This window comes from Trichoderma gamsii (genome assembly GCF_001481775.2).
Source record: "Trichoderma gamsii strain T6085 chromosome Unknown Scaffold_54.2, whole genome shotgun sequence".
NCBI classification, from domain to species: domain Eukaryota; kingdom Fungi; phylum Ascomycota; class Sordariomycetes; order Hypocreales; family Hypocreaceae; genus Trichoderma; species Trichoderma gamsii.
Genome location: NW_020171391.1, coordinates 144,058 through 206,451, shown reverse-complemented (window position 1 = coordinate 206,451; position 62,394 = coordinate 144,058). Strand labels below are relative to the sequence as shown.

The 62,394-nt window shown below is 48.1% G+C and overlaps 20 protein-coding genes across 20 annotated transcripts; 9 read left to right on the top strand and 11 right to left on the bottom strand.

Moving 5' to 3' along the window:
• Positions 1-2,318: 2,318 nt before the first annotated feature.
• Positions 2,319-3,117, top strand: TGAM01_v210017 (hypothetical protein; the record flags this gene model as incomplete). Its single annotated transcript, XM_024550698.1, has 2 exons — positions 2,319-2,537; positions 2,593-3,117. The coding sequence occupies 2 exons, from the start codon at positions 2,319-2,321 to the stop codon at positions 3,115-3,117; spliced, it is 744 nt and encodes a 247-aa protein (XP_024404574.1).
• A 320-nt stretch (positions 3,118-3,437) lies between these two features.
• Positions 3,438-7,076, top strand: TGAM01_v210015 (leucine carboxyl methyltransferase 2; the record flags this gene model as incomplete). Its single annotated transcript, XM_018810128.2, has 7 exons — positions 3,438-3,494; positions 3,606-3,826; positions 3,886-4,253; positions 4,373-5,424; positions 5,506-6,162; positions 6,232-6,528; positions 6,615-7,076. The coding sequence occupies 7 exons, from the start codon at positions 3,438-3,440 to the stop codon at positions 7,074-7,076; spliced, it is 3,114 nt and encodes a 1,037-aa protein (XP_018656683.2).
• Positions 7,077-7,222: 146 nt separating this feature from the next.
• TGAM01_v210016 (hypothetical protein) lies at positions 7,223-8,888 on the bottom strand (the record flags this gene model as incomplete). Its single annotated transcript, XM_024550697.1, has 5 exons — positions 7,223-7,266; positions 7,312-7,467; positions 7,513-8,215; positions 8,284-8,718; positions 8,781-8,888. The coding sequence occupies 5 exons, from the start codon at positions 8,886-8,888 to the stop codon at positions 7,223-7,225; spliced, it is 1,446 nt and encodes a 481-aa protein (XP_024404573.1).
• A 612-nt stretch (positions 8,889-9,500) lies between these two features.
• Positions 9,501-12,421, top strand: TGAM01_v210014 (hypothetical protein; the record flags this gene model as incomplete). The annotated part of the gene is made up of 3 exons (XM_018810126.1): positions 9,501-9,577; positions 9,630-9,716; positions 9,952-12,421. The coding sequence occupies 3 exons, from the start codon at positions 9,501-9,503 to the stop codon at positions 12,419-12,421; spliced, it is 2,634 nt and encodes an 877-aa protein (XP_018656681.1).
• Positions 12,422-12,748: 327 nt separating this feature from the next.
• TGAM01_v210013 (2-oxoglutarate dehydrogenase, mitochondrial) lies at positions 12,749-15,915 on the bottom strand (the record flags this gene model as incomplete). The annotated part of the gene is made up of 2 exons (XM_018810125.1): positions 12,749-13,293; positions 13,353-15,915. The coding sequence occupies 2 exons, from the start codon at positions 15,913-15,915 to the stop codon at positions 12,749-12,751; spliced, it is 3,108 nt and encodes a 1,035-aa protein (XP_018656680.1).
• A 1,597-nt stretch (positions 15,916-17,512) lies between these two features.
• On the top strand, positions 17,513-19,100 carry TGAM01_v210011 (autophagy-like protein 18; the record flags this gene model as incomplete). The annotated part of the gene is made up of 4 exons (XM_024550696.1): positions 17,513-17,573; positions 17,667-17,821; positions 17,879-18,990; positions 19,052-19,100. 4 exons carry the CDS (start codon positions 17,513-17,515, stop codon positions 19,098-19,100), a joined length of 1,377 nt encoding a protein of 458 aa, XP_024404572.1.
• A 516-nt stretch (positions 19,101-19,616) lies between these two features.
• On the bottom strand, positions 19,617-21,809 carry TGAM01_v210012 (hypothetical protein; the record flags this gene model as incomplete). Its single annotated transcript, XM_018810123.1, has 2 exons — positions 19,617-19,924; positions 20,012-21,809. The coding sequence occupies 2 exons, from the start codon at positions 21,807-21,809 to the stop codon at positions 19,617-19,619; spliced, it is 2,106 nt and encodes a 701-aa protein (XP_018656678.1).
• A 1,209-nt stretch (positions 21,810-23,018) lies between these two features.
• TGAM01_v210010 (hypothetical protein) lies at positions 23,019-23,355 on the top strand (the record flags this gene model as incomplete). The annotated part of the gene is made up of 2 exons (XM_024550695.1): positions 23,019-23,260; positions 23,322-23,355. The coding sequence occupies 2 exons, from the start codon at positions 23,019-23,021 to the stop codon at positions 23,353-23,355; spliced, it is 276 nt and encodes a 91-aa protein (XP_024404571.1).
• A 370-nt stretch (positions 23,356-23,725) lies between these two features.
• Positions 23,726-26,024, bottom strand: TGAM01_v210009 (hypothetical protein; the record flags this gene model as incomplete). The annotated part of the gene is made up of 3 exons (XM_024550694.1): positions 23,726-24,746; positions 24,822-25,522; positions 25,602-26,024. The coding sequence occupies 3 exons, from the start codon at positions 26,022-26,024 to the stop codon at positions 23,726-23,728; spliced, it is 2,145 nt and encodes a 714-aa protein (XP_024404570.1).
• Positions 26,025-26,932: 908 nt separating this feature from the next.
• On the top strand, positions 26,933-28,765 carry TGAM01_v210008 (ATP-dependent Clp protease ATP-binding subunit ClpX; the record flags this gene model as incomplete). The annotated part of the gene is made up of 3 exons (XM_018810121.1): positions 26,933-27,386; positions 27,442-27,622; positions 27,682-28,765. The coding sequence occupies 3 exons, from the start codon at positions 26,933-26,935 to the stop codon at positions 28,763-28,765; spliced, it is 1,719 nt and encodes a 572-aa protein (XP_018656676.1).
• A 333-nt stretch (positions 28,766-29,098) lies between these two features.
• TGAM01_v210006 (cytochrome c oxidase polypeptide 5, mitochondrial) lies at positions 29,099-30,065 on the bottom strand (the record flags this gene model as incomplete). Its single annotated transcript, XM_018810120.1, has 3 exons — positions 29,099-29,185; positions 29,263-29,456; positions 29,846-30,065. The coding sequence occupies 3 exons, from the start codon at positions 30,063-30,065 to the stop codon at positions 29,099-29,101; spliced, it is 501 nt and encodes a 166-aa protein (XP_018656675.1).
• Positions 30,066-30,817: 752 nt separating this feature from the next.
• TGAM01_v210007 (hypothetical protein) lies at positions 30,818-32,233 on the top strand (the record flags this gene model as incomplete). The annotated part of the gene is made up of 1 exon (XM_018810119.1): positions 30,818-32,233. One exon carries the CDS (start codon positions 30,818-30,820, stop codon positions 32,231-32,233), a length of 1,416 nt encoding a protein of 471 aa, XP_018656674.1.
• A 307-nt stretch (positions 32,234-32,540) lies between these two features.
• On the bottom strand, positions 32,541-34,444 carry TGAM01_v210005 (ATP synthase subunit beta; the record flags this gene model as incomplete). The annotated part of the gene is made up of 6 exons (XM_018810118.1): positions 32,541-33,232; positions 33,298-33,895; positions 33,950-34,035; positions 34,124-34,145; positions 34,205-34,340; positions 34,434-34,444. 6 exons carry the CDS (start codon positions 34,442-34,444, stop codon positions 32,541-32,543), a joined length of 1,545 nt encoding a protein of 514 aa, XP_018656673.1.
• A 4,058-nt stretch (positions 34,445-38,502) lies between these two features.
• On the bottom strand, positions 38,503-39,893 carry TGAM01_v210004 (hypothetical protein; the record flags this gene model as incomplete). The annotated part of the gene is made up of 2 exons (XM_018810117.1): positions 38,503-38,693; positions 38,753-39,893. 2 exons carry the CDS (start codon positions 39,891-39,893, stop codon positions 38,503-38,505), a joined length of 1,332 nt encoding a protein of 443 aa, XP_018656672.1.
• Positions 39,894-41,754: 1,861 nt separating this feature from the next.
• TGAM01_v210003 (hypothetical protein) lies at positions 41,755-42,544 on the top strand (the record flags this gene model as incomplete). The annotated part of the gene is made up of 2 exons (XM_018810116.1): positions 41,755-41,836; positions 41,940-42,544. 2 exons carry the CDS (start codon positions 41,755-41,757, stop codon positions 42,542-42,544), a joined length of 687 nt encoding a protein of 228 aa, XP_018656671.1.
• Positions 42,545-43,026: 482 nt separating this feature from the next.
• On the bottom strand, positions 43,027-43,816 carry TGAM01_v210002 (vacuolar ATP synthase 16 kDa proteolipid subunit 2; the record flags this gene model as incomplete). The annotated part of the gene is made up of 6 exons (XM_018810115.1): positions 43,027-43,063; positions 43,121-43,291; positions 43,351-43,463; positions 43,521-43,603; positions 43,678-43,708; positions 43,772-43,816. 6 exons carry the CDS (start codon positions 43,814-43,816, stop codon positions 43,027-43,029), a joined length of 480 nt encoding a protein of 159 aa, XP_018656670.1.
• Positions 43,817-45,513: 1,697 nt separating this feature from the next.
• On the top strand, positions 45,514-49,433 carry TGAM01_v210001 (hypothetical protein; the record flags this gene model as incomplete). Its single annotated transcript, XM_018810114.1, has 3 exons — positions 45,514-48,310; positions 48,390-49,237; positions 49,308-49,433. The coding sequence occupies 3 exons, from the start codon at positions 45,514-45,516 to the stop codon at positions 49,431-49,433; spliced, it is 3,771 nt and encodes a 1,256-aa protein (XP_018656669.1).
• Positions 49,434-50,264: 831 nt separating this feature from the next.
• On the bottom strand, positions 50,265-51,932 carry TGAM01_v210000 (hypothetical protein; the record flags this gene model as incomplete). Its single annotated transcript, XM_018810113.1, has 2 exons — positions 50,265-51,560; positions 51,678-51,932. 2 exons carry the CDS (start codon positions 51,930-51,932, stop codon positions 50,265-50,267), a joined length of 1,551 nt encoding a protein of 516 aa, XP_018656668.1.
• A 1,174-nt stretch (positions 51,933-53,106) lies between these two features.
• On the bottom strand, positions 53,107-55,226 carry TGAM01_v209999 (hypothetical protein; the record flags this gene model as incomplete). Its single annotated transcript, XM_018810112.1, has 4 exons — positions 53,107-53,852; positions 53,936-54,371; positions 54,498-54,781; positions 55,205-55,226. 4 exons carry the CDS (start codon positions 55,224-55,226, stop codon positions 53,107-53,109), a joined length of 1,488 nt encoding a protein of 495 aa, XP_018656667.1.
• A 3,176-nt stretch (positions 55,227-58,402) lies between these two features.
• Positions 58,403-61,886, bottom strand: TGAM01_v209998 (hypothetical protein; the record flags this gene model as incomplete). The annotated part of the gene is made up of 2 exons (XM_018810111.2): positions 58,403-61,396; positions 61,461-61,886. The coding sequence occupies 2 exons, from the start codon at positions 61,884-61,886 to the stop codon at positions 58,403-58,405; spliced, it is 3,420 nt and encodes a 1,139-aa protein (XP_018656666.2).
• Between the last annotated feature and the right edge of the window lie 508 nt (positions 61,887-62,394).

The following is a 62,394-nucleotide window of genomic DNA, read 5'->3' as shown; positions in this document are numbered from 1 at the left end:
ATTATTTTTATTAAAAGTAATTTTTTACTTATTTAATAAAGTAATAATATAGTTTTTTTTAATTAAATAAGTATACGCAGGTTTATTTATTAAATTAATATTTACTATAATAAAAATAAACTTTACTTAAGTAACTTTTATAGTTTACTTTTCTTTATTTAAGTAAGTTTTATATATATTAATATTACTATAGTCCCTTTATTTATTAACTTATTTATTAATATTAATAAAGTTAGTAATATAGTTAAATTAATTAATTACTTAATTTATTAAATTAATAATTATAAATATTTTATATATTTTATTAAAGTATTAATTATTAAATTTATTAATTTAAGTACTTATTATTATCTTTAATAGTTAATAAAGTTTTTAAATATTTTATATTTACTTTAATTATTTACTTATTTTAATAAGTATTAAATTTATAAATTTACTTAATATTTAAAAATATTCTTAAGTATAGCTTTATTTTTAATAGTAAGGAGTTAAGTTAATAAATATTTTATTTATTAAAAGAATATTATTTAATTAAAGATATAAAGTAACTATTATAATAGTATAGGTAAATAAATAAATGAAGGAAATAGTTATATTAAATAAATAAAATAATTTAATTTTAGTAATAAGTAAATATTAATAAATTAAATAAGTAAAAATTTTAAATTAAAGGCGTATAATAAGGTATAATTACTATTATTTAGTAAGGTAATAAATAGTAAGAAAAGTATATCTCTTTTAAGTTCTAGGAGAATTAATTAAATTTATAAATACTTTCTTAGTAATATAGGAATATCCTATATACACAGTTTAACTATACTATAGTACTATACCACTTTATAAAAATTATTTATTATATAAAATATTATAAATATATTTATTAAATAACTTAAATGAAATTATTAATAATATAATAATATTAAATATAAATTATATTTTATTTATTAATTATATAATTATATAATATATTTAATAATAAATATTTTATACTATTTATTAATATTTCTTTTAAGTATAAAAAAATAAATTACTTATTATTATAACTTATTATTAAACCTTTTTTTTTAATATTTTATTATTATTATTATTATAATTACTTTTCTTTATTATATATTTACTTATTATAATATTTTCTTCTTTAATTTCTTTAAGTATATAAGCTTTTTATTACTTTTTTTCTTATTTAAAATTTTTCTAAGACTTTTAGCTTATTTTTTTTAACTTATAATTCTTTTATTACTTTCTTTTTAATTATTATAGTTATTATTATAGTTTTTTTTTATTTTCTTTAGTTATTATAATTTATATATAAAAGATTATAGTTATTTATAAAGTTATTCTAAGCTATTATAAAGCTACTTTATTATATTAAAAAAAATAGTTTTAAAGTTAAGGTTTATATATTATAATAGGGCTTTATTAATTAAATTATACTTAGTAATTAAATTTCTTTTATTTTCTAATAAATTATTAAAGGCTTTTATATTTATTAGCTTTTATATTAATAATATTATTATTACTTTAATATTATATTATTAAATTACTAATAAAAAACTTTATTTTTAATATAAAAACCTTATTTTAAAACTAATAAGTAATTTTAATAATTTAATATTATTAATATTATTAAACTTAATAAAGTTAAATATAATATTTTTTTTAAATATTTTTATTTATTTAATTAATTATTAAAGGCTAGGTATAATTCTTTTTTATATATTTTTTAAACTTATATAGCTATATTAAAAATAAACTTTAATTATTTATTAATATAAATATATATATATATATTCTTTAAAAATTCTTTTACTTTATAATAATAACTTAAGATTTTAGAATTATATTATTATAATTATATTATTAATTTAATTTATATTAAAAAAATTATTTTTTAAATAAAAAAATAGTACTATAGTATATATATATATAATAAAATTAATTTTATTAAATAACTTAAATATTTTATTAAAAAATATAACTTTAATAATTATATTATTTAAGATTTTAAGAATTAAATATTATTATATAATATAAAAAAAAGCTATAATATTAAATATAAATAATATATAACTTAAATTTTTAATAATTATTATATTTATTATTATATTTATTATTATATTTATTATTATATTTTTTATTATATTTATTATTATATTTATTATTATATTTATTATTATATTTATTATTATATTTATTATTATATTTATTATATATATTCCTTAATAAATATTAATATACCTTAATTAATTACTTTCCTTTTACTTAACTTTTATATCTAAGTATTACTTTACTACTCGCAGTAGCAATTACTTAACACAATGGATAATAAACACGCGCCCGATATGAACTATATGTTCTCTCCTCTTGCCTTATATTTCCGTGATCAAGAATATCCAGCTGAAAGGCAGGGTAAGAAAACTATGATCGGTAAGGATGGCTGGCTTGAAGTCACAGAGCGATCCAGCTACCGCAACAAACAAACGTCACCGAAGAAGATAGGTATTCTAGATGGCATTAGGAAGATTGCCAAAGATATAGTGAGTTAATATTGACTGTTATTGCATGACTAAGAGATGAGGCTGATTGGAGGAGACCGAGGTTCACCAAAGCCGACGATCGCAGCCGGCTGTTAAAGGATCAATAGAGCTACATGGAGCAGTTTCACTTGAGCCTCGAGAACAGAGTCTTTTATATTGTGAACTAGAATTCAGCCTCTCAGTGGCTTTAAACGCATATATTAGCAACCAGCTTGAGAAAGGCCATGTCTCCCCTGACAACCTGAAGAAAATCTCGGATGCGTGGCACCAACGAGGCTATCACAGAGTAATCGGTTTCGGATACGATCTAGAGACACAGCTAGAGCTCATCAGTCTTCATATCAATGAGTTTAGCTTCCATGGCCGCCGGCAAGGTAACGCTACTGAGATCAGCCTTTTGCTGGACGAGATGAAGATGAACGCACGCAATATGCGTGTCCGGACATATTGTCAACTAGACTCCACTATAGCCAAGCACCTAATAGACTCGCAGTCACTGTTCAACTTGATAAATGCAACAGCAAGCCAGCAAACCGCCCTCGCAGAAATCGCACAATTTTTCAAGCTTGTTATTAACTGATTAGCTATAAAGTAACCATGATGATTCTGGAGACAGATGCAGATTCAGAGTACCAAACATATGGATTAAATGAAGTACTACTATTGGTAAAAGCACCCGTGCCAAGTGGACTATGTTCGTTGGTCTTTTTTAGCCCATTTTCAAAGAAGGCGGAAAAAAAAAAGAAAAAAAAAAAAGTTGGTTATGTAAGATAACCTACATGGACCAACAAGTACCTGGGTATATACACCTCTGTGCTGCTAAAAGAAATACAAATTTAATCTCATGCTCTTTTATGGGGCACTCTTCTATTTCTTCTCCATCTTTGTGCTTTGAATACCATGGCGAAGTTAGAAGGACGTCTGGGGTCGTCGACCCTGGACGACATGGTTATGGGGGTATGTGTGTTTATTTATGCTAGGATTTGACTCAATATCATGCCCTGCAATAGCCCTACTTAGTTGCAATTTCCACGGTGTTTTCGTAGACCAGCACTAATGATAAAATAGACAAACAATAGCAGCATTGCCTCCAAACGCAGTGTTGAACGACTGTATTATGGAAATGAGCCCTCTTTCTTCCGCTACTTTGTCCCAAAGTTCCAAAGGAGAGCCCCTCTCATTAATAGAGGATACTGGCTTCGTCTTCGGGCGATTGATGTTATTGTGCAGAGATTTCTGGCTAAAGAGACGACCGGGAAAAAGGTCATTATCAACCTAGGTTGTGGGAGGTAAGGGACTGCGTATTCTATAAATCTTTACTGCAATAGCAAAGTCTTACAGACCAAAGTGATGTCTTGCCCTGGCAATGTCATGCTCGTTATAGAGACCTGGGCAATGATGCCCTCTTCATCGACATTGACTACCCTGATCTTATTCGGAAGAAACGGGCTATTATTTTACAAACTCCGGAACTGCGAGATCTTCTCGGAGATGATTTCACTGTAAGTGATGATAAAGACGGAGTGCTCCTGCGCAGTGATAAGTATTGCCAGCTTGGATGTGATCTTCGCCAACTCGACCGCCTACGCGATGTCTTGAAGACGGTTGTTGATCTACCTGAGTGTGCTATTCTTTTTGTGGCCGAAGTTTCCATTACTTATATGGACACTCTGTCAACCGATTCTTTGATCCAATGGGCAAGCACTGTGGGCCGAGGTTTGTCTGCGTCCTCAAATTTCACGATAACCCGTATCAGAAGTCCCCCACAACGATTCTCCTACCCTTTCAGCTATCTCACTCAGAATTGAGTGTGCTTTATGCTAACCAGTGTCTAGAAAACGATTTCTGTCTTTTGGAGCAGATACTACCTTTTGGAAAGAACCATCCATTTGCTCAACAGATGCTCAGTCATTTTGAGAAGCTGAGCACTCCTTTGCGCTCTATTAAAGTGTATCCTACAGTCAAGAGCCAGACCTGCCGATTTCAAGAACGTGGATGGTCTTTTGTGGAGATAAAGGACTTATGGCAGACATGGTCGAGTGACCAGTTCGTTAGTGACTCAGAGCGAATTGCCCTTGATGATGTCGAACCTTTCGACGAGTGGGAGGAGTTTATACTCTTCGCACGGCATTACTTTGTACTCCATGCTTCTACTAGTCGCAATCAGCCTTCTTCATTGCAAGATCTCGCCTCAACGTGGAGCATAGACCCAAAGGCACCCACAGGGTTACATGTTGAAGTAGTAGGCAAATCTTCCCCGAAAACGACCAGGCGGCGATTTGGAAATGCCATGATATCCATCAATGCATTCGGACAACGATTTGCTCTGAATTTGCTAGGAATGAGTCTCAACAGCAGAGAACCCACTTATGATATCTTTTCTCTCGACGGCGAACCGCAGGCCCCTCAGCTGCCTTCTTCTGGCCCTCCTGCTCGGATGTGCTTCACTTTGACAGACCTGGGAGGCTATGGCATCATGTTAGTTGGCGGCCGCACATCGCCCTCTTGTGCTTTGTCCGACTGTTGGCTCTTTGAAGGAGGTACCAGCCCACAGTGGCGGCAAATGCCACGACTACCTACCCCCTTATTTAGGCATTCTGCGGTTCGACTGGGAAATTCGTCACTTCTCCTGATTTTCGGAGGGAAGAAAAGTTCATCGAAACTGTCAGACGAAATCTTTCTATTTAACCCTGATAAAGCTTGCTGGCAAAGTTGCCAGGTCGTAGGACCTGCTCCCGATCCTTGGTTCGGATCAATTGCTTTCAATGGAATCTCTCCTTCAGACCAGCCGGGGACTTTCTGTGGAATGCTGGCTGGAGGCATATCTCAAAATGGCTGCATCAATACCAAGCAGTATAAGTGGCAAATAAAGGCCTTCGATCTCCAAGTATGTTTCGCTCCTCTTTGGTCTCATATACTCAGTCGCTCTCAAAAGCTCTATATGCTAACGACTTGAATGTTGCGCTAGCCAACAATTTCATTCTCTCCTCTCCCAGACACCTTTTCAGATGGACAACTTCTCTCTTCTTTTGGCGCTCAAATTGTTCATCTAGGGGCCTCCATAATAATATGCGGTGGTTTGGGGGCAGACCCTCTCCTACACGCCCAAACTATCACAGCTATAAGGCCTTCTGTCGATGGAATAGAAGTCACAAACTTTTCAACTCCAAGCGATGACCAGCGCATGCCATTCATGATTGGATCGTCAATTATACCCTATGACGATTCTCTTTTGGTGATGGGTGGGGGAGCGACTTGCTTCTCCATGGGAACGTTTTGGGAGACGGCCATTTATAAAGTTCATATGCCCGATCATATCTTGAATTCTATTTATCGCACATCACACCCTTGTGATTCGTCGAAATCCGCTCCTGACTTTATTGGGAGTCGCAAGTTTTCGAATGTTTCTGCTCCCACAGTTTTGGATGATGTGGGAAGCTTACATCGAGGAGAGCATGGGATTCAACTTACGCCTGTGCCTCGAATACAGCTTGAGTCGGCTGAGCAGTTCCAGATGATCCTTCGTGACGGGAAACCCGTCATTTTCAAGAGCTGCAATATAGGGCTCTGCCAAAGCAAATGGTCTCCTGAGTTCTTGGTAAGCCAGATTGGTGCAAATGAGAAGGTACGTCAAAATGACTCTGGAAACTCCTAGGGGCCGGCAATGAACAGTCAACTGATGAAGAGCCATTAGTTTGTTATACACGAATCCCACGAAGACAGAGGAACAATGGATTTCAATAGCAAAAATTTTGCGTACGTCACAGACTCGTTCGGAAGCATCATGGACAAATTACAGTCCGGGGCTAGAGTTTACCTACGAGCTTTGTCGCGCAATAAACCATCCGAAATGCCAGCCAAACTGGAAGAAGATTTCCCACGTTTGGCAAAAGACTTTACGCTACCGCCAGAAATGGCCTATATCAAGGACCGTCTTTTCAGTTCAGTCTTGAGATTATCTGGACGGGTGAATATGTGGTTACACTATGATGTTAGTTCATATTTCCTTTCTACGGCAGATTGCTCGTTATGCCTTGTTGTTTGATGAACTAACAAGATATCGCACTCTTATAACAGGTTATGGCAAACGTTTATGCGCAGGTAACGGGGGTTAGAAAGATGATCTTATTCCCACCCAGCGACGTAAAATACTTGTCTTTCGCACCTGGTGCTTCCAGCTCTAGTATAGACGTTTTCAAGGGGCTGGAGTCTTTAGCGGCCTCACTTCACGGAACGCATCCTCAAGAGGCAAAGATTTACCCAGGCGATATATTATTGCTACCCGCTCTATGGCTTCATACGGCTGCTCCAATGTCCGACATGAGCACTGCGGTAAATGTCTTCTTCCGTGACCTAGAGCAGCAAGAGCATTACGCGTCTGGACGAGACGTCTATGGAAACAAAGACCTGGAGGCCTATGAGAAAGGGAGGCAGGCTGTTGCTCGGATTGCAAAAACTTTGCGGCCGTTGCCGACTGCTACGAGGGAATTTTATCTCTCTCGAATCGTCGACGAACTGCGGCTGGCCACGGAGGAGTAGAGCATGGCCAATACAAATAGTCAGAATTCAGCATATACTGCACACCTTCTCTGACTGGCGTATGATTCAAACACCGTGTTTACTTAGGGAGGTTGGAATAGCGTAGGCCTTGCGCGCATATGTGCTAGATATGTTTGCCTTCCTCATCATTCCACGAGCCATTCTTCGATATTGACCCCAATACCTCTCCCTATGCCGCGTATAATCTCCCATCCGATATTAATCCTCCACTTACCAGATCTGTCCATAATATCTCCGGTTCCCACTCGTATAAGTAGTCTCAGACTGGCTAAAGTGGCCAAGCCCATACCGATATCGCCATCTATGCCTGGTAAGACAGCCAATGGGATCCATTCCGTTCGTATAGCCTCAAATATCGCTAACAAGCGTTCTAAGAGAAATGCATGCGCTCCAAGTAGTTTACGAGATATCTTACGCTGTTTATTTCGGTGATTGGCTCGAGAAGAGTTGGGGCCGGCACGCCGGCGCTTGCGACCACTATAATGGGTAGAGAATAGAGTTAAATCATGGCGGACAGTGTTATGAGACGCGATATAGGCTGAGAGCAAGAGTACTCGAGCGGTAGTTGGTAGTAAGCCTGTCAGTCCCACGAGAGGTTGTGAGGTTGAGATAGTTAATGTTAGTGATGATTCGAAGTATCGACTTGAAGGCTGCTTGCCATTCTCGATGCTTGTTTTAGATGTTGAGACTCGGGGCGAAATAATCTTGGGATTTAGGAAGGCCTCATCCTGGAAAAAGGGTCTGGCAGCAATGAGCAGCTTCGAAAATTGGTGCGGCGTGTTTGTTCCGGCAACAATGGGCGCTATAAACCGCGGCCAAAGAGTGTGGCAGCTGTTTCTGAAAGAAGGCAACGACCGTCCAGCGGACTGAGCAAGAGAATCATGGACTGTAGCACAGAATTTGGTCCATAGAGTTGCTTCGTTCGGATCTAACGTTGTTTCTTGTGCATCCTCGGCTGCGCTTGTAATTTTTTGAGTATGAGATGGAGGCTCTTTTGACAGAATCTCGATCAATTCGGATTTGTTATATGGAGGGAAGTAGAGGTACGAAGTTGGACAAGCTCGAAGAAACCCAGCCGGTGGAGTTGTAACGACAAAAACGCATGTAAGGAATGAAATCTACCAGTTTCTTGTTAGTGGCTGCTCCATAACAAGTCACCTTCATAACTTGAACGTTTCTAGCTTACAGTTTCACATAACCTCGCCAACGCCGGCATCAAAGTTGGAGGCGCGTCCCTTTGCTTGTCCATACCATCTAATACCAGCACAAAATGCTTTAAATTATCTTTTATCCGAGGCTGGTCGAATATAGAGCTTAGCGAGGCTGCAAGCTGGGCCAGTGTCTCGCATCGTTGCGGCAAATTGTCGCTATCTTCGGTGCCATCCCATGCGTTGAGCGCACTGGTTACTGCAACAATGATACCCTCGAAGAAGTGCCGCGCAGAAATGCATCGGGCAACGTCAACAGTTGCGTAAACGAGCGCGGGAGCACGATTACTCGCGGCGCTATCACCTGTGCTATCATGCTGTGCTAATCGTGCAAGCAGCTGGGCCGTGACGCTGGATTTCCCCGTCGCTTCGGAGCCGTGTAGGACAAGGTTTCGACAAGGCGCGGCGTCTGTCTGGTTTGTATATCATCATTAGCGGCAGGTTGCTTCGTTATGAGAAACGGAATGCGCCGTACATGGAGCAAAGAGGCAAGCGAACGTATCTGGTGATCCCTGCCAGGAAATTGACGAAGTAGAGGAGCCAAGACTGCCTCGTCTGGAGGTTCAAAGATATTTGACGCCATTGAGACGCGTCCCAGAGGGATTGAAGGGCAATGGCAATGCAGATTGGTGCGGCAGCAAAGTTGCTAATGAAAAGGCTTAGGATAGCCTAGAGAAGCAACGCCTAGGCTCAGAACGCGAACGGAAACCGATTCTTAAGCGTGCAGAGCGTTCATCAATCATGTCAAGCTCTATAGACTGTATGCAAGACACGCCTGCAAGGGAGGCACGCTAACTCTTTAGGTAAGCTTGGAGCTGCAAAGGGCATATTAGACACTTTAAGTACCTACATCGCCTGCTATATCTGTGGTTATATAAATGAATCGAATTGCTTTGCAAGATACTCTTGAAGTATCTATATTCTCTTTAAACGAATACAGCTATAGTCAATAATTTTCATTGTTTGTCCCTATGGATACTACCAATTTTATGTATCGATGACTTTTTTTTACCTTGCATATACATTTTAAGCTTCCCGCTCTCTGATCGCTGGATCGGCCAAGTGGATATTTGCCCCACTGAGTGAGCTATATATAGGTCAATATCCCTCTGCGCGGCTCTAAGCCGCGATTTATCAGGGCTCCTGTTGACATCATCTATGTCACTCTGCCGGCCAGACAGAAATGTGAGGCACGATGACTGAATATGGCCGAATAGATCCGTTCTCTTTCGCAGCCTCTAGGGATATTGAGTCTCCAGTCAGCATTAGAATGTAAGACACTCTTGGACCTGGACGTTGTCATCTGGCTAACCGCCCCTCTCAGCATTGGCATAGATGGAGACGAGCGTCCTGCTAAATATTCGACACTCCTTGACAAGCCGAATGTCCGCCATATTGGCTCAAACAACAGGTGCGCTATGCAACGATGCGCAGCGATAGAAGATTTAGTATTCCTAATGACTGCATACACAGCCCTTCCTCCGAGCTATATGTTACAGTACAGGTCTGGGCTGGATCCAAAGCCTTGACGGTGCCGATTCAGACATCGTACAAACCTCCTCGTCTAGAGCGAAGGCATGTGCTTCACTGTCAATACGCATGGAAGATAGCACATATAAAGCTAACCTGACGATCTTATTCCCTAGATGGAACGAGTGGCTGCGTTTACCTATTTCTTACGAGTCCATCCCAGTTAACTCCCGGCTGGCCATCACTGTATGGGATCTTTCGCCAGATCAAGGCATAAACGATGTCTCTCATGCTACTCCATTTGGAGGCACTACCCTTTCTTTGTTTAGTGACGATAACCAAATCATAAGAGGTCGCCAAAAGTGTTACATTCACAGGAATAAGCACGCAGATGGGACGGAGGATACGACCACACCCGCCATCGTCGGAAACAATGGCAAGGGAGTGCCACAGCTGGCTAGCTACGCAGAAGAGCTGGAAAGGATGGAGAGTCTGTTCAAGAAGCACGAAATGGGTGAGATTCCACGAGTAGACTGGCTTGACCAGATGGTATTTAGAGGATTTGAGAAGAAGGGATTACACGCCGCCAGGCTATCCACAAAACTGCGCCAGCAGGATCGCACCGCGAACAAACATGACATCAACAAGAAGACCGACGTTCCAAACCACCATGGCGACTCGCCCGATCCTTATACGTGCGTCCTGAACGTGGAGTTGCCGCGATTTGACTTTCCAGTCGTCTTTGCAGATCACGAGTATGATCCCCCCCCAATATCGGCTTTACAGCCCTTATCTGCTTCGCAAATGGCAGCGCAAAGGCAACCGGAAGTCCATTTTGGCCCTGGCATCAATGCCATTGGCGAGAGCTCGGCCGATATTGGGTCACGCCTTGTAATGATCTATGACCCTGAAGTGGGACAAAGGGATAACCCGGCTGAAGCAAAACACCGCCGCCTTTTTCGAAGTTCTCACCGGCACGGTATCCTCGATAGAGACCTAAAGCCCAACGCAAAGGTCCGAGATGAACTGAATGTCATAATGTCCTACCCACCAACACAGATTTTAACACCAGAAGAGGCAGACCTTGTCTGGAAGTTTAGATATCATCTGACCAAGGACAAAAGAGGTTTGGCCAAGTTTGTCAAGTCTGTTAATTGGAACGATCAGAGTGAATTGAAGCAAGCAATTCAGGTTCTGAGTCGCTGGACCGAAATTGATGTGGACGATGCTCTTGGCATGCTAGGGCCATCTTTTGATAACCCTACTGTTCGATCGTATGCTGTCAATCGATTGCGAAAGGCTGATGACGATGAGCTACTTCTATATCTGCTCCAGCTTGTACAAGCACTTAAATATGAGCACATGTCTACTGACTCGAATGAAGAAAACATTCAGGATTCACCGCTCGCACAGTTCCTGATTCAACGCGCTGCAGCAAATTTCATGCTAGGAAACTACTTCCACTGGTATCTTATGGTTGAATGCGACGATTTTAGCCCTGAGCAAGATGTCCGCAATCGAGAAATATATCGGAAAGTGGCATATGAGTTTATGACAGAACTCATTAAGCAGCCAGACGGCAATGACCATAGGACGACCCTCCTAAGGCAGGCTGAGCTCCTTGCTATCTTGTCAAGGATTGCAAATGACATTAAGCTATCAAGCGAGTCAATCGCTAAGAAAACAGACCGAGTCAAAACATTCTTTGGAGATGCAAAGAACGAACTCATCACCATCGATCCGCCACTAGCCATGCCGCTTGACCCTTCCGTCAAAATTACCGGCATCATACCGGATCAAGTCACAGTATTCAAATCCTCGCTGAATCCAATCAAATGCACCTTTCGAACCACAGCAGGAAGTCAATATCCTATAATCTTCAAGCTCGGTGATGATCTAAGACAAGATCAACTGGTCATTCAAATTATTACCCTGATGGACCAGTTACTACAGAAAGAAAACCTTGATCTCAAACTATCACCCTACAAAATCCTTGCAACAAGTACTACGGCGGGTGCCTCTCAATTTGTCCAGTCACAAAGTCTGTCCAGTATTGTCAGCAAATTCAAAAATAACCCAGCTTTGGCATATCTCAAACACCACAACCCAGATGACCGACAACCCCTGGGCGTGCGTCAAGACACGCTTGATACATATGTTCGATCCTGTGCAGGATACTGTGTTATCACCTATATCCTTGGAGTTGGCGACCGGCATCTTGACAACCTGTTGCTGGCACCAGACGGCCATTTCTTCCATGCTGATTTTGGGTACATCCTTGGTCGGGATCCAAAGCCATTCGCCCCTGTAATGAAGCTCTCCAAGGAAATGGTAGACTGTATGGGCGGAGTACAGTCAGAACATTACCGCCAATTTAAGCAATATTGCTTTTTAGCCTATACTGCATTGCGAAAATCCTCAAACCTGATTCTCAACTTGTTTAGTCTTATGATTCACGCCAACATTCCGGATATCAGGTTAGAACCAGACAAAGCTGTGCTGAAAGTTAGAGAGAGATTTCACCTTGAGATGGGAGAAGAAGAAGCAATTCTTTACTTTGAACGGGTTATTGAGGACACATTAACGGCCTTTGCGCCTGTTGTTATTGATAAACTTCATGAGTGGGCACAGGCTCTCAGGGCTTAATGTCAATTCTTATAGAGAAGAAATACATACATGCATGAAAAATAACCTTATCAACGTGCAGGAGGATATGTAACGTAAAATGTATTCAACAAGCGTATTATTACACTAACAAGCAAAGCATATCGCTTCATTCTATCGAAGCCTTTCAGCATGCTGTGGGAAAAGAGAGCGCCAAGCTCTAAGTATGTTGCGGATCTAGCCACACAATTGATGAACCTTTTGGCAGCGCGGCCAAGGCAGCGCGGCCAAGGCAGCGCGGCCAAACAGCCGTACTCGTACCATACCCCTTCTCAGAGCGCCCCGTCTATTTTTTCCTACAGCCTTCGTTTACTCGCCCTTTAGCTTGTCTTGGGTGACAGAGAAGGCCATCTCCAAGAACTCCTGCTCCTCAAGCTTGTGCGTGTTCTTCAAACCAGTGGCCACAGAGGCAGAGGGGTTACGACCAGCATACATGACGTGTTTGCGATCATGGTATTGGGTCTGGTTCAGCAGAGTCTCGATTCGCGGCTGTGTAAAGCTCCAGGCTCCGGCGTTAAGAGGCTCTTCCTGTGCCCAGACAATAGTCTTGGCATTAGGATACATGTCAAGGTTCTCCTTCAGCTGCTGCCAAGGGAAGGGGTTCAGCTGCTCGATACGAGTCAAGGCCACGTTGTCAATCTTGTTCTCTTCGCGGTACTTGTGTAGGCTGGCCCAAACCTGACCAGTGCAAAGAACAACTCGGTCAATCTCTTCAGGAGCCTTGATAGCTCCAGTTTGGTGCTCAGGGTCGGGGATGATCCACTGGAATTGAGCGTTGGGGCCAGTGAATTCCTCAATGTTAGATCTTGAAAGCGGGTGGCGAAGGAGTGACTTGGAGAAGAAGATGATGAGGGCTTTATATGAATGTTAGTATACGATACAATGTGAATAAGCATCATCAAGGACAACTTACGTTTTCTGAACTGGCGGTGCATCTGTCGACGCAAGACGTGGAACAAGTTGGCAGGGGTGGTCATGTAGACAATCTGCATGTTGCAATCCTGGTGCTGGCGGGGAAGCTTGTCCTCGGATGGGAAAACGCGAGGATCTTCGTTGCAAAGCTGCAGGTAACGCTCCAGACGACCAGAAGAGTGCTCTGGGCCCTGGCCGTCGTATCCGTGAGGCAGAGACATGATCAGGCCTGTCCTTTGCATCCACTTGACTTCACCAGATGCAATGAACTGATCAATGATGCACTGAGCGTTGTTTGCAAAGTCACCAAACTGGGCTTCCCACATCACAAGCGCGTTTGGCGATGACAGTGAGTAACCGTACTCAAAGCCCAAGGCTCCGAACTCGCTAAGAGACGAGTTGGAGATGACAAACTTTCCTTGATCCTTGCTGATGTGCTGCAGGGGAGTGTATGTCTCTTCAGTCTCTTGGTCGTGGAAGACGGCATGGCGCTGTGAGAAGGTACCACGCTCAACATCCTGGCCGGAGACTCTTACATGGTAGCCCTCCGTAACGAGAGTGCCGAACGCGAGAGCTTCGGCGGTGGGGAAGTCAATGTTGGTGCCCTCAGTAACGGTCTTTGTTCGGTTGTTTAGGATTCGCTTCAGGTTACGGTGGATTTGGAAGCCCTCGGGGGCAGATCCAATAATTTCACCGATATGGTTCAACGTCGCCTTGTCGACGCTGGTATCGTTATGGGGGAGGATTTCCGTAGCGAGCTCCTTGGGCGACTTGAAGCCATTCCAAGCGGATGTAGTCCACTCTTTAGACGTAGGCTGGTAGTCTTTAGACTTGGAAAAGCTCTCTTCAAGCATGCCCCAAACCCACTGCTTGTGCTCCTCAATGTCTTCCTTTGTGAAGGTACCTTCCTGTAGCAACTTGTTGACGTAAACGTCGATTTGGGGGACCTTCTCCTGAATGCGCTTGTACATCAGAGGCTGGGTGAACGAAGGCTGGTCTGTCTCGTTGTGGCCGTGCTTGCGGTAGCAGATCAAGTCGATGACGACATCGTGCTGGAACTCAGCTCGCCAATCGGCAGCCAGTTGGCAGACGAAGTTGACGGCTTCGACGTCGTCAGCGTTGACGTGGAAGACCGGAGCGTCGATAGCCTTGGCAATATCCGTGCAGTAGGCTGTGGAGCGTGCGAAACGAGGATCGGTGGTGAAACCGATCTGGTTGTTAACGACGAGGTGAATGGTGCCTCCAGTGGAAAAGGCGGGCAGCGAGTGGAATCCAAGACATTCGTACACAACACCTTGAGCGGCGAAAGCCGCGTCTCCGTGCAGCAAGACGCTCATGGCGGTCTTGTGGTCCTTCTCATCATTGTTGTAGTGCTGAATGGCACGGGTCTTGCCCAGAACGACAGGATCTTCGGCTTCCAAGTGGGAGGGGTTGGCGACAAGTGAGAGTTGTACACGCTTACCAGAAGGCGTGGGTCGCTCAAAGTTCATACCAAGATGGTACTTGACGTCGCCAGAGCCTTCGTCTCCAGCAGTAAGGGTTCCGGCAAACTCGCTGAAAATTGACTCGTTCGGCTTTCGGACGACATTGCTGAGAACGTTAAGTCTACCACGGTGAGGCATGCCGATGACGATATCCTTAACACCGTAGTCGACGCTGCGGTCAATGAGAGCCTTCATACCGGGAACAAGGGTCTCGCAGCCCTCAAGACCAAATCGCTTGTCGTTGGGGTATTTCGTGGCGAGGAAAGACTCGAAGCTGGAGCTCCAAATCAATCGATCCAGGACGCGGCGCTTCTCATCGATGGAGTACTTGAATGGCTGGGGGACCTCGAGGCGCTCGCGCAGCCAGTCGCACTTCTCGCGATCAGGGATGTGAATGAATTCAACACCATAGGAGCCGGAGTAGATCTTTTCGCAGGCGGCGATGATCTCGCGGAGAGTCATCTTATCACGCCCGTCCCGCTTAAATCGGGGCAGGATGCCAGGGCCAAGAGTGTATTCGGTGTCGAGATCCTTTTCGGTGAAGCCATAGTGTTCGAGCGTCAATTCCTTGGGCTTGATGTTACCAAAGCCGGCAGAAGTGTTGCGGATGCCCAGAGGATCGATATTAGCCTTGTGGTGGCCACGAGCTTGAAATGCGCGCACCAACAGCTGGACCTTGAGGTGGTTTGTGACGTCGGAGCCGTCCTCAAGGGTGAGCCCTCCGGACAGGCGAGGGACGCCGCCGGTCATGTTGGGAACGAGGTTCGGGGGCGGCTGGAAGGCCTGGGAGATGGGCATGTCGCCGCTCTCCATGTTCTTGAAGTAGACCTGCCAAGATACGTGGACGCTCTTGGGATCCTGCTTCCACTGCATGTACATTTCATCAATGTAGTTGGCAGTGCTTCCGGACAGGAAGTTGTCACTCGGGTCGGGGGCCGAAGAGGTGGCATTGGGGGCGGTGGTCGCGGCGTACAGGCGCCTGGTGGTCAAGGGCAGAGGCTTGCGGACAGCAGCAAGCCTCGTCGTCCTCGATGCCAGGCGGGCGCTCTGAACACCCCTCAGCAGAGAATTTCTCCACATGGCGAACAGCTATGAGTCGTCGGAGTCCAAAGAAGAACAAAAAAGAACTATCTTTGGGCAGGCATCAGACCCAATTGCACGGGTGGTCGCAAAATGAGCGGCGGAGTAAGTCGAGAAGCTGGGCGACAGCAGAATTTGCTTGGAGAAGGAGAAATGAATTGGGGATTCCGGGCTGTCGCAGCGAGGTCATGCCCTCCGTTAAAAAAAAAACTATGACGGCAGCGGGACTTGGCAGAATAATACCGCTCTTTACCCAGCTGATAGCCTAGGTTACACGAGAATAGGGCGGGTTACCGGGACTTTCAGCCTGCCAGGGAGGGAGCCACAAGGGGGTCGGGCGTTCCGGAGCCAGCGCCCCTAATGCGAGCAGCTTGGACTTTGCGCTGCACCTGCCCCTCCATTTCAGCGGCTCTTCCAATAGAAAGCCCACGGCAAGTAGCCCGGCACGGCTATATTAGGTAACGGACATGTCCTCGTGCAGCGCATATAACAAGTCGTCGAGTCACTGGACAGGTGTTTGTTTCGTATCCAAATAGGAGAAGCGAAAAGCAACTTAAGCAAAAGAGAAAAGAATAAAAGGAACCAGAAGTCAAAACTAAGGACTACCTCTACTCAGAAGTCGTTGCTACTATACAGAGGCTTTGTCCTGGATCTCTATCAATTTCAAGTTGTTGAGGCACTTACAAGTACCTAGGTATCAGCACATACAACCTGGAGCAGTATTTCGGGCTTGGTGTCATACTTACATTCCTACCTACCTAGGTATGTAAAGTAAAGAGCATCACTATTCCGTGCTTTACGCACTTGGTACTATGTAGACTCAGTGTTAGTTGTAAATTTTGCCCTCATTTTAGCTGGCTCTATAAGTGCTCATGTTGGTTGGTGGGTTGGTGAAGAAGCAGTTTGAGATATGAATACACATGCAACCAACTTCAGGAACGCTGTAGAACAATATTTAATTGAACAAATCAAAATCAAGTATATTTTCCCTTTTACCAAAAATTGAATCGGCTTTTGAGCTTGCTTTTTTGCCATACACAGTGTTCAAAGGGGGAGGGGGGGAATAGGGAAGATAGGGAATAGGACAAATTTGAACACGTACTCTAAGATTACGCACATACAGCATCAATGGAACATCAGTGTCGTGAATGCTCATATTCTAATTTGTACGCGTTTATTCCTTTGGCGGTCCATATTTTCTGCCACCCCGCCTGACACTCTCCGCTGCAACCCTTGTTGGCGGCTGTCTACAGGCAGTACGTACCTGCCATCCCAGTAGTGCCCGCAGTGGGCTGGCGACCAGGCGTCCGGCTCGATACAAGGCGTGCTCCTCCTCTTCTACAGTCAGTTTCGACGTGCTTCATTCCATGTCGCATCTTGGATATCAACATCATATCCCTGTCCACGATTCACACGCCGTCGCCCTCCGCATTACCGTCGCGTTTGACTATTCGCCCCCTACGGCTCTGTCTATGCGCATATTCCCACTTTGTTTCTGCTGGCGCGACGTTTCGGAGCTCCATCGACGTCATATCATCCAGCGCGAGAGGCCCATATCGAGCGACCTCAGCTTCAGACCTCCCGCCTGGCGATAACCATGGCAACTCCGACGCTCAACTTCATCACGTTTAACCAAGACCATAGCTGCCTTGCTGTTGGTAAATAATGCGACCCAGCGGCCTGCCGAGTGCTGCCCTCATCTTTCTGGTATACAGAGACTGACATACTCTCCCATCTGTTCTTGTCTCTAGGCACCTCCAAAGGCTTCGGCATCTATCATACGGACCCGTTTTCCCGAATATTCAGCAGCGATGACGGAAACATTGCGATTATCGAAATGCTGTTCTCGACCTCTTTGGTCGCCCTGATTCTTTCTCCCCGCCATCTGATTATACAAAATACCAAGGTGGGTGCCTGGCAGTAACTAACCACATTGACTTGTTGCTCATCGCTGCAACTGCAGAGAGCTTCGGTCATATGCGAACTGACCTTCCCATCCGCCGTCTTGGCCGTCCGACTGAATCGCAAGCGGCTAGCCGTCGTGCTCGAAGAAGAGATTTATTTATACGACATAAGCAACATGAGCCTCCTCTACACCATCCCTACCTCGCCGAACCCGTCCGCCATATGCGCCCTATCAGCGTCCTCCGAGAATTGCTACATCGCATATCCTCTCCCTAAACCGAGAGAAGAATCAGATAGCAGGCGACCCTCCCACGCTCCGCCGCAGTCCGCATACGTCGCTCCCACATCGGGAGAAGTTCTCATGTTCGACACATTGACACTGAAGGCTGTCAATGTCGTAGAAGCCCACCGCTCCCCCTTATCCTGTATCAGTCTCAACAGCGAAGGAACGATGCTAGCAACTGCTAGTGAAACCGGCACTATCATTCGAATATTTTCAGTGCCTCGGGGCCAGAAGCTCTATCAGTTCCGACGTGGGACATATCCGTCTACCATTTATAGCATGTCGTTTAATCTCAGTTCAACGCTCTTGTGCGTTTCCTCTGCGTCAGACACTGTACACATATTTCGTCTCAGTGCTCCTCCTGGTCATACCACCCCAGCTGGTGCCCCGATAGAGTCTCTAGGTTCTCCCAGGCAAGATCGGTGGTCTCGAGGACGAAGTCACGATGGTGCGGACTCGCCTAGTAATAACAGTGCAACAGAATCCCCAAAAAGTGAAACCGCAGAGCCCGCAGGTAATGGCGCTGCTCCAGATTCCAGTTCTCAGCCGGTTAATCGCAAGCAAAGCGGCTCTTTCAGCAGTATGCTGCGGCGCTCTTCTCAAATTATGGGCCGAGGGGTTGCTGGCGTTGTTGGCTCATATCTTCCACAATCGGTTACTGAGATGTGGGAACCGCTGCGAGATTTCGCTTATATCAAAATCCCCAAAACCACTGGGCTCGGTGCTGGAGCTCGTCCACCTGGCCAAGGCTCTAATCCCCTTCGCAGTGTAGTTGCAATGAGCAGTAGCAGCCCCCAGGTGATGGTGGTGACAAGTGACGGAGGCTTTTACGTCTACAATATCGATATGGAGCATGGCGGAGAAGGTTATCTGGTCAAACAATTTTCGTAAGAAATCCCTTTCCTTTAAATCTCGATTTGTATACAGACAATTGCTAACACAATACAGGGTTCTTGAAGGGGACAGTAAGAGTGATCCTTCAGCCTACACAGGCTAATACACTGGCATAACATAGCAAATACCCTAATCGTGAGACCGCTCAATTTGAGACTGGCTTAACCAGTATTTCGAGAAGAGGCCTCAGCTTGTTACCTTTCTATTTCATTTGTGTACTAATGTAACACCCCTGTCTCTGGCGCCGGCTTCGGTGTTCCCCTGGAACAGCATCATCTCGTTTAATAAGACTTCAGACGTCACTAATACGCCAATGCTTAGACCAATTTTAGTTTCTTTTGTTTGCTGCTTGAAAACGGAAAAAAAAAAAAGGGGGAAGATAGAAAAGCTCAAGCAATTCCCATTATAATTATTGGTGACAACTACGCTATAGCTATATGAACCAAACTTGGACACTCGAGAAAACACTCGAGTTGAGGGCTTGAGGCAGAAGTAGAGACAAACAAGTTCCGTGTGCGCAAAGCTCCAAACATAAGCCAAAAAGTTCGCTCCATACAAAAAGAATCCATACCTTGCGATAAAACAAAACAGCCTTCTCAAAACAGTACAACAAAGACCATTATCTGGAATAAGGACGGTTCATAAGAGCGATTTCTCTGGCAATCTCTCCCCACTCCATTTCCCTCTTGTACGGTTCTTTAGAGCCACCTTCCTGTCGAAGAAATTCCTCCCAGCGTAAAAGCTCATATGCAAAGAGTAAATGGGGCTGAATAATGACGTTGAGACGGCGAGCCCTGACAAAACAATAAGCGCGCGGAAAGGAGAGATTGAGAGACCGCATGACTTCCGCTATGCAGATGGTGGCACTCCTGGAAACTCCGACACGGCAATGGACTAATGTCGCCGTGCCTTTCTGTATTCCTTGATCTGAATCATCAGTTAGCTTCAGTAAATTACTTTTTCGGCATCACGATTAATCGGAAAGGAAACAAAAGAGACCTTGGTGAATCTTACCAATAAATTCAAGGCATCGCCCAAATTCCTTGGTCAATGGATCAATACCATTGTCTTGAATCCCCTCGACGAAGCACATGTTTTCCGACCCCCAATTTGCTCGATCTTCGTCTGTCCACGAAGCAGATTCTCCAATGCTAAGTATTTGGCGAATATTAAGGCGCTTCAAGAGATCTGGGTTGTTGGCATGAACAAGATTGCCCAGATACAGATAATCCAGAATTCTGCTGGGGAGTGAGCCATCCAGATCTGAAAACCACTGCGGCTCAGCTTTGATATAACTTGTAATGTCTTCTAGGCTTTTCCCTGAAGAAACCGGAGATTCACACAACAAGCGAGGCCCTATGGCCGATAGGAGAGATACATCAGAGGGATAAGCAAAGAAATTGCGACGTTTGGTCGTGTGGAGTTCCAGCCAAGCATCAGGTATGGATGAACCAGTGCTATAACTGAAATAGGCGATGGCGAGCAATGTAGATTCTGTATATCCGTCGGGACAGTGGATTAGTACTTTCCGAGACCCTGCAGCAGCAGACTCCTCCCGGGGCATGGCATTTTGCTGTGCATCGCTGGATTCGGGCACAAGGTTATGGGCAATGTGATATATCCATTTACAGGTTTCGATGATTGCGTCGGCCTCTCTCTGAGACCAGGTTGGGGGCATAATACTCCCGGAAGATGGAAAGCAAACGGAAGATGGCAAGGACTGGGACGAGTGAGGGTGCTCAGCAATAAACTGCAAGGCGCTTGGGTCCAGCCGACCCGTATCGCTGCATTCGATGAGAACATCAAAGTGTTGATCCTCAACGCCACCAGGCTCGGGGCTAGGGCCCAGCCAGACGTTGTGGCATATTTCAGAGGCTTCCGTCATGTTTCGCATCTCTTGACGCTCTTGCTGTATCAAGTCCAAAACTTGACCAGTCGATTTGCCAGACGCATCAATGGATACCAAATTCCTATGGTTTGTTTCAAAAGCAGAGAATGAGCTTGTGCAGACAAAAGTGTTATACGTGGGCAAGTTCTTGACCTCTGCATGTAATTTTTCTCGCCAGCGTCTCTGAGCAACAGCAATTTTCCACGCAACTCTTCGTGTCTCATCGGGATCCAGGCCATATATGATGATGTCGGAGGTTGCGGCAACCTTGGCAGGCTGGATGTGGAAGTTACGGACAGACAAACCACTCAAGGGGTCTGCATCGATGAACTCAGGCGTCGCTCCAGGCCGCATGAACTCACATGGAGCAATGGCGCCTTTCAATCGTGCGAGGCTGAGATTGCCATCTGCCTTGACAAGAGTGATTGTCCGAAGACAGCTGGGCGTGTTTCCAGTCTGGCACTGATGTCCATCGAAGTAGGTCCTTTGAGTTTGGTTTTCGGGATGCAGGCCATGCAGCCAAGGAAAGACCTGTGAAGGGGGAGGGAGCTGCTGCTGGGATGCATAATCCAATGCCTCTGCCACGCTCGCAGCATCTATCTCGTATAGAGAAGCATCCTCGCTGTCGACTCGCACATAGCGATCGGGAGAGCAGAGGAGGGAGGCCTGTCGCAGGTCCGGAGCAGGGCTTGGGGAGGAGGAGAGCGTATACTCGTACGAGCCGGAGTCGTCCGTGTCGTCCAGCAACGGCTGGCCAGCAGCATACAGCGAGACAGGGTTGCTGAGCGAGACGGACGCAGCTAAATGTGGGGATGACGCCAACCCGAGCGTCTGGAGTGGAGAGACTGCGTTGACTGGAGTGCTTCCGCGCTGCGACGAGCTCTTTGGAGACAGAGCGGGTCTCGGGACGGCAATTGTCGCCATTGCTGGATTCGGCCACCGGGCCTTCAGTGCAAGATGGTGAGCGGATGGTGGAGGAGCGGCACTGGCATTTTGTCTTGGAAGCGTCAAGGGCCTACCTCGCCCAGCGCTCGAGTCCGAGTCGGTGTCGTCGCCCTGTGAAGTCACAAGCGCTCCGCGCCTAGCGTTTTGGGAAGCTGGCTGGCGGCAACAGAGACAGCGTCACAGGCGTACCAGGCTAGCTACCCTAAGCAGAAGCTTGGTCTCCGCTCATAAATAGCAGTAAATAGATTAGCTCAGCGCGCGTCGTCCTTCCGCTCGGTACTATGGGCTGGAGAGAGGGAAGTTTGGGAGGTGGGCGAAGTATCTAACGGGGCACAGGGTCTTGCGCGCAAGAAGGAGGAGGCTGGTTGCGAGTCTTATAACGAGACAGCGGGGGAGGGGCCGATCAAAAATCGCAGAACAAGGCTCGTGCGACAGCGCCAGCGGGACGATGGTTTGTAGAGGTCAAGTAGCAGATTGCCAATGTCGCGAGCAAGCTGTACCGAGGGGCCGTTGCACCATACTGTGCCCGTCAAGTTGGTCTATTGGCCGCACAAGTAGAGACTTTCGATGATCAGCACCTGGAACGGTCGCCTGATGAGATGAGAGAGACGGTGATGCAACAAGCGAGATCCTATTGGGCGCAGCCAAGTCGCCACCCAACAAGCAAGGAAGACGACACTAAAATGGGGAACTCAATTAAAAGTAATCTTAAGATTGCTATCTTGCAATGACTGATGAGAGAAAGGAATGAAATGTTTCTTTTATTTTGCTCTGAAATTGTAATAGTCTTGAGCCGCCAACATACTTGTCAAGAGCCGTCTGATTTATTCGTATGAGTCAAATAGAGTTGCGTGAGAGCTGGTTTCACGCCTAAACCTTTGGTTGTGATACACCCTGTTACTATACAGTGCGCAGAATTGGCAGGGTATGATGCTAGTATGTCGGTAGTCAAAACCATGCAATCATGGATGACCGTGTTTTGAACGCTGCATGCAAGGCTGTTAGAGCTTCAGTGTAACACTTTCAACTCTACATAAACTTCTTGCGAGCGATATTCTCCATGTTGCTTTATATACTGCTGGGATCACCTTGTTATTGTAGTAGCGGCCTCTTGCGCGCGGCTGGAGTTTGGCGTCATAGGTAGGCGTGATTTGAAAAATAAAGGGTGTAAGCGTAAGGAAATTCTGCATGCACAGACCACATTTGTTCAAGGAGATTTCACTTCTTCCTATCGAGGGTTGGTACTTGCATTGCAGCTGTTCGGATCAGCACTTCAGCGGCATATCGCCTCAGCCAAACCCCTTCTATCACCACATATTTCCCATATCTATTTTTTCCATAGAGGCAGTCATCGTATTTATACAAAATGGCTGGAGGCTTCCAAAGAGCGCTGCCAATTGGGCTTACAATATTCTGCGGCGTTTTGAGTGGTTAGTAAATATCGAGTCTCCAAGCTCCTCTAGATTTCACACGATATTAATTGACTGCAAGGCTTTTACACATTCAAGCCTGTATTTGCTCCTAAAGAGATACCGGCTGAAGAAAATACTCCAGGTAAGAGGTGTGGAAAATTGTCTGTCAGAGGTTTGTAGTTAATAAGCATGCATGAGTATAGACTCAACGAAGAGATAGCAGCCAGGGGGGGCCCAGAAGCACAAATAATGACGCATGTATGTTTAAAGTAGAGCACTTTAACGGTACTTATAAGATCAATAGACAAAAAGGATAACCTTTGCGTGAAAAGCGATAAACTACTATTGGAGAGAAGACATACCATTGCACAGTTGACAATTTTAACGCAAAGACATTTATCATCATTTATAAGCAGTATCGCATTTGCAACGAGCAGCAAGCTTCGTTGTTCATCATTAAATTCAATTACGTATAGTGATTTGTTAAATAAACGGCGCGTCGATACCCCAAAACAGCTTATCCCAATCTATTGCATTCAAGTCCATCTTTCCTTCCAACATCTGCCAATGCTGCTCCAGCAGTATATTCTCGGTTTCCGTGCCGATATTCTGCTGCATACAACCCATTCGAATCTCTTGATTCGTCGATTCTGGTGTCATGGGGAATGAGTCGCTATACGGAGATATTCTCGAGACTTGTTGCTGCAATAGATCCAGAGCACGATGCTTAATCTTGTACTTCCGAAGAATCTTGATCGAAAGCTCCAGTAATTTCGCCGCTGGAGGAAACTGGTCTTGGACTTCATGCAGAATCTTCCATGCCCCCGCCACCTCATCTTCTCCCTCTGCACTGTCCTCCGCATCACCTTTGAGACAGGCATTCAGCATGAGCGCGATGCTGGCCAGGAATACACTCCGCAGCACCATCGATAGTCTCAAACGAGATTTAGAAAAGGGTATATTTTCGTTTTGTAGCTGATGATCGAGCTCGAAAATGATTCTGGCCGACCTCAGGCAAGCATCGCGTGAATATGCGTACGCTGGATCGATGGTCCCCTGAGCCAGATATGGGAGATGAATCTTGCACAGCTGCCGGTGAACTAGCAGATTCAACGTATAGCGCTGTGTAGTGATGAAAAATGAGCGTCTAATATCTGTGGCAGGAAGGTCATCCAAGCTAGGGCAGTCAATCGAAAAGAAGCTCGGTGCGTTCTGGATGAACTGGTTAAGCTCTGCGTCGACATCGAGTATGTCCTGGTATGCTATAGACTCGGAACTTTGTGTGCCCACAGGCGTATGGTCAAGTAAAGTTCGACAGATCTCTGATAAGCGGATGCGATGGATAAAGTACGACATACAGGTCGCTTCAGTTTCTGGTCTATCGATGATTTCTCCTCCCTCGATTATGTCTTCATCATTTGTATTCCGTGGTTTGTTTACTGCCATCTGGTTCTTGTGGATAAGGCAAACCCCTTCCTGTGGACAGCTGAATTGAGCAAGTGTCCTGAGAGCCAATTAGCATACACTTCCTACAGAAAAATAGGTAGGAGTTAAGATTCTTGTGTATCCACACACTTACCAGTCAGTTGCAACCATAAACCACCACACTCGCCTGGCGATTTCCTTTTTTGCCTCGCTCATTCGAAGAATCATCGGCATTGAGCTGGCCGTAGGGTCATCGATGCGATGCAGTAGCAGCTCCGTGGCCATTGAATTAGCGTACACAAAGACATTACGGGCACGGAATGAGACACTCTCGTGATTACAAAAGGCAAAGAAGAGGATGATGAGGCCCTGGATACACTCCAGCGATGCATGAGCAGTTTTTTGCGAATGGCTGATGACATCCAGAGATTCCTTAATCCAAAATGTCGACTGGCCGTTTGCTTCGGCTGGATTTGCGAATAAACATCTGATATCGTCATGGGGCGACCACGCATACGTTGTGCTCGCACATATGCTCAGAAGCAATAGTACGCCGCCAACATCAACGCGCACGTTTGCTTCTAAGCCAGCGTATATATCTTCAAGCAGGCTCTGGAGTGCGGGAACATGAACAATGTGGTAGAAAAAGGAAATATCAGCTATATACTTCTGGAGTATAACGCGCATCTCATCTCGCTGCGGCAGCCAGATGCACTTTACAACGTCCATTGGTCCTACCATTGAGGGAGCATTGTTATTTTGAAAAGTGTTATTTTGAAAAGTGTACGACGGTTGGCTAGGGGCCAGCCGGATGGGACAGGTGCGGAAAACAATAGGTTCAGATATCAATGAGTCCTGCTGGACGTCTCAGCCTCACACATCACTTATTACGACGCGGGAGACAGTCCCCAAGGGAAGGGTTTCACGAGCTCACCGTCAATATTTGATCTGAGCAAGTCCGCTCAAGCTGCAGAGCATCTGCTGTTAACCGCTGAAGTCTGGGAGGCACAGGGCGCGAGACTGTGGCAGGGCTTGGATGCGTTGATCTCTCAGACTCATTCTTGGGCGTTTCTCTCTGGCTCGGGGGCGGCTCCGTCCTCTCCCTCCCCTGGGCCGCAACGATGCTCTCCAGGCGCTCTAAACGGGCCAGGAGGTCCGTCGTGGACATGTCTTTCATGACAGGCGATTTTACCTGCTGCTGGCTCGCTGCCGCAGCTGCCGTGACCGCAACGCCTTCATGTTGGCAGACGACGCCGCGAGACGTGCAGTTGGAGCACGGAAACTGGCGACTGCAGCGTAGCTTTCGTACCCTACACAGGTGGCACGAAATTGGACGTTGTCTCGGTTGCCGACCCATCTTAGAATATCCTTCGGTTGGTTAATCCAACAATTTTACTACAGGAGAGTCCATGGAATAAGGTCGCAGCTGCAGCTTAGGTCCATGGGCACTGGGGGATGGCTCAAGGTTGAGAAATTTTCCGCGGAGTTTCCACGGAGAGTCAAGCTTCTGACATCATGTGAAGACAGATGGTCGAGTCTGTGCCTCCATAAATTATGAGCCACAGCACCTGCTGTTTCTCTTGTTCTTTTATTTTTCCTTTCTCTTTTGCTTTCCCGTTTTGTCGCTCCTTAGATATAATGTAGAAAGCTGCCGCATTGACTTAACTGGAATGAGAATGAATCTCATTCACCTGCTGTGACACAACATCTGACATCCGTCAGCTACTAGTATGGAGCAAGTGCTTTATTGAATGCCTTATCTCAGGATGTCCGACCTCCGTGCTGGATAAACGAAATGCCCCGTTGAATGACTTATACGGGCACATGTAGTTACCGGTGGTGCATGAACTTAAGAGGTGCCCGCCGTTTACGGAGGACAGTGCCGTAGAAGCAACAGCTACAGGCTGGTTTGATTGGTTGCGCGACCTGCTGATCTAAAGCTCTGGGGGATTGCTTATTCCTAGTCAGCGCCCTAGGCTCAATCTCATCTGATATTCATCCATATTGCTTCAATAAAACCAACTGACCCTTCTGCTGTGCTTGAGACAGTTCATCTAGAGGATAATCGATTCCCATCAACAGGCCTTGAACACTCAATAACGTGGAATCTGCGGACCGCCTTTGCCTTATTCTTAATATAGCTGACCCCCTTATGCGATGATTTGACTGAGCTGCAACACCCATAATCTACCATCCTCCGCCTGGACTCTTGCGGTAGCTATTCCCATCTCCAAGACGTCTCCTATCGTGTGCCTCAGTTTCACAATGATGTCGCTATGCCGGCGGCGTTCTCTCCCTCATTGGATCTCTTCCATTCAGAAGCACAGGGATGTCACCGCTCAAGCAGGGCGCCAGTGCCGGTATCTCTCAGTGTACACATGTCTCCGATCTAAACAGACGCCGGACTTCACTTCGGGCTTCACCAGGAGTTATGATCCCACAGTGGAGGCTGGCCGTGGCCCAATGTTCAGAAAAGTAAATTTCGGAGTGCCGCAGTTTTATCCCCGTGATTTGAAGAGACGTGTGGACGATTATGTCGTGGGCCAGGACCGTGCTAAAAAGACAATATGCTCTGCCATCTTCAACCACTACCAGAATTTGAAGAGGCGGCGCCAGCACGAACAAGAAGACAAGGAGAAGCATGAGAAATTGATGCGCCAGCGTTTCGCACGCGAGAGGGAGCTATCTCAGAGGCGCTGGGATAGTCTTCCTGTCGAAGGTGAGTTGGCCACTCGCGGATATCAAGGTCTCTATCGGTAACACAGTCTATCAAGAGGAAAATATTCCACAAAGCTCCGCGGCTCGTCAGATACCTGAGCTATGCGTGCCCGAGGCAAATTCAGCAGCTCCCATCTTCAAACCAGAAGAGCCGGGGATTCCTGAGCATATCAAAATCGACAAGAGCAACATCCTCGTGATTGGGCCGACGGGTGTGGGTAAGACATATATCCTAGAGTAAGAAGCAAATGCCCCAACGACTCTAGCCTTTACATTTTGCTGACGAGAAATACCAGAACTCTAAGCAAAAAGATCCAGGTGCCGCTCACCATCTGCGACTGTAACTCCCTGACTCAAGCGGGTTATATAGGGCAAGATGTGGAGTCCTGCATTGAAAGGCTTCTCATAGAAGCCAATTATGACGTGAAGGCCACAGAACATGGAATAGTTGTTCTTGACGAATTCGACAAGCTGGCGAGGAGAGAAACGACGACAGGTCGAGACGTAAGCGGCGAAGGTGTCCAGCAAGCCTTACTCAAGCTCATTGAAGGCACAAAAGTTACCATCAATGTTAAGGACAATCGCTCATCGCGTGCGACCACGCAAATCCCTACAAATTACAATGCATCTGGAGCTCCAACTCCCACACTACCAGTTAACAGCCCTCCAGGTAAGGTGGACCAATACACCATTGACACCACTAATATCCTCTTCGTCTTCTGCGGTGCTTTTGTTGGACTGGACAAGATCATCCTCCAGAGAGTTACGAAACCAGCCATGGGATTCGGGGGAGACCTTCAAAGTCGCCATGCCGGACCTGGAAATGCTCATGTTTTGCCACCCGAAATATACTCTCATTTGGCTCATTATAGCCCACGATCGGCATCCTCCTTTACGCCGATAGATCTGGTAACATCTGATGATCTGCAACGGTTTGGTTTCATTCCTGAGATTATAGGCCGGTTACATAATATCTGTGCTCTCAGTCCTCTGTCCAAAGAAGATCTGTTTCGAATCTTAACAGAGCCACGCAACAGCCTGGTAGCCCAATACACTGCCCTGTTTGAAACATATCCAACTCAGCTATATTTTACTGGCAAAGCATTGACTGCAATTGCAGAGCGTGCTCTTACAGCTGAAACGGGCGCACGAGGACTGAAGATGGAGATGGAACGTGTTTTAGCCGAGCCAATGTTTGATGCTCCAACACCATATGTCCTCATCACCGAAGCCTGCGTCAAGGGGTTTGAGAAAGCGGCTTACTGGGGCAAAGACGGTCGACATGAGCTCATTGATCGACTACAAGAAGAGCAGCTCGACTCATACAACCCACAGCACTCACCGGAAAGACTGGGGCAAGCAGATGAAGGTACGGGGTGAAACTAGTCAAGCACATGGAGACGTGGCTTTCCGAATAGCAAAAAATGTGTGACGATGCTTTGAAAGATGCCCAGGACATTATTTCTTTGCAGATTGATGGCGCCATCTTCACTGGGCAACGTTGAAGAAAGGGGTGCAATATATCAAAACACAACTGGCTTCTCATGTACCAACATTTTTGAACTCGTCACTTGAGCAATCAACGCCATGCGAGAACCCTGTCTTGCATACTCTCTAAGACTAAGCTATACATGTACAAATATCAATTGACAAAGCCCCCCAGTGCCCGCTCCAATAGTGCGAAGCATTGAGCGACAGCATCGTGTTTTTCTTTTACTGTGATTTGGGAGGAGACTGAATAACACCCTTGCCGGTATATCCGGGAGAGGAGATACCAGTAAGGGGATCGGCGGCTTGAGACTATTTCAACGAGTTAGCCATGTCCAATATCAAGATCGAAGCAATGTCAAAGAAGACGCTGGGGGACAAATATTTACCTTGAGGTACTCGTTGGTAGCCTCCTGCCACTCCTTGTTCATGGTGTGAGGAGCAGGCTTAGCGGCCATTCGGATACCGGCGAAGAGAGCGAGACTGGAGGCCAGGCCGATGACAACGCCCCAGGCAACGCGGGCGCCAGTTCCGGGAGGGTCAGCGGTACGGGGGCCGTGAGGACCGAAAGCAATCCAGTATGCTGCATGAAACGACTCTGGTTAGCAGCTGCTTGAGCAAAGGATGGCAAAAAAAAAAAAAAAAAGACAACAACAAAGAAACGTGATGCGAGTTGTGTGGCATATGCCATGTTGACGGCAGCTCTTTTCAAGGATCATGAATGAACCCCACTTCGCCCGATCAAAGAAATGACAGCAAACAGCTCAGCTCCTTTCGATTGATGCTCGAAATCCACCGCAATCCAAAGAGAGAGCTTTCCAATCAATCTTTTCTCCAAGCCCAATGTAGATCCATAGCCTCCCAAGTGCTGCCGTTCCGGACAAGGCGAGAGCAGCTCGGCAAAGCTCTTTTCGTGCCCCCCCGGCGGGAATTTCGACACAAAAAACTTTCAACAGCAGCAGCGTCACCTACCGGCCTTCTTCTCCTGCAGGGTCAACTCCTTCCAGTTGCCCTTCATGCGGTCGCGCAGGGCCATCCAGAGATCGGCCTGCTCCTGGAGAGGCATTCCCTCCCATCGCTTCTCGATGTTGCTGAGGGTCGGGTTGGACAGGGCCTGGGTGGACATGGCGCGGGACGCCAGCCGGGTGCTCTGCGTCAAGGCATTGCCTCGCAGGACCATGGAGCGAAGCATTTTGGACGTTGGGGGTTCGACGAGCTTCGGCGGAGGTTCAATTGGGAGGACGTGGCAGCGTCGTTCGTTTGCCGGTGGTTGTTCGGTGGGTAGTGCAGCAGCGAGGGGATTTAATTGCCGTGCTCGGTACGGCCTTTTGGCTAGAAAATCATACGACTTGAGTTTAAGCTGTTTGGAGTATGGAGCGATTAGTGCAAGTATCTTGACTCTAAGCAGCTATATTATGTAAAGCGAGTCTAAGACAGCCAATGGCCGGAAGATTATTAGTAGGCCTTGGTATCTACGCAACGCCGAAAAATGGGAACCATGTGATTCAAATACCTACATCAGTGCACTTGGTGGTCGCTGTTAATGTCCAATCTATTATAAAATTGCATATCCCGGAAATTTCTAGTACGGTTCTTCTATTCATACTCTCTTCTAACGCATTCTTCTTCAGTTGTTGTCAATTTCTTTGATTGCATAGATTTTGATTGTCGCATATTGCGCTAATAACAGCGCAAAAAATTCAAAATTCGCGATATGCGTGCTAGGGTGCTCCGGGTACATCCAAGAGGTACATCCATACAGCTGCTGCAACGAATCAACAGCGGGTATCGCATCCTGCTGTAGGCATCTTGCGCCAGGCCAGGCTAATCCAACGCCGTCATCCAAGCAGCCTCTCTCTCCCTCACAGCGGCACGCAGTCATTGTTGCTCGTGCATAACCATCCCACATGCAATGTCTAACAGGGCGCTTCTTCGCCGGGCACTATGGCTGAGACACCGCTCGATAACAGTTCAGCTCCAGCTCCAGCTCCTGCTCCCGCTCCCGGGGTGAAAGACGGCATATCACCGCCGAAGCCCTACCATGCGAAGCGCCCTCACAAAAAGTCCCGGTCCGGCTGCCAAAACTGCAAGGCGCGCAAAGTCAAATGCGACGAGTCGAGGCCAACCTGTCGATCATGTAAGCTGAGACAGGCCGATTGCGTCTACCTGTACCCTCAGAAGACGCAGCAGTCCATTGAAGCGACTTCCTCTTCATCGCAACAATCGTCATCCCCACAGCAGCTCAAGTCTGCAGCCGCCTCCGCGACTGGCATCTCCGACATAGCCTCGACGTCGTCCGTCTTGTTTTCGGCGCCCATACTCGCATATGCGGACAAATACAATGGCCAGACTCCGCCCATACCCATCGAATTACTCTTCCTCCCGACCGGAATCGACATGGCGGACATGAAAGCCCTCTGGTTCTATGCGACCCAGACATGCGGCTCCTTCTCTACATTGGGCAATGAAGGGCACCGGTCAATCATGAGAAGCCTGCTCGTCCGCTACGGATCCGAATCGCCTTTTCTGATGGACACCATCTTCGCCCTCTCCAGCTTGCACATGATGCAGCTGAACCAGCAATTCGATGCGCAGCGTGCCCTGACATATCGAGTCAGGTCCCTGGCGGGATATCGCAAGGCAATCGAGGAAGCCAATCCAGTAGACTTCCCTGCCCTGCTGGCAAACTCTCTACTTATAACTGCGTTATCATCCCAGAACTTCAGGGAGGCCGATGGCAAAGACCTTTATATTCTCGACTGGCTCGTTGTATGGAAAGGCATCGTCCTCGTGATCAACCTTGTTTCCAAGTCTACTATTCTTGAATCCGGCATGTGGTCTCTATTCTTCCGGCCTCGTATAGACATTGAGAAATCCGCCTCTTTCATCCCGGAGAAACTTCTCACCATGATTTCCGCCATCCAGCCAGGCGATCTCGACTACTCTTTCAAGGATGCATATGACCAGACGTTGAAATACATGGGCAGTTTGTACATGGACTTGGCGGAAGGCCCTTCTAACCTGATGTGTCTAAGAGTCATAACGATATTCACCTTTGTCCCTAGAGAATTCATTGATATAGCTCGCAGCTTACAGCCGCGCGCGCTGGTAATTCTTGCTTATTTTGCAACCTTCTTCAAGCTAGTTCAGGCAGAAGTATGGTGGGTAGAAGGCATCGGAGACCGCACAATACGAGACATCTGCAAATATGTTACCCTGGAATGGTATGAGTATATGCGAGTCCCTTTCACAGCTCTTCATACAACAGACAGCACACAGCTTGCTAGAGTCATACTCGGAGACATGGAGAGCATTTCGCCCCAAAAGAATCTCATAGACTATGCTCTGCAGCTAAGCTGACCTAAAGCTGCAATACAAAACTGATCTACTGTTGCCATCAGTGACTCTTTATCTCAATCATATACTAGTTATAGCTTTAATAAAGTATAAAAGACAAAAAGACACACATGACACATTTACTCAAGATAACTTTAATACGATTTTTTTTTATATATTAATAGTTGTAAATGTCCCAGCTATTGTACATATAGCCCGCGGATAGCATGTTTGAAGAAAATCTTACTATCAAATAGCTGTTTACTACTATACTAGTCTATACACAGGCTTACTATTCCCCAGCTCTTGGGACAAGCTAGCTAAAGCCTTTTTAGTTCTTCTCCAACTCCGCCAGAATCTTCTCACCCTTGGCCTTGGCTGAGGCAAGGTCACCAACCATGTAGAAGGCAGCCTCGGGCAGGCTGTCACCCTCACCGTTGAGGATGGCCTTGAAGGAGGCAATGGTGTCCTTGAGGTCAACGAGAGCACCCTCGATACCAGTGAAAACCTGGGCGACGGTGAAAGGCTGGCTGAGGAAACGCTGGATCTTTCGGGCACGCTCGACGGTAAGCTTGTCGGCCTCAGAAAGTTCGTCCATACCCAGAATGGCAATGATATCCTGGAGACCCTTGTACTCCTGGAGAATCTGCTGGACACGGGTGGCGGTGTTGTAGTGCTCCTGGCCGACGATACGGGGGTCAAGCATACGGGATGTTGAGTCAAGAGGGTCGACAGCGGGGTAGATACCCAACTCGGAGATACCACGGGACAAGACAGTGGTGGCGTCCAAGTGAGCGAAGGTGGTGGCGGGGGCAGGATCAGTCAAATCGTCAGCAGGGACGTAGACAGCCTGGACGGAGGTAATGGAACCCTTCTTGGTGGTGGTGATTCGCTCCTGCATACCACCCATGTCGACGGCGAGGGTGGGCTGGTAACCGACGGCAGAGGGAATACGACCCAGCAGAGCAGACACCTCAGAACCGGCCTGAGTGAATCGGAAAATGTTGTCAATAAAGAGCAAGACTGTGAATGACATGTTAGCCAAAAACACTATCAAGATGAGAGCAAATTATCGCAAATAAGCTTACCATCCTGGCCTTCCTGGTCACGGAAGTACTCGGCAATGGTCAAACCAGTCAGGGCAACACGGGCACGGGCTCCCGGGGGCTCGTTCATCTGACCGAAAACCAGAGCGACCTTGGACTCGCCATCAAGCTGAATGACGGAGGTCTCCTGCATTTCGTGGTACAGATCGTTACCCTCACGAGTACGCTCGCCGACACCGGTGAAGACGGAGTAACCACCGTGAGCCTTGGCGATGTTGTTGATCAGCTCCTGAATGAAGACGGTCTTGCCGACACCGGCACCACCGAAGAGACCAATCTTTCCTCCACGAGCGTAGGGAGCGAGCAGATCGACGACCTTGATACCAGTGACCAGAATCTCGGCAGAGGTGGACTGGTCAGTGAAAGAAGGGGGGTCGGCGTGAATAGGCAGGAACTTGTCAGTCTTGACAGGTCCTCGCTCGTCAATGGGGTCACCAGTGACGTTCAGGATACGGCCAAGAGTGGCAGGGCCGACGGGGATGGTAATGGGAGCACCAGTGTCAGAGGCCTTGGCGCCACGGACGAGACCCTCAGTACCGTCCATAGCAATGCAACGAACAACATTTTCACCCAAGTGTTGCTAGACGAGACGTCAGATGAGTTACTTTTGGGGCGTCCCGCATTGTCTACTTACAGCAACCTCGAGAACCAGCTTCTGGTTGTTGTTGGTCGTCTCCAGGGCGTTCAGGATAGGAGGCAGCTTGGCAGTGTCGAACTTGACTGTAGCATAATCAGTTGTCTGCTTAATACCGCTATATGGCGTTCCGCGAGCGAATATAAAAAAAAAAGCGCAGGGATTTTCACTAACCGTCAACGACGGCACCGATAACCTAGAACTGCTGTTAGCCGCAAATCCCACCATTGAGTCTTTCCTGTAAGCTCAGCCTACCTGGTGGATCTTGCCATCTCCGACGCTCTGGGTGCTGGCGAGTCTGATGGCAGAGGGGAATCGGAGAGAGGCTGGTCGGAGAGCTCGTCGAGCGGCAAAGGATGGGCGGGCAGCCCTGGCGAGGGACGAAATGCCGCTGTGGGGGGGCAACGCAGTTAGAAAAGGCTCAATTCGCATATGGGTGGGAGTGGAAAAGCTGAAAACACCAAATTGAGGTATCTTTACTCACCTCTTGAACATCTTGGCAGATGACAGAGAGCAATCAGCGATGGATATGCAAATGAGTTGGTTAAGGCCGGGAGAAGTTTTCAAAATGAGCAGTTTTGGTCGGGACAGCGACTACTCCAGTCAGAGCTTTCTTCCGGGTCACGTGCAGCCGCTAGGATTGGCCTTTCGGCCTTGGACGGACCCCATTCCCCATCGATCCGTTCACCCACCCAAGAGACTGAGAGATTTCCAGCTAAACTCGCAGACTAGGTGGAAACCACTGTTGCCTCCGTATCTTTCCGGCTAGCAGGGCTCTACGTCCTTTTGGTCCTTTGCTGCAAACACGGTGTTTCATTGATGATGCACTTGTTCTCTACACAGGTTTTAAGACATGATACTGCAGCGCAGTTCAGACTCAAGAACTGAGATCAAGCAACTTTTCAGGAATCGATAGTTATATAGTCAAGAGAAGAAGAGTAAAACTCCAACAAACTTTATTTTGGTTGTCCATGATTTGAACTTGCCTGGTTCAAGACGAGATGCATTCAATGTTTACAAACATCGACCTTCCGTTTATGCGTATACCCATGCCACAAGTATCCTGTACTAAGCAGCCGAAAGTCGCGGGGTGCAGAAACAGAAGACGCCAGTTCGGATACTTGATATCCCATACTTATTGCACGCTAAGCTGTGTACACATTACTCCGCCCGCTCGATCTGATGAGGAGCCAGGCGCACTCTATTTTCTGTCCATGTACTTGTACTTACGCACTTGAGTGCCGACAACAGAGCATTGGCAACAGGATTCTTTTATAGATACGAGAAACCAATAACATTAGAATTGAAACTGAGTAATACTACCAATGAACTGCGCCCGAAAAACCATTGCAAGGTATCCTACCGCCAATACCATTCTTCTTCTTCAAGATGTGACTGTCAAAGCCCCTATTACAACCAATAGCTCCCATAGTGGTAATTCTGCAACTGGATGCTCTAGCAGATGCTTTCGAGTTGTAGAGTTGGCCGATATCCATATCTGCTTTTCCATGTGCGTTTGCACTAATAAGAAAAGGTTTATGAAGCAACACAACGGAGTTGCTATGCGTGAAAAGATACACCTTATGAGCTTTATGAACAAGTACGGTACCTCTATTGGCGATGCCGATTGACATTCATCATAGAAGTCAAGGCATGCCCCACGGATTTCAGCTATGGGCGTCTGCGCGGGATGAGAAGCTGTTGATGATAAACCCAATTGAGATGGCGATGGCTGTAGTATACAGCTTTGTATGTCGGCTCCTTGCCCATTGTGCGTTTCGGAGTCCATGCCAGCATCAACACACGCTGCTGTTTTATCCTTGAACGGGGAGCTCTGGGTCTCCAATATTGCAATCGTCTGTTGAAGCAAAGCCGTCTGCGCTACCATTTGCCTGCGTTCTTGATCTATTTGCTCTTCCTTTTCTTTGCGTTCTTGGGCGAACTGCTCTTTCATCTGCTTGTACTTTTGGGCCAGTTCCTCTTCCATTTCCATGCGCTCTTGATCAGCTTGCTTACGTCCTTGATCAATCTGCTTGCGTTCCTCATCGTTTTGCTTGCGTTCCTGACCGATTTGCTCTTTCATTCGCTTACACTCTTGAGCGGTTTGCTCTATTTGTATGCGTTCTAGATCAATTTGCTTGCGATCCTGATCGATTTGCACTTTCATTTGCTGACGTTCTTGGTCAACTTTTTCGCGTTCGTCATCGAACTGCTCTTCCATTTTCTGGCGCTCTTGAATAACTTGATTGCGTTCTTGATCAGCTTGTTTGCGCTCCCGATCAATTTGCTCTTCCATCTGCCTGCATTCTTGAATAGCTTGCTGGCGATATTGTTCAACTTGCTTGCGATCTTGTTCGATTTGCTCGTCTATCTGCTTGCGCTTTTGAGCCATTTGCTCTTCGATCTCTGTACATCTTTGGGCCGTCTGTTCTCCCATTTGCTTGCACTTCTGAGCTGCTTGCTCTTCGCCTCCTTTGCATTTTTGAGCCGTTTGCGCTTCCAATCGTATGCGTTCTTGATCGACTTGGACCTCCATTAGCTTGCGGTCTTGATCGATTTTCTCTTCCATTTGCTTGCGTTCCTGATCAGCTTTCTTGCGCTCTTGATCGATTTGCTCTTCCATTTGCGTGCATCGTTGAGCCGCTTGCTCTTCCATTTTCTTGCACTTTTCGGTCGTTTGCTCTTTCAATTGTATACGTTCTTGATCGAATTGCTTGCGTTCTTGGTCGATTTGCTTGTCTACGCGTATGCGTTCTTGATCAACGTGGTCTTCCATTAGCTTGCATTTTTGAGTCGCTTGCGCTTCCAACCGTATACATCTTTGAGCCGCTTGCTCTTCCATTTGCTTGCACTTTTGAGTCACTTGTTCTTTCATTTGTCTGCAATTATGAGCCGTTTGCTCTTCTAATTGTGTACGGTCTTGAGCGATTTGCTTGCGTTCTTGTTCAAGCTCTTCGATTTGCTTGCAATTTTGAGCCGTTTGCTCTTCCAATTGTATGCGGTCTTCATTGATTTGTTTGCGTTCTTGGGCGATTTCCTGTTCCAAGCGCATGCGTTCTTGATCGACTTGCTCTTTCAGCTGTTCGCATTGCTGGGCCGTTTGCTCTTCCAGTTGTACACGGTCTTGATCGATTTGCTTGCGTTGCTGAGCCATTTCGTCCTCCATCTGTATGCGTTGCAAATTGACTTGCTCCTTCATGAGCATGCGCTCGTTTTCCATGCGTAGGCGTTCTTGGACAATATCCTCCTTCAATTTCATGTATTCCTGATAATCTTTGTGCGAAATATTTGGCTCCTGGTTCTTATGCTGGCTGTTCTTGCTTTCGAAAGTAGGTTCGGCCGTATGATTCGCAATATCGCGTGCACTATCATCCGCTGAGTCACCAACGAAATCACTCGCCTTAGACTTGTTCGTGTACATTGCTTCAGCTTCAGTGTCGTATTCACGGAAAGACGCGTTGCGTTCACTCCCAGACTCGCTATCACTGCCGAACATGTCACCTGAAAGCTCATCGGCGGCTGAGCGATGCTTGCCGTAGACCAATGCCTCTGCACCAAGATCCGACAAACATGGAGATCTATCACTGTCTTCGATCCCAGGGCTTTGCTCATCGGTCATGAAAGCGGGGCTCTCCATTGGTGATCCGGTTTCGTCCATGAAGTCGGGCATTTCCGTTGTAGATGCCTGTGCTGGCGAAGTGCTCTCATCGTCACCAATATCTTCCAAAACAGGTTTCTTTGCTGCTACAGGGCTGATCTGTTCGTTCCATTCGACTGTAGCCCCTGGTGTCAATTTTTTCCTAGCTTTGCGAGGTAGAACAGGTAGCGTCATCTCTTTGCCAAACTGGGCAGGCGCAAGATTTTCCCATGGTTCTGATGGCGGAATGTCCAGCGGAGGAGGGGGCGCACGCTTCGACATAGTTGTGATCCAAGGACTAGTATCGGAGAAAAAGAAGGTTCCCAAGTAGCAATTCGATACGATCAAAAGGGTCAGCTAGAAGAGATGATAGACAACTAAAGGGATACGGGGACAGAGAGAGCCAAAGGTAAACCAAACGCTTCTATTGTTGAGAGAGTAAATAGAATAAAGGTAGAGGTCGTGAGACATAGACTACGGGCGTTAAAACTGACTTTATAGCATCTATCAAATCCACACTCAGCTCCATAGGAAGGTGGAAATCAATTCTCAAGGTCAGCAGATGCCAAGGAAGAAACTACATTCCTCAATGAAGGAGTATGAATCCAAAGCATTTTCAATTGTTTCTTTGTTGCTCACAAGTTTTCTCCACATCAGATTTTCTATGCGATGCAACTCTGTCAAAGGTCAAAAGAGCGCCTCTCCTTCTTTGATCACAGCCAACCAGATTGGCCTATACAGCAGGGAATGGGATGAAAGACAGTCCGTGATACGCGTATACAGCAGGCCTAGTCTTTGTCTGGTCAAGATTTTGGGCACCTCCTTTCTAAATTTAGATGCAGTGAATTTTAATTTTTTTTTTTTGAATGAATAGTCAAAGACTCCTTTCAGCTATTTTGAGGTATACAATGGCTGTCTAGCCGTACCAACCTCTGGCTCCGGGGCCGGTAGCGGACAACTCCTGACGATGTTCGATCATGGGCTCTTCAAGGCCTAGGGTATCAATTATGTCTTGCCAAGTTTCCATGTCCATCGATAAAATAGCCTGATGCTTAGAAGTCGACTGACGAATAACTCCAGCATCATCTCCATCTCGATCTACCGGTGCTGAAAGTGGTGTCAGTATCAAGAACTACCATTGTAATTTGCATTAATGCGGTACTTACCTAATGCGGGGAGACCATCTTCGTCGAAATTTATTTCCACTCTTCCATCTCGGATAAGAAAGCTCACGTAGAACAGATTCTCAATAGTTTGTCCGAACGACTTGGGATTGACCACAAATCTCATCAAGTCAATACCACCTGTGCTCCGTAATCCATGCTCGTGCATAAGCCGGGTTGTTTCATCCTCTTCCATATCATCTGTGATCAGGTCTGCGACTGTTTCTTGGGCATTGGCCTGGATCTTGTAGAGTTGCTGAAGTATTTTCCCGCAAATAACAGTCAGATCATTCTCCTTCTTAGCGAGATCATCGACATTGAGGATTTCGGGTCTTGTTTCTGTTAGGCTATTTGGACGAAACGGGGCACTCCGCTTTGCTGCCTTGCGCGCCTTCTTTTCGACCGATAATGGACCAAGAAGAAAGCCGGGCAGCGCAGGCCGCCTGACATATGGCAAGCACGCGAAATGGCCGAGATGAGCCCAGTTCATCATGTCTCCTTCATCTCCTACATCCCCGCTATCATCCTCGTGTGCTCTATCATTCACCGTTCGCCGTCGTTGCCTCTGGGTGCTCGAAAGTTCTAGGGATTGGTCATTGGCAATTCCCCCACCATTTCGCATATATGCGATGCACTTGGAAATAAAATCGTCTCCGTCGATTCCTTGCGACAGGCTGCCTTGAGTGAGCCTCAAGGTCTTGCGGTATGAAAGGTCGGTAGTGCTGACAAGCAGCCGTGAATCAATGGTGGCTTCAGTCGTCTGTCGAACTTGCTTGGACAGCTCGTTGGCCCGCAAAATGGTCTCATGCAGGCCATGAGAGTCGCCTTGTAGATATTCTTCGCTATTCTCTGTGATGTTTCGAAGAAGGTCACGAAATCCCTGCTGAACCTTTCTTCTTTCTTCTAGTGGTTGATCTGGGTCGTAAACATCGTCTGAGTCGCTATCGTGCTCATTTTCGCCGTTGCCTATCGCTCGTTGGGAATTCCGCGCGCCCCCAGAAGTCGTGTCAGTACGCTTTCGCTTGGTGCTCGACTGCACTTGCGGATCTTCTCTCTGCCTCATCACCAAGCTCTCTCGACGTAGTGGTTGGCGGCGCGAGCCATCAGACTCAGAATCTGAAGATCCTGTGCGCCGTGCTGACATGGCTGCAGGTGGAAATTGTCATAGTGGTATTTGGAGAATAGTTAAAGAATGTCTTTCATGATTGCACCATGATTGCGAATCAGGTGACAACGGGAGCTTCTTGTTTATTTGGCAACAGAGCAGTTTGGAGAATCCATGTGCACGCAGATAGCGATAGGCGCCCAGAAATCAAAGGTGACGGGGCAGAACGCGCCTTCCGAGACTCTTTACGCGGTAGGGCGTGTTAATGGCCTGCGGCCGCTTTGGCCCCATTAGTGCTTGGTAGGTACCATCTGCAAACCAAAAGTGCTCTGCATTTCTACTGGCTGCTATCATGCTATCGAAAAGCTCATGCAGTTCTGCTAAAGTTAAATTACAAGCTTGTAAACAAGTTTACAATACCAGACGTTTATAACAAGCCAGTGGCCAATACTACGAGGGCAATTCCTCCAGCAATAGCTCCTTGGCCTGCAACACAAAACTCCCCCACCTTATGAAGCATCATTATCTCGCAGTACAAGCAAGTCCATTCCCTTCGTTTGTAAAAGGACAATCCTCATTCTTTAGAACTTTCCATATTTAAAACGGACCACCCGCGATAATACAAGGCGCTGCTGGATGAGGCTGATTCTTGCTCTATCTATAGGGTAGTAGCATTCCTAATATTCTGCTGAAGATCCCAAGGCTCAGATTTCGCTGTATCCGGGGTAAGATTACTATCCAGCGTCTGGACTTGCTGAGATAAGGCGATCGCCCTACATTGCCTGTGCAAAATGACGAACCTACCTGTGTAAATGGCGCTAAAAGCAAGAGTACTCCAATCTTCCAGTAGATTTACATATAAATTAATGTACCTTATCATTGCGCTAGCTTAACTACTTTTAGCAGCTTATTACATAACTTTAGATTTTTTTTACTTAGGCAAAAAATGTAAGAAAAAGAAAGAATATATAATAATAATAACTTATATTCTTATATTAAAAAAAGACTAAGATTTATAAATATTTATATATATATTAGTTAATAAATATAGTAAATATAGTAAATATATTTCATATTATTTATTTTATAAATATTAATAAGAAAATAGGCGTTTATTGTTACCTATAGTAAGTACTTAAGTAAAATGCTCCATACAGGTAGATTAGTCATTTTGCACAGGCAGCGTAGGGGGGGTCAGATAAGGCGGCTCCGAGATAGCCTAAGAGGCTGACGGCTGCAGCTCAAGTCGGGGAAGTTACTTGTAGTCTAAGCCGCACTTAATCTGTTCTCGACAGAGCAAGGAGTGCCTGCAGAAAGCCCAAAAAGGCGTAAATTCTTTTAGGCGCCGGAGCCTCGCACTAGTATCATCATGTAGGTTCTCGGCTCTATGCAAAATGCCAAGATTTGCTCCGCCATAGTCGTGCTCCCCGCCCCAATATTATCTGCGGAGAGCCAGTCGCGTGCCGATTCTCGTCGCTTGCGGCTTGTCTGTGAGAGTCGCCGGTATGCATGGGAACATAAGTAGCATATCTACCCCTTTGGCTAGGCTATTGAGGCGCCTTTGACTCTCGTCATCTTTATCTATGCCATGATCAGTGATACTCTCAAACGATGGTTATTGGAGCTTTTAACAAATAATATTACCTTGCTTCGTCTTTGAGCCTCGTCGCTTGTGTTGTCGTAATAGCTTGATAACATACAATCCGTCATCATTTTGGTGTTGTATAGGCATTGCTTCTATTGCTCCTATATAGTGTTCGCCGACTATCTATCTAGCAGCCTTTGCACAAGTATCAGTTTCGTGCAAATCTAGCTGAAAGACTCGATATATTTTATCCTGGAGTCGCTTTGATTTGATCCAAAAGATTCTGTACTGTTTGGTTACTGCGTCACCGCCATCATGACAGGATTAGCCTCTCTGCCCCGGTATAGCGCAGACGACTTTGATACAGCCTCAGTTCACTCTGCAGCTCCCTCTTATGGTATGTGAAGCTACATAGTGATTACGATTCATAGCCTGGCGACGTCCATTGGCGGTGAGCGCCTCGGAATATGGAGCGTCTAAAACACTAACGCCAAGAACAGTCTCAGAGGTACCTTCATACCGCTCTAGGACGACGCATAGCGAAGCTCTTCCATCATATGCGGCCGCAGTGGCAGGGACGACATCACGGAGAGACGCCTCCAGAACACAAAATGATCTGCCCGGGAGGCAGACTATTGGACTACCGCCGCTTCCGCCGCTTGCTTCACCAAGTGCCTTAAACACTCACAATTACCGGATCCCTACGTGGTCGGCCAATAACGCACCGGCGGCCCGCCACTACCGCAATGTAGCAGAGAGGCGGGCTACAGACAGATGGCTTCAGGCTGCAGCTGCGGAATTGATGGTTGTCATGCGAGACTCTGCGATAACTCGGCAAAATGATAGTAGAGAGACCCCTCTTCGCCCATTAGAAGATCCCTACTTGGTCGGTGAGCAAGCCGCTGCTGAAGCTCGCCGGCGAAGGATTGCCAGCGAGGTTAATGAGAGCATGTTGAGAGAAGAGGATAAGCAGTGGGACTGGATGTTGGCCCAGATGAAGACACGGGAAGAAAGAGATAGACCTTCGACTCGATTTCGACAAGAGGCAGCTCAAAATCGACAGAGAACGTTATTAGGGCGGATCGGTGGACGGCTACCACGATGATAAGCACCGCCACTCTCATTGCTCATCTTGAAAGTAGTACCCATCGCTGTCAATCTTGAATATCGCTTGCTTTGTAACCCGTCTCATACGTTGACGTTCCTCCTTGGCTTATATATGGCTGGATACCTCGTTTATAGTGTACGGAGAGATGAAAACAATGATATGTGCCTACTAGCGGTTTTGATTTTTATCTTTGCATTACTAGTGCTTTATGAAGAGAGAAGCCACCTTTAACAGTCCCCAGGAGTGGATGAGAGATTTGTTATACATTACCATGGCCTGAACAAAAAAAGCAGAATCTGAACACAGTATTTACGTGTTTCGTCATGTTACAAAGCGCGTGGCAATAAAATAGAAAAAAGACACCCCCTTAACACGTCCGACGTCTAGAGAAAACCCAATGAATATGGAACACGCTGATCGGAGCCATTTAGTTGTAAAATCCGTAACTGTGAAACGCACTCGTCTCGGAAAAACCGAACTCAACTCTTCGTGTTGAGCAAAAGGGCAACGATGAGCCTGTAAGGAGGGAAAATTAGCTTAGATAAAATAGAATGAACAGAGTCGATTGCGTACCCGTAAAGGCCCAATACTTCGCCAAAAATAAGAATTAGAACCATGCCAACGAATATCCTAGACTGTGCCATGAAGGCACGAACTCCGTTATCGCCAACGATGCCGATGCAATATCCAGCTGCCAGTCCGGTCATTCCTACAGATATGCCACATCCAAGATGCATAAAACCTCTGAGCCGTATGTTAGCATGTATCATAAGGTAAGCTCCGGGTTGATCGACTCGACGAACGTGAAAAGACTGTAGCTCTTTGCGGAGGGGGCGGCGAGATCTTCTGCGATGAGGACGGCAATAACAAGAGAGTAGACTGCTAAGATACCAGACATGATGACTGGAATCAGGCACTAAGATATGGTCAATGAGTCTATGGTTCAAAGGTCCATGATAGTTCAGGCGCCCACCTTCATGATGAGGTCCGGTCGAAAGGTGCCAACGCCGGCAATACCGATGCCTGATTTAGCTGTTCCATAGGCAGCACCGATAGCTAATAGTCCATATAAATTTAGCAAAGTCGAAGAAATCGGAGGATTAGGAGTTAATTCGGCGAAGAAGTCGTACACCCAAATATCATTGCAGCTGCAATGCCGCCCTAGATTAAGCGTGTCAGTCAGCTAAGGCCAGAATCTCCTTTTATTGAGCGGCGAGCGCTTACCATCCCGATGAAGGGCGCAAACTTGGGAGCAAGTTCTGACTCCATGATTGTGATGTAGCCACTAGTATAGAGAGAATAGAGGTAATGACGGACGTCGATAACAGAGCTAGGCGCGATCAGATGGGAGAAGAATGGCTTCGGCGCCCGGTGTTGAAGCTGGCGTCATGGCAGCCAATAGAAGCAACTGAATATCACGTGACTGTATCTGGCTGGATTCTTTCATTGGCTAGTCTGGCTATTCGCATCCCTGAAGCAGCGTCGGAGTACAGACTAATGCTCCGTGGAGGCACAACTAGGATTAGCAGCTATAGGCGTCTATGTGATGTATTACCTCATCTGTAGCGGTTGGATTGGTTGCTCGGAGCTCTTAAGATTGCTCGAAGCTCTTGAAAATGCTCGAAGCCCTTGAAAGCGCAGTGGAAGCTCTCTTTAGTTTAATAATTGAGGTAGCTCTGACCGGATGCCACCCTATGAGAGTGTATGCACGAGCTCTCTGTTTCACGTGCGATTCATCAGACACGAGCAAAAGTTTCTCTTTAGCATGCAGAAAATAGCGTCCATCGCAAGTTTAAATTACCTATGATACGGTGCGTAGAAACTGCGCCTTGCCGGGGCGGACGGTATCTGATTGAACTGAGCTTTGCTGTACTTCAATAGGCGGTACTGGATGGAATGTATTGCGCTGTTAACTGCGCTAGTCTACGCAAACTCGGAAGCCAACCGATTCTCTTGCCTTCCAAGTTGCAAGTTCCAAGTTGCTAATCGCACCGAAGGATTAATGTTTGGGTTTAGATAATGCTACTAGGCTAGATACTTGTTGTTCAATACTGGGGCTACCGACACGGGAGAACAAAGGCACTTGACAGCATCAACATGCTCTAGCAGAGGTAGGTCATTTGAATGCCCCATAGCCCTGAAAGAGGTGCGCTAGGCCTGACGCTGCCTTCCATGGATGTCTTGCGGGTAGGTCGACTCCCCTGTAGGCGGTGCGGCGGTGCCAACAGCACGCCGACTCAATCCCACTATCCCTGAGCACTCCGTAATACGCGGCGACCACTTTACGTACTTCCTATTTCCTAGCCTAGCAGTTATCAGACAGCCAAACCACCTGCTAGCCACAAGGTAGGTCGGTCGGTCGCCAACCAGCCATATCTGCCAGTCCAGCTGCGAAGGACTGACTCCCTCCGGGTTCTTGTTCGGCTTGACGCTGCTCTGCATCGCGAGGCGTCCGCTGGGCTGGAGAACAACAGTTTGTCTGGGTTCGAAACGCGACCAGCCATCGTCACCCACGCCGCTGGCAAATCTTGCGCCCACTCCCCTGATGCACCCTTCTTGACACGACGTAGCGATCGTATCCCAAGACTACAAGAGAGTGGCATTGACAGAAGCGTTGAACACTGGGGCTTTTATTGACCTTCGTCAGTTCATCTGGACGGCTTTGAGAAAGGGAGACGAGCGCTCCACCACTGGTCCCCTTTCTACCACGGCCGAGAATCCATTCCAAAGGGGAAGCGCTTTCCCACGCAAGGCTCCAAATATCGATATCCTCGCCACGCCGGGCTACGACGACACGCGAAGAGACGCTGCCGACCGGGACATCTGGCTGGCTAGAATCATCTCGAGTCTGACCGCCCTAGCGGCTGGCCCTACGCACCACTCTCAGCTCGTTTGTCCCCCTTCTCCCCTTGAGTCTGCCGAGAACACTCGATCTGATTGCTTTCGCTGTCTGCAGCGCAGGAAACATGGCCGACTACCACTACAATCCCCGGGCACCTCCTGGCCCTCCTGGCCAACGCCAACAGCCGCGGGGCTATCCCGACCAGAATGGCAATTATCAACGGGATGCCGCGTTTTCAAATATCTTTGGTGCTGCTCCGCCTCCGGGAAGGTCCCAGACCATGACATCGGCCTCTGTTCCACCAATGCTTGACCAAGGAAGGACGCATACAATGTCATCTGCCTCTGGCATGCATCGCCAACCGCCTCCTCGTCCTGGCCAAGGGTACTATAACGATCCACAACAAGCCCCGAGACCTCGGCCGGTCGATCACATGGCGAATGGCAACTATCCGGGCCAGCGCTCGGCTTCAGGGCCTCAAGTTCCTTCTTCTCAAGCACAATACCTGCAGCAGCAGCAACAGCAGGCCAGGCGTCCTTATCCAGGGCCTCCGGGTACAGGGCCTCCGGGTACAGGGCCTCCTCGATTCGACTCTCGCGGCCCGCCGCTACCATCCGGGGGCCCACGAGGCCCAGTCCAGAGGCCATATCAAGGAGGACAGCCTCCTGCTTTGAATAGCGACGCATATCGATCGCAATCCCTAGCCTCCATGCCTCGCCCGCAGATGTATCCCGGGCAAAGTAACTATAATCAGTCGTCTGCAAATCAATTTCGGCAAGCGCCCTATAACAATCAGCATGCTCTCTCTAGGACAACCGCTCAAGGTAGGGTAGTCCCGGACCGCCATGATGACCGTTCAATGTCATTAACTGGTGTTTACCATCCTCAAGATCGAGATGGCACACAAACTATGAGTGGGCGAGTTATTCCTAACCGGCGAGCGCCGACCGATGCCAGCTCAAGCTCAGGGTACTCAGCCCAAACTGCCCACTATGCCCCTATGCCGGGGACGCAGACGCGCACACAAACCATGACCTCTACAAGTAGCACTGTGGACCACGGAAGAACTTTCTCTATGGCTTCTATGATGTCTACAGCCTCCACGATAACTCCGCCTAGTGAGTCTGATGCTGGCACGCTCGTCCAAAGACCAGGAAGAAGCAGATCCATCGACAGCGAGCGCCCGACTACTGCGACGACGAAGATCCGAGCCCCGCTTGTATACCCAGCCCTTCTTTCACGAGTGGCCGAATGCTTCAGGCAGAAGATCATCGTGGGCGACAGAACGAAGAACGAGCTGACATATAAGAATGCTTTTTCTGGTTCAGAGGCAGTCGATGTACTATCTTACATCATTCGAACGACTGATCGAAACCTGGCTCTGTTACTCGGTCGCTCTTTGGATGCTCAGAAATATTTTCACGATGTCACGTACGAACATCGACTGCGAGATTCACAATCCGAAATGTACCAGTTTCGAGAAAGTCTGATGGATGAACCTGAAGATACGCCCGTGAACGGCGTCTTTGTGCTGCTCTCAGAGTGTTATTCGCCTACTTGCACGAGGGACCAGCTTTGCTATTCTATTGCCTGCCCTAGAAGACTAGAACAGGTTTCTAGATTGAACCTGAAGATTACCTCTGGACTGCGCAAGGAAGACTCTGCCAATGTCAACGATGACGAGGTTGATAAGACTGATGAACAGAAGCTCTGGATCAACTCGGTGCCAAAGGAGGTTGCTGACGCGGTCAGCGAGCGAGAGAAGAAGCGACAAGAGGTTATATCCGAAATTTGCTATACCGAACGAGATTTCGTCAAGGATCTTGAGTACCTACGTGATTTCTGGATCATTCCTCTGCGGTCTAAGGCGTCGCCGATACCTCTTCAGCGTAGAGAGAAAGTGGTCAAGAATATCTTCAGCAACATCATTGATCACCCAAGTGTCCATAGCGTCAGCTCACGTTTTGCAAGCTCTCTGACTACCCGACAACAGAAGGATCCTATCGTGCAGAATATTGGTGATATTTTCCTGGAGTTTGTGCCACAATTTGAGCCCTTCATCTTTTATGGTTCCAGACAACTGGAAGCCAAATTTGAGTTCGAAAACGAGCGTTCCATCAACCCCTTCTTCTCCAAGCTTGTCGACGAAATTGAGCGGCGAAAGGAATCAAGAAAGCTGGAGCTTAACGGTTATCTTACCAAGCCAACCACGCGTTTGGCCAGGTACCCTCTGCTGCTGGAGAATGTACTGAAATACTCGGAAGATGGCAGCCCCGACAAGGAAGATATTCCAAAGGTCCTCACGATGATCCGAGATCTTTTAGGAAGAGTGAATGCAGAGTCTGGCAAAGCCGAGAACCGTTTCAACTTGCGAAGGCTTCAGGAGCAGCTTCGGTTCCGACCCAATGAGCGCGTCGACCTGAAACTTACCGAAGATGGGCGCGAACTTGTGTTCAAGAGTCAGTTCAAGAAGTCGCCTACTGAATCGGCCGAGTTGACTGCTTTCCTCTTCGATCATGCGGTTTTGCTTGTTCGCATAAAGCAGAATGGCAAGGCTGAAGAAGTCAAGGCTTATCGACGGCCCATTCCCCTGGAACTGCTTGCCATTCGGGAAATGGAAGAGGTGATCACATCTGATGGCGGCGTCAAGCGGTCGGCATCTAGCTTGTTACCGGCCATACGAACCAATGCGGGAGACGCCAAAAAGGGAGAAGGCTGGCCCATTACCTTTAGGCATCTTGGCAAAGCAGGATATGAGCTCACGGTCTATGCCTCCAACCAGGCAGCGCGGAAGAAGTGGCTTGAGCACATTGACGCCTCACAACAGCGGCTCCGAGCGCGAGCCGACTTCTTCACAACCAATATCATCTCCAGCAACTTTTTTGTGGGAACGAACCAAGTTAATTGTGTCTCACCATTTGGTACGTCTTATGGTTTCCTTATTTCCCACCTTACCTCCCCCCCCCACCCCGTCAATTCTGAGAGCTAACTGGTGAACAGACGGAGGCCGCAAGCTCCTTTATGGTACTGATAACGGTGTCTATATTTCGGATCGCAAGAACACAGAGGCAGTTCCTCGACGTGTCCTTGAAACGACCAGTGTCACCCAGATTGATATTCTTGAAGAATACCAGCTTCTCCTTGTTCTTTCCAACAAGACGCTACTCTCTTATTCGCTCTCTGCCCTGACGTCTGACGATCCTGCTCTGGCAAAGAGACCTAAGAAGATCCAAAACCACTGTAGTTTCTTCAAGTCTGGCATCTGTATGGGTCGGCATCTCGTGTGCTGCGTCAAGTCGTCAACACTATCTACTACCATTAAAGTGTTTGAACCTAATGACGCTATGACCAAAGGAAAGAAGCAGAAGGGTCTCGGAAAGCTCATGGGTGGTGGTTTCGATGAGCTGAGGCCTTTCAAGGAGTTCTACATCCCGACCGAATCGTCTTCTGTGCATTTCCTCAAGTCGAAACTGTGCGTGGCATGTGCTCGAGGCTTTGAAGTCGTCTCGCTCGAGACACTTGAAACGCAGTCGCTGCTTGACCAGGCAGATACCTCTTTGGATTTCGTGGCCCGCAAAGAAGGAGCCAAGCCCATCCATATTGAACGTCTCAATGGAGAATTTCTGCTCAACTACTCGGAATTTTCCTTCTTTGTCAACCGAAATGGTTGGAGAGCTCGACCAGAGTGGAGAATCGATTGGGAAGGTTCACCTCAGAACTTTGCGCTCAGCTACCCCTGGATTCTTGCATTTGAGCCGAACTTTGTTGAGTTGCGCAATATTGAGAATGGTGCTGTACATATTGTTCCTCACAAGAACATCAGGATGCTCCACAGCAGCACTCACGAGGTATGTTTCTATCACCTAATATCAACTGATAATCCATATGCTGTTCTCTTTACTGACTGGTTCACGATAGATTATATTCGCCTATGTAGATGAAAGAGGGGAGGATGTAGTGGAATCCATTGATTTTTGGAAGAGCAGCAGGCGATCGGACGTGTTTGGCGCACAACCGCCCGCACAAACCACCCAACAGCGATAATGGTAGCCTTCGTCCAACAACATACTAGAATTCTTTAATTTCCAGGAAACTTTTCTTGGATGATTCCACGAAATCGCAAAGATACAGCTGCCTCAATCCCGAGAGCAATATATTTGAGAGGACAGCTTTAACTCTGTCTCTTTTCTTCGCTATTTCCCTTCTTTCTTATTTTTTTCAACCTTTTACATACACCGCATCAAGCACTGCGACTCTAGGCGGTGCGAGATGGGGCATCTACGCTTGATATGAGCGCTGAAAGAATCAAGAGGCATCCCTACAATCGCCTTTAGCACCCACAGAGGTCTGTCTTCACGTCATTGCGCTTTTATTTCCCCCATTTCTCAATTCTGTTATTTCCCTTTATTGGTTCCTTTTTTCTGCTTTTGTTCGTAAGTGAGTGGCGAGAGTGAGCTAGGCGAGTGTAGGAGCAGCAAGCAAGTGGATGACCTCACTCAGAGCTATCCGAGGAAGAGGGATGGAATTTGAGTTTCAAAATGAAGGAAGACATTGTACGTAGATGAGAGTGGGAAAGCTTTGTAACTTAGGGGCATAGGACTTGAAACCCGGCACTTTTCTAAGAGGACGCTTATAATTGGAGGTAGATTCATTTACACACACATATTTGTAGTAGACGTGGCAGCTCGCAGCTTTTAGCATATTTGTTTCAGATTTCATGTAATGAGTGATTGATTTCAAGGGGTTATAGGCAATGTTTACTTATGATACACTTGACTTGTCTCAATATTCCAAGTCTGCCTGCTGTTACAGCGAAAGCAGTGAGACAAGAGAAAGGAGCCACTGTGATGTAAATCAATCATATATAGTAGTTTCCTAATCATCACCCTGGGTTTCTATCCTTCTCCCACTGCCGGAAACACTAACCATACGGCCATTGCGCAAAGCCACAATCGTCCACCGCTGCTCTCTCCTCTTCCTCTGCCCCCTTTCCCCTTCCCACAAGCCTATTTCATCCAACAGCACCTCCACGACCGTCATGGCACGAAGCGAAGAAGGCGCTGCCCTGCTGGGGCGCGGAGATCGCGTGCAAAGGAGGTGGAGATCAAGCAGCTGAGTGAAGACGAGGCCAAAGGTTGGTTTGTTCGCCTTGTATGATGTGCTGGCGTGGTGAGCTGGGTTGAAGATGGATCGTAGAGTTGGGTCGGTGGAGGAAGTAGCCGACCTGTAGGCAGTAGAGGATAATGATTGCTGATCTGGCAGCGGTAGTGGGATTGAATTCATGTGTAGATGATTCTCATGGTTGTGAGATTCCGAGGCGTGGGCACCGGAGTCTGTAGAGTTGAGCAGGAGGATGAGCGGGTGTGAAGGGAGCGTTCTGGAAAGATGGCGGAGACGAGTAGCGAGGAGGCGCAGGGCGGCGTGGGCGGCTGATTTGTCGCGCTGGGTGAAGAAGCCGGTGAGGACAGAGGAGAAATGGGTGATGAGGATGATGTCGGGGGTTGAATAAGCTGTAGTGGTAGTGGGTTTGTCGTTGTTGCTTTCGCTGTCGACTTGTCTATTAGGAATGCTGTGATTACCTGGCTCTGTTGCTGTTGCTGTTGTTGCTGTGGTTATTGTTGCTGTTGTATCTTTAATATTGTTGTCGTCGGCGTGAGGCTGAGGGGGCTGAGGTAATGATATTGGAGATGGTGGAGGGGATGGTGTCTCATCTTCGTCGTCTTGGCTGTCTTGGATCTCGGCGACGGCAGATGCTTCCTGCGGCTTCTCTTCTTTGTTGGAGGCAGCATCATCACCAGCACCATCGCCGCCAACATCAGCGGCAGTAGGATCAAGCCGCACTGCCAGAGCAGCTGTTTCTTCCGCCGATTGTATCTCGATAATCTGCTCCTCCTCCTTACCACCCCCAGGAGCAGCAGCCGTGGCGTCCAGATCCGCCAAAACCTCATCCAGCCCATCCATGTCAAAGACTCGCGACAGCATGATTCGGTCCAGACAGTCTCTCCTCCGGGCCGCAACTTCATCCGCCTTCGAGACACCCCTTGCTTTGAGCTCGGCTGTGAGAGCGTTTTTCAGCAGCACGACAATGGTGCTGGGCGGCTTCGGCGTGATGACTTGAACTCTTTGAGCGGCGCTGTCGAGGAGAGAGCATGCTAGCACTTGGAGACCTAGCTGTGATGACGAGTCATTAGCTATTACGAGCTTGTAAGAATAGGATAGAGAACATGAGAATGAATGCAAGTCAAAAGCACTTATATATATATATATATATATGGTCATCAAACTCACCATCACGCCCACTCCATCTTCATTCTCTGCGCTTATCCCAACGACACTTCCTCTCTCAAACCCGCCCGCAAGAAGGACATAATTGTCCAGATCCTCGCATCCACTCCGACACGGCCCCAGACCTCTCACAAAGTCTCGACGCTGCTTCTCGATGCTCGCAAGGACTGAGGCCGACACAGGTCTGGGCCGTGAATTGGGATCTCGTCGATGACCTGGCGGGGTGAACGTGAGCTGACGATGTGAGGCTGCTGCCATGCTGTTTTAAACATACACCTGATGTTATTAGTGATATATTTCTGGAGAAGTGCTTTGGCGTGGGTGCATCTGTAGTGACAAGCTGAGAAGCTGTTTTATTCTGAGGATGATGCTATTCGTCGTATGGCTCTGTACAGCATGATAAGCCATTGTCATCGCCCACTCTCTATGAGGCATACCTATTGGATTTCATACACAAAAAGGCGCCGTCCAGCAGTACGAGATTGGACCTATGAGCTCAAGAGACCATGATTGATGATTCTGCCAAACCGGCGTGTGATGTTGGTAGAAGACGTTCATTGTGGAGTCGCCATCCCTAGTGAGCGCCGCGCCAGTAAAGAAGCCACCAGGTCTACTATCCCCTTCAGAATCGCAATAAAATGTATTTTATAAAAAAAAAAAATCCATAGTTTGAGCAACTGACTTTACGTCTTTTCATTTCAGCCACCTAATATTTAGCTAAACTGCTTCAACGTCTTCTTCGTACACTGTATCTCAACGTAACATTCCGAAAAATTCCACCACAGACCAGCTTCAGCAATCCTACATCGCAACGAACAACTCGGCATCATACACTACTGGAATCCACTGCAGGGAAAAAACAGATTTGTCTACTTCTCCATTCAGCCATGAGTTTTTTTTTTTTTTTTTTTATAATTTTGAAGAGCCTTTTCTGGCGGCAGAGAAAAGAGAGATTTCCTCACACTCTTGTGGCTCTTGTACAGTAAAAGGAACAGAAAGAATAGCTCACGACCTACTCTGTCTTCTTTTATCTTTAAACAACACAAGAGTGAAAACAATTTCATATATTAAGTACACAGCCCGCTGGAATAAGAAAAAAGTGTAAGAAAAAACAACAAGAAAAAAAAAAAAAACTGAAAAAACAGGTTCTCTCATATGCGGGCTTTGACGAATAACCAAAGGCTCAGTTCTTTAAATGGGCAGACATCTCTCCCGTATGCCCCAAATCAGTCCTCCAGGGAGTATTTAAAAAACAGCAAACTCCCCTTCTGATTCATCATTCTCAACCTTTCCCAACTCTCTCTACCTCTGTCTCCGGAAAAAATGTCATGCGGATATCGTTTTTATAGACCATGGGGAACCAAACACATTCGTATCGTCCAGCTGCTGCTTTCACAATTTCACGCTTTGCCAAATCCAAATGCAATGTGCTTTAGGTAGCCATCCCGGGTGTCTCGGCATTCCTGACTGGTCGCCTGCCGCCCTTCAAACTCTTCATCCGGCCTAAGAGGCCTGATGGCTTGGAGGGCATCTCCTCAGATGGAGATGGCAGTGCTTCCGAGGATCGTCCCTCCAACGCACCCGCTGCTGAGTTTTGTCGTGGCTTCAATGGGGGTGAAGGCCTGCCGTCACGCTCGCGCTCGCGCTCACGAGGAGGTGGTCTCGGGGCTCTGACCTCTTCACGGCCGCCAAACTCGCCAAAGTCGTCGGATTCATATCGGCCGTGGCCTGGCATGGGTCTGTTGCTGTAGTCTGGTCGCACCCTGTTTCTGATTCTCTGTGCTACAGACTTCTTCCGCTGCAAGCCACCTTCGGCAATCTCCTGAGCCTGCTCTTCGTTTCGGCGGACAATGGCCGATCGTGCAGCCGGCGTTCCCTCGAGGAAGGTTGAGGTGCCCAGTCCATGAGACTCATCTCCGTGCACCAAACTGGCACGAGCCGCTGAGTCAAAGATGACGGGCTCTCGAATCTTGCTGCTGGCGGCATAGTCATTGAAGGCTTCGCCAGATCCGTGACCCATAAAGTTGGAATGGTCAGCCGTGGCGTTGAGTGGGCCGGAGCCGCCAAGTGTGTTGTTGAGAGAGCCCTCCGGAAAGGCTTGCATCGGAGACAGCTTCTTGCTGTTCTGACGATTTCGGTGAGGGTTGAGGGCATCAAAAGGTCCATCATGGTGGAATACTAAAAGGGAAAAAAATCAAGTTAGAAACGCACATGCTAGAATATCGAAACGGGGAGACTTTTGCCAAGTCGGTTATACATACAGCCTGTTCCATAAATGCTGGTGGCGTCCAGCTGATCAATAATGTCCATCTTGCGGCTGGGGCGCTGCTTGGCCTTGCTCTTTTCCCGACGCTTGGCCTCAATCATCCTCTTCTCCTCAGCAGTGAGAGATTTCGAATCGAAATCCATGGCTGATGAATCAGAGTTGCGTCTCGGGCGTCGCTGCACCGGCTTACGGGGCGGCGAATCGTCCAAGAGGCTTGGGCGGGTGGTGCTCGAAGTCGCGTTCTTTGGCGGTGGCTTGCGGGCTCTCAGGGCCTCTTCTTGGGAGCGAGTAGGGCGATGCCTGCTGGATGCCTGGCTTTCGCTTTCACGACGAGCAGGCGCTGGCCGGTCTGTGGGACGCTTCTTGGGCTGCGAGTCGCTGGGCGGCTGCTTCACTGAAAAGGCGGGAGAGTCGTCGAGCGTCAGGGATCCCTAGATTGATATCAATACCTCTGTTAGCACTGGTTGATCTCGTTGACTCTAGACAACCAGGAGAGAGAGCGTAGTTCGGTATACGCGACTATGTCGTAAGAGAGATGGTGAGAGATGGAAACGCACAAAGATGTCTTCGGCAGTGAGAGACTGAGTCTTGTCGGGACCAGCAGGAGCAGCCAGGTTGTCAACCGGCCGCGGTGCCAGAGGCTGGTCCAGGAAAGGGTTCCGCGATAGAGGGCGTTGGGACGGCATCGGGTCGTCAAAGGGCGATGTAGGCGTCGTGGGGAAGGACGGAGAAGCAGTGCGCATGTTGCGGAAGGGATTGTTGGAGGCGAGGCTATCGCTGTTATTATCATTGAGGTCGCCGTTGAACGACAGCCTGGGCGGCTGCGAGGCGGGTTGCTGCCCTATAGGAGACGCCAGTCAGCATCAGCATGAAGCGACGGACGGCGGCAGGCCAGATAGGCGAATGATGGGCAAAACATGAAACAGGACGGCAGCCCGTCTCGTCAACATGATACAGCAGGAGGAGGGTCGATCAGAGGAGAGGATAGGCCTGAATGCGCCCGCCAGGTGGGCTTTGGCCCCCTTGATTGGTTTCGACCGCAGGCGTCATGCGATAATCTCATTGATTCGCCTTGTTTTTTTCCTTGAGATGATGCCCCCTTTGCGCGTCTTGCCGCCGTGGTGTCGCAGGACGGCACCAGCGCCAGCGAACGGTCGGCATGACGGCACCAGGAGCGACATGCGTGGTCGAAGCTCCAATGAATGGATTCAAGGGATGAATGGAATCAAATCACGACGCATTTGGGGGCGGCGGGAGCGCTTACCAAAGTAACCGTTGGCGGACATGATGGCGATACAATTGCTTCAATTTGATGTCAAAATGCTATGTATGTCCAAGTAGAAGGGTCTCGAGAGGTTGACTCGCGACACAGGGGACTATGGCAGTTAAATTCCTTGGACCTGCAAGGCTGGGCTTAGCGTCACAGCCAGCCGCCAAACAAAGATGTGCGCTACCGGCTAGCAACCAAGCCCCAGGCACCGCGGCCCTCTAAGGGCAGCCACTGCTAGCGCTGGAGGAGGCCCTGGGCGAGCAATGCTGAATGCGCTGAGAGCACTGCAGACAGAGTTGGCCGGGGCTGGTTACAGCACAAGGGGGGTCCCCTTTGCAGCGGGCAAAACGCACGCGGCAGAGCAACCTCGAGGATCAATGCCAAAAATAACCGGGATGGCAGCAGCAGAAGCAGTTGTGTTTCAGTAGTTGACAATTACATACAAGTAGATAGATAGTCACAGGATGCGGAACAAGTTGAGCAGCGAGCAAGTGAATGAATGACGATTGCATGCATGCTTGCAGCACCAATTGGTTGATTGATGGAATTAATTGGTGATGGGCACCAGGTCACGCAGAATGCGCCCCCTCCACACTGTGCCACTGCTGCTGTTCCCTTTCTCCAGATCCAGAAAAGGGGGGTGGCTGCCCGCGCTTGGGCGGACGGGAAGGGAAGAAACTTCGCGCTGGGCTGGCTGCGAATAGCGATCAGCGGCCCCGACTTGCTAGCAGTAATCTAGTACACAAGATTACAAGATTATCCGACTACGAAGAACAAAGCCGAGGGTATCTGATCCTTCGCTTGGAGTAGGTATCGATCGGAACCTGTGAAATGAAAATGCAGTAAAGCAGACCAATCTCATGCCCGCCAGCTCAAAGGGTCTTTTGCCCCCTTTTACTGTCCAGTTACTTACTCGAGATGAAGTGCTGTAATGCCGTTTGAGGAGTGGATTGACCCTGAGCCGCGAACCCCCCAAAAAAGCTCCCCAAAGGAGTAAGACCCGGGGCGGGGGGGCGAGAGTTGACCTGCAGATTAGCGCTAAGTGGGAGCGGCCAGCCCACTAAGAGCTCTAGGTACCGCTAGTACTGCTACTATTGCACCTCCTAATAATTGGCTGTGTTGCTACAAGTATGTGAGGAAGTTGGTTTTATTCGCAGACTTGGCGGAGTAATAACTTTCATTAGCTAATGTCCATGAATACAAAATGAAGAATTACTTCGTGCTAGTATCGGCGATCGCTGCTAGTAGCCCAAAGAAAATTCACAGTGCGAAACAGGGAATGCCAACAACCCGCACCTAGGAATGTTTGAGGATGAACACAGAAGAGGCGAAACCAGGAGGTGGTAGTACAGGTAGAGGCCGGAGGTACCTCCTGCGTTGCACAGACACACAGGCAGTGATCTCATGGTACTTGGTTATCCGCGCAGTGGAGGCCATCTGCTACCTGAAACATGCGCGTATCACAGGGCACAGGAGAGAGCGAATGGCTTCCCGGTACGGGTACCGCACAGCACCTCCGTACGAGTAAAGTGCATGCAGGCCTAAGAGCGACTAACACTGAACCCGGAAGCCCCAGTGTAAATTTCAGGGTCCAATACGGAGTACCAGGCGGCAGAGTCTGAGCGTCGGCGATATGAGGATTGAAACTCGCACATGCTGGATCAGGTATGTAGATGGTTGCTCCGAGTGCAACTAAACACTGAATCTTGATTCCCTTTATTACAGCAGCTACCTCAATTCCATTTGCTACAGCGGCCACTGGATTCCAAACCTCGCATTTGCTTCGCCACCCACGTCGGAATATTGACAAAACAAAAAAAGCTTGCTTACCTCGTATCTTTAACACTTATCAAGCTCTAAAAATCCAAGTATAGCTCTCGCAAGCATGCACTAGCACTTTTGTGGTGTGTGCCACAATCTCACATGCTCTGCCCCCCTCTTCTCCTCTCATCATCAAAGCATAATGTCAACCCCCTCCAAACGGATTGATTTGGCAGAAAAAAGAGAAGGCCAATACTAAATCTCAGCTGATCTTCCTCTATTTTCGAAAAAAAATCTCATCAGTGGGGGAAATGAGAGATCAATGCCCTGGATCCGCTTTTTCTTTTCTTCAACAAAAATCCTTACAAGGGAGATTTGATGAATGAAATGATGAAATACCGTAAAACAAACCACAACCAAACAAGCTGCAGGCTAAGGAAACAAGGACCCCTTGTTTCCTACGGGCGATCCGAGAGGGGCAAAAGGCCACTTAATACGCGCTTAAACCCTGGATAAATGGCCGTATCTAGATGCAAAGAGGGAGAGCAATGACAGGCTCTCTTCTGAAACAGCGTTGCCATGAGGAAGCGAGTGGCATCATGCCATTTCTCATTCTCACGGATCACGTTCCTAGCATTGGCTGCTCATGTTAATCTAATTACCTGCTAGTATAGAGTAGTAAATGTACCCAAGTAACCACATCTGGAGAAAATAATAAACACTGCCGGATCAGAGCCCGGCTCGGGAGTCTAGCCGAGGACCTTTTACTTTCCGTATATTGCAAAGGATCAAATCGGCTTGTTTTTCATCGTTAAATCCTAGATTAAATGCCCAATGGCAATGCCGCTATTATTACTTGCCCTTCTGGGATAGCTAGCTAGCCGGTACCAATATACCGTTCCTCTGCCAGAGCAACCACAGTTGCATTCCAAGGGTTTTGGTCTTGGCTGGGGTTTAAGATTTCGTGCTCTATCTGTAACGATACTAATGATAAGCTCCAAGATCTTGTATATATCGATAGATGAAGCACGTGATTCTCAGATGGCTGCTTCCGACGACCTCTTCTATAACAGAACGTAGAAAGCAGAAAGAAAAGAACCTATAGTATGATTTTTCTAACATATATCTCGAATCCAAACCAAAGAGAACCACACGGTAGACCAGACATGTCCATATCCGCCAGACATAAGAAAAGGAAACAGCTAATAGACAGCAGCATCATCTTCTTTACCCCATTGCCTCCCTCACTCTATTCCTCCGTCGTCAGTTTATAACGCACTTGTCCGCATTGAATCTCAATTATGAGAGCTGAAAGCACACACAGTATGAAGGAGACAAAATAGAAATCCTGTATCTTCATTTCCCAATTGAAGAAGATCACAACTACCCGACATAAAAGATGGTATACGATCATCTTCAGTCTTCCTCCTATTACCCTTCAAATTCTAGTACAGCCGACCCCCCTGTCGTCGACGCGCTGTTCGCTCGGCGCCGTCCAGCCGCCGTGTCAACCTCTAGTAAGTTATGATCATGCCCTGGTCCCTTCGAAGCCGCCCCGGACCCTGCTTGTGCATCTGCTCCATCTAAAAGGTCACGGTCAGTGCTCATCACTGACCGGCGCTCAATATCCGTGCTAGCGCCCTTTCTCATGCCAATTGCCACGCCAACATCGTCATCGTCTTCTTCATCGTCCTCTGTCCGCTGGCTGGGCAGAGCATTCTTTTCCAGCTCTCTTTGAGCCTCTTCCATCCTCCTTCGCACCTCGGTCGCCACCCGCATTCCGTCCGTGACAATGTTATCCAAAACACCGCGTAAGCCACGGCCGCCTCCCATGGGTCCAGATTGGGCCTGGGCCTGTGATCGGGCGCTAAAGCCTAGATTGGAGAATGTGGTGAGTGAAGGGCCGTAATAGGAGCTGCTGGGGGCCTGGAGGCCCTCGATGATATGGAGCGACGTCGGGAAAGACGACTCAAAGAACTGTTCGAGTATCTCATCTGCCAACACAACCATCCGAAAGGTTGGAAGCGTGATATGGAGGGGATGAGCCGGGTCGAGCGCTGCGTTGGCTGCTTCGGCCTTGGCTTTTGACACGCGCCGACGAGATTCGTTATCACCACTGGCGCCGTCAAAGCTCTCTTTGTTCGGACTCAGCATGTCTGCAGTCTTCTTGGCTTTTGTAGGAGTACCAGGTGGTGATTTTTCGAGTGCCAGGAGATCTTCCTCCTCCTCCTCCTCCTCCTCCTCCTCCTCCTCCTCCTCCTCCTCTTCATCGTCCTCATCATCTCCGATTGCGAAAGCATTTGGATCAACCATGAGGTCTTCATCCAGTGTCGAAGTTCCAAAGTCCTGTCCACCTTGATTTTTTGGGTGGTCAGGGTCGGCATACTCGAAACATCGCCTGATAAATGCGCTGATGCTCCCCAAGAACCGCTCGTTGGTCGATATTTCGGGGGGCAAGCTGCTTTGAGAGTCGCTGGCGCTCATATCGCCATTTAGTCCGATGCTCGAAGCCCCTGGGCTCAGCGTGCCTTCCAGTCCGCGTCGAGACAAGAAGAGCAAAGCCTCAGATATCCGCAAGATGCCCTCTCGATCCACCTTTCCATCGTTATCATCGTCGTAGAGCTCAAAGAAATACGTGATTGTGCCCATGATGTCTTTCTTGCCTTTGATTCTAGCTATGCCGGTCACCACATTTTGCAGGGTCAACGCCGATGATCCGTCCACATCCCACTTGTTGAAAACCCGTCGCAGAAACTCATGTTCTGCGGGCTCGGGTCCGTTACCCCAAGGCGACATGGAATCAGGAACCTTCTTGGCACCGTAATACTTGCCTTCTCCCCCATTCGCCTTGGAATCTGAGATGGCCCACTTTGACATGCCAGCCAAAAACTCACGGAAGGCATCGTAATCCATTAGACTGGTGCTTGGGCCAAGTCCAACACGACCCTTTTCCACCTCGTTGGGAGCAGTTGTGGCGAGGATTTCCGAGGCCCGCAGTCTGCTACTCTTTGCCTGGCGCTTCAGCTCTTCCTGGATCATCAGATCCCGTTGTTGCCGCTCGTACAAGACGTTATAGAACCGATCGTACAGGGATCCGAGCTCGTCTGGGCTTAGCAGCTTGCTGTCGGGTCCTAGGTTGCGAATCGCCGTCCTCTTAGCAAAGCTCTCAATGTTGTTCAGGACAGAGTCCTTGTTCTTTAGCCGGAGCTCTGTGATGCTGCTATGAGTGACTCCAGAGAACTCCTTAAAGGCCACAACCATGAGCTCCTGAAATCTCGTCACCGCCCTCAGCTTGGGGTTTTCTGACTTTGGATGGGCTGATTCGTCGAGTCTGGCAAAATATGACTTGAGGACAGATATGAAGGCGCCGTCATCAGGTGCGTCCAGCAATTCTTCGCCGTTGATGCGCAGGATTGCAAGGCCAACCTGGAACAGCACTTTAGGACCTTCGACGAAGAAGACATCCAAGACGCGGAACGCAAAAACCAAGGGCATAGAATTAATATACAGAGAAAGGAACCATGGAAGCGAAACGACTGATAGCTGAACATCGCTCTTTACAAGATGATCCCACAGAATGGGCATGGTCTTTTCAACAAGAGATTCAAAAACTTTTTGATCCAAGAGGGTGCCGTACATGGTCGTAGAGTAATACCCTGGGACTAGACGATCGCACAGGGCCGAGAGAAGGAAAAAGGCCTGCGACTCCGACATGTAGATGAGCAGCGCGGCCACAACGATATTCATAGCCTGACAGTAGCCCACATCAGCATTGACCCAGCTGTAGGCCGTGAGGACACGACGTAGCCTGCCAATGCCTTCCTCGCTCTGGAAGCCAGGATACTCGGGCAGACTGCGATTGAGATCTTTTTCGATCTCATCAATGGCAAGGGATTCCTGGCCCTTGAACTTGGCCAGCGTATCAGAGTATAGCGTCGGGTTTTCCAGCCGAAGATAGAGAGAGCCAGAGGTCACCTCCCATATCTCGCCCCGGAGTCTGTTCGGGAGACCAACGCGGATAAGCTTGTGGAAGGTGGGTTGACGGATCAGCATCATATTCCGGCCATTATCTCGAAGATATTCGGCCCATAGCCTCATCTTGGCCCTGTCGCGGAGCTTCTTTGGATCTCCGGGGTATCGGAAAGCCATGCCCAGTCCTGCATCCGGTGGTGACACGTTCGCCTTGTCATCTGTCCGCAAGAGATGTTCCGAGTAGCATTCGGCCACCACTTTGCGCAGCTTGCCAACATTGCCAACTCCGGCTCTCAGGCCTCGCTTCAAGCCGTCGCAGAACCTTTCACAAGCCTGCCGAGTGCCCGCCAAGTGAATGGTAATCCGCTGTTCTCGAACGTTCTTGTTGTTGCCGTTGCCGGGCTTTGAAGTGTCCGCTAGTAAGCCATTCCAAGTAGTAATCGCAAGTGCAAACTGGTGATTTCCGCCTGTTAGTCATTTCGTATATCACGTTGTTTCGATACCAGATACGACATACTTGAAAGTTTTGGCTATTCAATCTCTCCACTCGCCTGACAGCACAGAGCGGGAACGTGAAGCCGCTTCCGCTCGGGCCGCTGCCATTGGTCTGGCCGGTAAAAGCGGAAGAAGTCGAAGTGCTCGCTGACTGCGTGAAGCTTGTCGGCGTCGTCGAGAAGCACATGTAGGCCTCGGAAAGATGTAGCTTTCCAGCATAGTGCCATCCCCTATCGTGGTCCGGATCGCCGCGAGCGGAATTTGAGGGCGGGATAGTCAGCTCCGCATTAATCTCGTACAGAGGCGTTTGTGAGGAGGGCAGTCGGAACTGGCTCTGGAACAGGGAGGCTTTGGAGGGATTCCGGTCCGAGTTGGAGAGGTTCAGTCCCTGGGTGGGATCGATGAGCTGCTGAGCTCTCTGGACGATGTTGGTCAAGTTGGAGAACATGGTTTCGACGAGATTCAAGGGCGCATGACGGTGTTATGATGGCGATGACTGCAACCCAGGCGACAGCAGAGAGGCCGGCCGTCGGATGGCTAGAAGAGCCGCTGATGAGCTGGCTGTTTGCTGTCGTCGGGCTGCCGGGATTAGGCCGTCGCGAAGGGGGGGAAGGAGGCGGCAGAGAGTCGTGGAGGACGGTGGCGAAGCTCGCACAGAAGCGGGAGGGCGGGTAAATGCTGCAGACGTCGTGGAGAGCGTCGTTTGGCGTGGACGTTGCTGGCAACGTCGGGATGCTGAGCGAGCTTCGAGGTCTGGTGGTGAAGACGGAGTGCAGTCAGTGACGGCAAGTGTCCAGGCTGCCGTTGGGGCTAGCGGCCGTGGCAGCGCTGGCGTTCGCGGGGCTCGCCCTTACGAGAGCTACGGGTACTGGTTCAGCCCGCCAACCAGCGAGTCTGCCTTAGCTGCAGGGCTGCATTCCACCAGCCAACCAGCGCGCCGCGGAGCCCATGACGCC